The following is a 72,089-nucleotide window of genomic DNA, read 5'->3' as shown; positions in this document are numbered from 1 at the left end:
GAACTGACGCTACCCCCTCTCCCCCCTGACGGTCGCCTCCAATCACTTGCGCGTACGTCCTGGTTGGTCCTAAGACCATACGTGGCACGTGCGGCGTCGTGACGGGATCGTGAGCGGCGCACCTCTCACGATCACTCCTAGCTACCTCGCTCTTCCCCCCGGTGTAGCCCGAGGAAGTTGAAGGTAGTGGAGAGACAGACCTGACGCTCCCCCCCCCCCCGCTCGCTGGCAGGACCAGCGTACGTGGGGGGCTGCAGCCGATCACCAACCCGCGGTGGGGATCGATCTGCAGGCCTGGCCGTGCCGCTCACCTGTGGCGAGCGGCTCGACTGAGCACGTCGACCCCGGTCCCGTGCGTCATACGAGCTGCTGCTGGTCACCGTATTCGCCCACCCGTCCCTGTGGGAGCGGCGGTCAGGTGACCTGCAGAGCTCGCTTTCTTCCGCCGTGAGACCGGTGAGCGTCCTCGCGGCACGTCAAAACGCTGGTACCAGCCGAGGCTGGTACCGTCGGTCGAGGGGACCTGGGGGACCTCTTCCCAGCCTTAAACCGTGGGCCGGTCAGAGACCGTCACGTCCACCCCGAGTACCGGCTGGTCGCTGCGAGAGCGGCCGCTGGCCTGGCGAGAGTCACCTGAGCGGCTCTCGACAGTCTTCTGCTCCGTGCCTCGGTCATGACGCTGAGCGAACTCAGGCGTCTTAACTTTGGCTGCACGGTCACCGAAGGAGATCGTACACTCGAACTTCTCGCGGACGAGAAACCGAGCCGGTACCTGGCTTAGCAGCAGAGCTGCCAAGACCAGGCGAGGGTGTACCAGCGGTAGCCAGCACACCCTTGGTCCCCGTCTTCTTCTTCTTCTCAGAAGGGGAGACGGGCCCCGTTCCCGAAGGAACAGGAGGACCAGCAGAAGAACCCCCCCGTCACACCGGAATGTGACGAGCCCTTCGAAGTTCCCGAAGGAGTCTTCTTAGGGGGAATAACAAAATCCCGGTTACCAGCTGGTCGCTGCGAGAGCGGCCGCTGGCCTGGCGAGAGTCACCTGAGCGGTTCTCGCCAGCCTCTGCATCCGTGCCGTGGTCTTGGCGCCGAGCGAACTCCTGGCGCCGAAACTTTGGCTGCACGGTCTCCCCGAGAGAGCGTACACTCGGGATCTCCCGCGAACGAGAGACAGAGCCGGAACCTGGCGTAGCGGCATCGCCGCTAGCACCAGGCGAGGAAGTACCAGAGCTAACCGATACTCCTCTGGTCCCCGTCTATCTCTTCCTTACGGAAGGGGAGACGGGCCCCGCTCCCGAAGGAGCAGGAGGACCAGCAGAAGGACCCCCCGTCCCACCGAGTGGGACGGGCCCTTAGAAGTTTCCCGAAGGAGACTTCTTAGGGGGGGGAGGCAGAGGCAGCCTTCTTCTTCTTCGGCTTATGGGCCTTAGAGTCGAAGGGAAGAGGCAGCAACAGACAAGATGACACCTTCTCTTCTTCGTCAGCTCACGCAGGACAGTCGTCAGGTCCTCCTCCGCCGGAGTCGGGCCTATTGCCGAAGCAACACGGCCCGACTGCACCTGTCCGGAAGGACCTGGGACTGGGGAAGACACACCATGGGCAGGACCAGCATGGACAGGCGCAGGAACCAGGAGCGACAGGAACAGCAACCAGCTCAGGAGCGGCAGAACAGCGGTAGCGGTAAACACAGAAGGGACAGCCAAGCCAGTAGCGGGAACCACATCAGCGACAGGTACGGCAGCCCAGCCATCGCCTCGTAGAATCATCGGCAGCCAGCGTGGTACTGGCGGCCGGTCCAGGGCGAGCTGCTGGAACAGCGGAAGTCTGGGGCAGGCAACACGAAGAAAACACAGGCGGCGGCGGCATACCCCTCCTCGTAGCGGCGGCGACCGGCCCTAGAAGCGGCAGACGGCGTCACCGACACAGCATGGGGAGTGTAGACCAGCGGGGGGAAGCAGCATAAGCGGCCGTGAAGGTTGTAGTGGAGACCACTCCAAGGTCACCGCCCCAGACCTCGCTAGACTCTGCAGCAGATCGTGGATGCTAGGCACGCCCTGCAGCCGCAGTGGTCCATACCTGTCCAAGGTCGTCTCCCACGGCTGTAGCACCTGCGGTAGCACAGACAGATTAGTAAGAGGGGTTCCCTCACGCACGGGGGGAGACATGCCCCACCCCGAACGGAAGGAAGACCCCAAAACAAAAAATAATACGAGGAAGCTGAGCGGGGGGCGGGGGAGGAAAGAGACGAAGAATCGGATACCAAGGGAGTCGCGGGAGAGCTTTCCGACGACTTCCTGGCAGACCTTCGCTTCCCTACCCCCGCACAGCAGTGAAAAGTATATGAAAATGAAACAGAATACTGCACTTGCGATTCACTTCATAGAACTTAAAGAGGGAAAAATCAATTCCCGGTAAGAGCGGAAACTTGATCCATAATAATATGATGCTATCTAAATATATATGAAAATGAACAATACTGGCACTTGCTATTTTCACTTTCACAGCAATAAATCGTAAGGATTAATTCCCGGTAAGAGCGGAAATTGATCCAAAATTAAATTTGATGCAATTAATAAATGAAAATGAAAGAAAACTGCATTGCGAATCCACTTTCATGCATTCTATCATACAAAATAAGAGGCTCTTGCCGAGCGCAATCAAGCTCTCGGCAACGAACGCACAGGGCAAAAATATAATGAAAAAGAGTACTTACATCTTTCAATTACACACTTTCGCCCAAAATACATGACTCGGCGCGAGTGCGCCCGCCCTCGGCACCGAGAACATAATTCAAGGGTCAATTCATGAAAAGAGCGGAAATCGCCGTCTCTACGGCGATAGCCCTTCCATGTTGATGTCATAATTAAGTAATGAAAATGAAAACAGTGTACTTACAGTTTCATTTTCAAGTCAAACCAACCATTAGTAGAAAACACAATATAAACAAAGCATACGACGATGAAGCGGGCAGAGAGCGATGACGAACACGTCCTTCACACCCTGCGGCCGAAAGCAAAAGTGATTCTTCACCTCTCGGGCGCGCGGGCGCGCGCACGATCGACAAGCAGTTAACTACCGTTCTCCTCCTTGTTCGAAGCTTACGACCGTCCCAGCTGCCGCTAGTTACCTTCCTATTGTTAAAGGACCGAGGGTTTGTATTACGTATCGGAACAACAGTAGTTTCCTTAAAAATGTCGTGGCCAGTGATCGTTTTCTGATTGTTGCGATGAAAGTGTCCCAGCGTCTATGGGTACAAGTGGTGTGCGGATTTATCACAGGAAATGGGAAGTTTGTTGACACAAGCGACTCCGCAAACTTCGAGATGGCGTCAATCTTCTAAGTTATTTAATCGTAAGTAAAAATTTCGAAAGCGTTTTGGTGAAGTTTGCACTGTTTTTAAAGCTTTAAATTTGGCCTTAATTTCTAACTTTAGAGAAAATACTTACTTCGAAAGGAAAGTAGAGGTCTTTAGCTGCGTCTCTCACCAACAACAAGTCGCGACTGATGCCCATCTCCGTGTCAGGAAGCCTTGCAAGTACTTTTTTCGGAGGGTGGCCAGCAGAGACCGTTGGTGTGTTGGGGAAGTCCATGCGGTTGTTACCCTAGGTAGCTCAATAAACTAGGTTAGACTAAGGCTATCCTATCCAGAGACTGGACTGCCATAACATGGCCAGTCTAGCTTAATAGGAGTCATCAATGTGACGTCATCAACATGTCTTTTTCAAACAATAACATGGCTGATGGGCGAAAAGCCATTCCCCCACTCCTACCTTATCAGAAGAATGTTGATCATTTTAGTTAATCTGTGCGTTTTTATTTTAGCAATTGGTTCAGCTGTATGTTGTGTAGGATGCATGAATAGGTGGGGAAAGGGAAGCATAGTATCCTGCTCGATTCCCATGGAGTGACAAGGAAAGAAGAAGAAATAAGTGGGACAGAGCACTTCGTAACCTGGCTCAAAATTACTCAGGAGGTACAAGGTATAGTACCTACTCAGTAAATGAGTAATATTATAACTAGTTCATATGAACCACAACCTAGTCCTTCCATGTCTACTACACTACCAATTTGAAACATCTGCCAACTATTGCTGAGAAGCAATGTTCCAATAATACTTTCGTGCCACTACCAACATGGACAGAGGTTTCCACCAATGTATCTAATTTGTCCTATCTGTCAATTGGAAGTTTATCTTTATGAAATAACATAAACTTATGCAAAATATTAGAGCATAAAAGTATTTATGTATAAAAATATTCAGATTTACATATTTTCTTTGACATCGCTTCGGAAGACTGCTCAAAATGCAGGCGATTTCACTACACAGAAATCTAAAACGTTATTATTCCACAACATTCTTGTATATTTTATTATTTTAACCCATACACCAACAATAAATACATAAAATTATAATCCATGTTTAGATGAAAAATAACGATAGACTTACAGGAGCAACAGTTGGGATTCACAGAAAATGGATCGAGATAAAGTACCAATGGATTTCAGACCTTCCAATATCAAGAGTGCAGTGTCACAGACAGCTTGCCCTCATGTATAAGTTGTTTGAAACTACTGGATTCTAAACTTTTATCAAAAGCAAAATAAATATTTATTTTATTTTATTATTAATTTATTGCCTTGGAATATTTTTTCTCTCATGGTAAGTGACGTTAACAGACTAAAAATCTTAGAACAAAACATAAGCAACTTTGAGAATTTTTTTTTCACATTTTGAGAAATTTAATACAGCACTACACAAGAATACATATACTACACTGTAATAAGCAAAAAAGAAACTTTACCCTGCCATACAGGTCCATGTGTCACAAAACTCTTGATAAACGTTAAATTAGGTGAGAGCGTCATCTGCCATTGTTTGCTTTTGCCCACCAAGAGTACTGCACATGCACCAGATATGCTTTGTTTGTTTACAAACATAATCTCTCCTATTAGTTAACATAATCTCTCTATTAGTTAAATTCTCTAGAGGCATACCAGAGCCCTAACAAAATTTGGTAGCCTAGAAGTATCAATATGGGAATTTCTCCATAAGTACCATAGTTTAGTAGTACCAACCCCATTAGAATGAAGGGTATCATAGCCTAAACAGAGGTGGTAAATATCTTAGTAACCGTAAATTTGTTTAAATATAAATTTAGAAAAAACAGTAAAAAAAAAAATTGTGTTAGGTAGAAAGTTTATCTTTGTTGCAAAAGTATTTATTTGTATAAGAAAAATTTCCTTATAATTACAGGTGGCTATTCTGTTGAGCACCAGTCCCTAGAGTTTTACTGGACAAGATGTGACTCCATGGACAGATTTAGCCACCTTTCAGCTCCATGTATGGTCACACTTTGTTCTCTAAGGGCTTCCCTTTTGAGTGAGATTTCAGGCATATCTAACTCAGGCTCAAGTTCCCGATATTCTGTTGCTAGAACTAGTAATAGGTTACACGAGTCATCGCTCCCTTGCTCATGGTTGTGAACAGGAACATTGCATTTCTGGGTGGGTTCCAACTTACCCGTCAGTTCATAGACAACCTCCTACCTAAAGAATGAGTCTCCTTCATAAAAGGCGCATGGTTTTGATTTCAGTAGGAACAAATAACATTTTGTGCTTTACCGAGGTATTCATTTTATCATGTTTCCACTTTCTCCCTGATGCCATAGGGAAAGTGCTTGGTGATGGCAAGTGAATGAGTATACTCCTCACTCATCCCCCTTAACCACCTGTTAACTACTTTTGTTACCAAGTTTTAAACAGTTGATTACAGCTTGTGTTGATAAATACTCTCTACAAAGGCTCTGGATTTGTATACATAGGAATAATACCAATTACTTGTCACAAATTTATTTTTTTAGAACAATTCATATTTTCCCAAGGTATACAACTAGGAATAATACTGTGCGGATCACATGCTAAAAAAACAAGTGGGAAAACTAACCCCCACATTAAACCTAATCAATCCAGCTGCTAAAACTCACCCCAGTCACACTTTCCTCTTTACACTACAGCATACACGACGGACAATTGATCTATACCTACAAAAAAAAAAAAAAAAAAAAAAACACAAAACATATATACTTACCAACTCCAGATACTCCAGGGCTATGCTGTGCTGTCCGCTGGTCGAGGTCACAGATATACCAACAACAACAACCAAGAACCACAACCCAATAACACAACACCAACACAACCAACCAAGGACTACAACCAGCAACTCAACAACCAAGGAACACACCACAACTCAACAACCAAGGAACACAACCAACCAACAACACAACACAGCAAACAACCAAGGAACACAATCACAACCCAACAACACAACAACCAACCAAGGAACAATCACAACTCAACAACACAGCAATCAACCAGGAACACAACCTCACACACAACAACAAACTCAACACAACAAAGACCACTGCACAAACAACACAAAAAATCACAACAGCACAGGCACAACAACTCTAAGCAACAACAATAGCTTAACAACAACCAAATAACAAACAAAAACACACAACTCAGCTGAACATCAATGCTTTCACTAAAATGCTGCCAACACTACACTACTGTCTCTCACAGCTTCTGACTAAGACTCTCTCAAACACGAACTCTGATCTCCAACAGCACCAGCAGACAACCCAGAAACCCACCAACAGTCAATATTTTTTAACAGTTGTTAACCATCCAACCAACAATTTTTCTCTCTCTCTCTCACACACACACACAGATGTTGTCAAATGGAACTCCATAACTCCTCCATAATACCAATAATACCTTTTTTTATCATAGTCCCTCCTCAACCACCTCAAATTGTTCAAGATGCTGGAGAAAAAGTGTTGGCTTTGACAGAATGAGGATGAGTACTTCACCGCCACCCACCCTTTACTACCAATTAACCCCCTTGTTAACAAGCTTCATTATCTTTTCTATCTCACAGGGAAGAATACGCCTACTACATAAAGGGTTCTGGTTGTATGCCTTGGAAAAATACAAGTTACTTTAAGAATATGGTATATTTAATTGTCTCTATTTTGCAGTAGTGCTTTCTGTAATGTTATCCCTTGATTTGCAGATCTATTATTGAAAAGCAAGGTACTTGGGGGGTTTCTCATACCAGAGTGCCAACAGAATCTCGACCAGGGCATGTGGCTATCATTGCTGGCTTTTATGAAGATCCAAGTGCAATAGCTAGAGGATGGAAGGAAAATCCTGTGGAGTTTTGATTCTATTCTCAATGGAGAAGCCGTCATGCATGGTGCTGGGGAAGTCCTGACATTCTACCAATGTTTGCTGCTGGTAACTATTCTTTTTATTTTGCAGGGGAAGTGTAAGGAATTGTAACTACAATTACTGACTTGTTTCTGTTGTTTTGTTTATTTACAAATACAATTTGACATGCAAGTGATATAATTAACATACAGTAGTAGAGTTTTTGACGTTGACTCTGGAATTCTAGATACTTCACTCCTTTTCAAAAGATATATAATATATTGGTAATCATGCACATGTGTGGTGTGGATCTCAAGGTCTTTGACAACCAGCTGGGTGATACTTTGCAAGTCTACTTCATTAAGTTTTTCAGTTTGAGATTTCCTATATTCCTTTTGTTTTTTGTTATTTTTTTGTGTACTGTTGATTATGCATTGACACAATTGACAGTATCTGTTCTCTTCCTGTATTGGAGGTGAATTAGTATTGTTACTTTTCCTAAATGCTTATTTACCATCTGGCTACTGCTGGTGTGATGTGCTTTGACTGAATTTTAGAAGTAAGCGTCCCCCCTCACCCCCAGCCTTGTAGAAGAAATGCTATTGTCATAGAACTCTGCAGCTGTCTTTAGACACCTCTGACCTTTGATGACTACAATCAGGTGGATAACTTTTTGCTCTACTCTTTCAGTCCTGCACCTTGGGAACAGGGTTTAATGCTTTTATTCTTTTCCTTTACATAGTAGTAACAGGATCATGTTATCATCTTGGTTTTCAGGAATCCAATGATCACATGTTTGATTAGGTATTTGGGTTTGTCAACCCTCCCCTCTCTTATACAGTGTCGTTTTATACATGATAGTATGCAAGACATATCCAACTCCCCCCCCCCCTCGTCTTTCAATGAGATGTCCATAAATATTGCATGCCCCCTAAGTCTTTCCCCCCCCCCCCCCCCCCCCCCCCCCCCCCCCCCCCCCCCCCCCCCCCCCCCCCCCCCCCCCCCCCCAAAGAAGATTTGTCAATAAATATTGAATAGTGTGATAATGATGATGCAATAAGGGATTTTGAGAAAGGAAAAATCTATTTCTGGGCAGTGACCTGTGTCGCCCAGTGAAATGTTCCTATAGCACTCATTTCTAAGGTATAAATATTGCTAAATATACAAGAGAAAAAGCTACATGGATTATACCAGGATAAACCTGGTTCGCTCACCCCTATAAAGGGTCGGTATAATACTGGGGCGAGTGAAACTACTACCAGAGGTCCCCCTGCCATTTAGTCTCTTCCTTTCTACAATTTCCCCCGTTCCAAAGAGGAGCCATACCAAAGCCATCTACCGCCCGCTACTGCTACAACTAGCGCCTTGATCGTCATTCCTGAAAATAGCACCCAAGCTGGGACTATAGGGTGAGGAAACAAAGGGTGGGTTCATTGGGCGACCACAGGTCACTGCCCAGAAATAGATTTTTCCTTTGTCAAAATCCCTTTCTGGGCCTAACCTGTGTCGCTCCGTGAAATAGTAACAGAATAGGTCCCACAAGCTTGGATATAATATCCACAAGGCTACTGGAAGGGAGAATTAAACTCTTTAAGTAATTCTCACCCTATTTTAATCAAGTTTCCTTAAATCTAAAGTAAAGTTTTAACAATATCTTAAGTCTAGGTCCTTACTCTATGAAGTATATACTACAAATACCACAACCAAATTCTGGTAAGGCCAAGGTGATTACTACACCAAGTAATATAAGATATTACTACACCAAGTAATATAAGATATTTTTACATATATGAATAATAGTTAAATATATACAGTACAAGAATGGTTCAATTGTGCAATCCAAGTGAAAAACCGAGGTGAAGGCTAGGGACTATAAGCGAGGCAGGTAGAAAGAAAGTGCTAAAAGAAGACAAGATCTATTACGACAAGGTATTTCAACATGACTAGGCTGTGTCAGGGAAACAATGTTCCCTGCTGCCACTGCTGAATATTTAAGGGCCTCCAAGGATTTAAGGTAGTGGCGTTTAAAATACTTTTGGTGATTTCCATCCCGTATACTTTATAAGATCATCAAAGTTCATGTGGTGTAAGTAATTAATTGAGGTAGGTACTGCTCGGACATCATGTACATGTGGGACTGATTCTGGGTTAGCCTGTTTAATAAAACCATACAGAATTTGTTGTTTAATTGCTTTTAGTGAGATTGTTCCACCATTCTCTTTAATAAGAATAAGGACCTGAAGTTTTATTGGAAGTTCTGTCTAAAAAATGATCTCAATGTTTTTGACTGACCAAAGGGAGGATAGATCCTGTGGAAGTGGGACAATCTTTCCAGGGGGACCACCTACTCTGAGGATCTTCGTTCTTAGCCAAGAATTTCCGATCTGGGAATAATAGAACTTCTCCGGATGGAAGAAAGTCAATATGATTTGGTTCTCTTGAAAGAGCCGACAGTTCTGATATTCTGGCTCCTGAAGCTAGGCTTACTAGGAATAAAGTCTTCCTAAGAAGGGTTGTATAAGGACACGATTCATTGTCAGTGTCTGAAGCTAGTTTAAGTACGTCATTTAGAAACCAGGAGACTGTATGAGGTCTGTCTGCTGGTCTTAATCTAGCACAAGCTCTCGGAATCGACGAAAAAATAACGAATCTGTTAAATTAATGTTAAAACAAACTGGCAATATTTTCCTTAAGGCAGATTTAGTTGTAGTAATAGTACTACCTGCTAGGCCCTTCTCAAACAGGGTCCTAAAGAAAGTAACAGCCAGTTTCATACATTCAACTTCCCTGTCAGATATATACTTAGCTATAGACTCCGTCGTCCCGACAGAAATTCAAATTTCGCGGCACACACTACAGGTAGGTCAGGTGATCCCGCCGCCTGCCGCTGGGTGGCAGGAATAGGAACTATTACCGTTTTAAGCCAGATTTTTCTCTGTCGCGTACTAGTAACATCGTTGCTAGTTCCTCCTGACTTGAATTTCGAATTTCATTACGCCGTTGATCTTTTGGACTGCTATTTGGTGACGTATTGGATCTTTGGTTTGGCATACGCTATTGTGGACTGTTTTTTGGATTTGGCTTTGGAATTTCTCATAATGTCTGACGTGTCGATTTCGTTCGAGTGTGTGTGAATGAGAATTGTTTTTGTGAGACTGCCGAAAGCTTCGGTGGATCCTCACACCACTTGTAAAATTGTAGAGGGAATGTATGCTCTCAATTGAATACATGTGATGAGTGCAAGAATTTGAATGAGGAGGAATGGAAGTTGCTTAATTCCTACCTAAGAAAGTTGGAGAGAGATAGGGCTAGAAAAGCCTCTTCCAAGAGTGTAAGTAGGTCGGTCTCTAACGAGCCAGTTAGCGGACTATTGCCTATTGATAACCCTATTGTTTCCTCCCATACAGCTTTACCTTCCCCATTATCGGACTCGGCAAGCTCAATATCTGAAATTGCGAGTCTGAAAGCTTCACCTAAACATATGGAACAAAATTAAACGAACTGGAAGGTAAGTGCAGTGGAAAGTGTCCAGTGAAGTGGAGGGTGCGTCTGATCGGCTCTGTCTCGCTCCCAGGCCTAGACCTCTTTCAAGCTCCCAAGACCAGTGGAGAAGAAATGTCGAAAGCCGCAGGGAGGTTTCAGAGAATCCCCACCGGTCAGGCGTCCCTCGGCAGATCCTGTAGTTACGTCCCGGGCTGCCAAGGATAGTCGTTGGAAAGACGTCCTGAACAGTGTTTTTCTTCGTCTGATTCCTCATCTAAAAAGGATGGAGTTCAGATAGATTGTCGAGACCTTCGAAGAGAACTTGGAAGTCTCCTTCATTCGACTCAAGCCCTGGAAGAATTTCCGGAAGAATATCCTCCGGAAAAGATGAAGAAGAATGTATATTCAGAGCTTCTTCTCCTGCATCGGAGGTTGGAAGAGAGACGACTAGCTACGAAGATGTTAGAGGAATAGCAGAAACAGATATCTTCCCTAGTAGGAGTTCTTAAATCTGATCAGCCTAGAAGGAAGGATAGATTTCTCCCTATCAAAAGATCCCGTCCTTTAGAACTATCTGAGAGCTCGGACGAGGCGCCTGCCAGAAGCCTGGCGCCAGCCAGATGTCAGGCTACTGTCCAAGCGCAAAACGCCGTCAAGGCGACAAGATGTATAGGGAACTTCCTACTAGAAAGAAAGCACATGAGATGTCCGTATCGAGGAGTAAATTGGAACTCCCCGAAATCGGACGAACTCCTGAAAGGAAGCGCAAAGAGCCTGAAGCGCCTGAAGGGAGGCACAAAGTAACTGAAGATCCTGGAACTCTTTTGGCGAGGCGAAAAGAGTCTGGAGCGCCTGAAATGAGGCGTAAAGCTCTTCAAGTAAAAGAAATAAGGCGCAACGCGCCTGAAAAGCCTGAAGTGGCTTAAAAGGAAATATTTAACTCCTGGAGAGCCTAGAGCACCTGATATAAACATAGAGCGCCTGGAGAGCCTAGAACGCCTCAAGGAAAGCAAAGAGCCTAGGGAGCCTGAGGCGCCTGAAAGAAGAAGCAAAGCGCCTAAAGAGCCTGAGCGCCTGAAACGAGGCGCAAAGCGCCTGAAGAGCCTGAAGCGTCCGAATGGTGGCGCAAGGCGCCTGCAAAGCCTGAAGCGGCTGAAACAAGACGTAAAGCATCTAGAGCGCCTGAAAGCAGGCGCAAGGATTGTACAATCCAGAATACAATTTGGATGAGTTATCGGAGTTTGAAGCGGACTGGGAGGCTCCTCTTTGGGATTTTTCTCAAGATCAATTTTCCCCTGACAGGGCCTCTAGGTGTCGCACAGGTGATCGTAGCCCCTGTCGGGAAGGAATTGATCATGAAAAAAGGGAACGACATTTAAGGACTTCTCCTGGTAGGACGAAAGTTGTCGCACAGGCGTCCGTCGTCCTTGTCAGGAGGGCCTAGGGTAAAAGAACACATCAGCCTTCTCCTGGCAGGACTCAAGATGTCGCACAAGCGACCGTAGCCCTTGTCAGGTTGCAGCCGGTGTTGCTGCAAGCCCTGTGCATTCCCGAGAGAGGAGTCCTCCGGTCGCGCACACTTCTCCGAATAAAACTCAACCGGAATTAGAGGATGTTTCGGACTCTGAAGAAAACAGGGGGCAGGTCTTTCTGATTATAAGATACTAGCAGCCCTCTTGTTAAAAGAATTTGGAGAGTCTCTGAGTCCTGCTGCCCCTCCTCCTTCCTCCTCGGTCTTTATTTTCGAGTACGAAGGCTGCGAAGTCTTCCTCTTTCTTGAAGATGCAATAACCGACATTCAATGAAGAGGGCTTTGCAGTCGGTCGGGAATTGGCTTTAAAAACCAAGGAGGAGGCGGGGAAGACTGTGTTTACCTGTCCCCCTTCCAGGCTATCAGGGAAGAGAGGGATTGGTTATAGCACAGGGGAATCTATGGGACTTTCTCTTCCCTCATCTGCTGAAGCGGACTTCTCGACCTTGGTGGATTCGGCAAGGAGACATGCACTCCATCAGCCAAAACAAGCTGGACAATGTCTGAAATGGACCATCTCCTCAAGGGAATATTCCATGTCTTGGAAGTTTTTAACTTCCTTGATTGGTCCCTTGGGGCTTTGGCCAACAAGACTCAAGACCCTCAGTTTTTTGGAACCAGAAGTCTTGCATAGTGTTTTGGCATGCATGGACAAGGCAGTGCAGGACGGATCGGCTGAAGTGGCATCCTTGTTCGGGACAGGAGTATTAAAGAGAGGGCTGTCTTTGGTTCTTTTCTTACCAAAGCAGTCTCTCCAGTACAGAGGGCTTCTCTTTTATACGCCCCTCTGTCTAAACAGCTGTTTCCTTCTCAGTTGGTAAAGGACATTTCCCATACGCTTACTGAGAAGGCCACACAGGATTTGCTGGTACATTCTGCTAAGACGCCTAGGCCAGCTGCTTCTGTCTCGAAGAGGGAGCCAAGACCTGCCCAACAGCCCTTTCGAGGTAGAAGCTTTTAGCCGAGCCCCACCGAAGAGAGAGGAGAGAGAAAAGAGGGAAGATCTTCCATTAGAGTTCCAAAGAAGAACGCAAATGAGATTCCAGTCCTCCAATCACCAGTAGGGGGCCAGACTTCTGGGATTCTCGGAAGCATGGGCTTCATTGAAAGCAGATTCTTGGTCCCTGCAAGTGCTGAGGAAAGGATACCTCATCCCTTTCAAGAACGACCTCCATTGACGACGACTCCGAGGGAGCTGTCAGCGAGATACAAAGACCCTGTAAAGAGAGAGATCCTTCTTGGGCTGGTGCAGCAAATGTTGGAGAAGGAGGCCATCGAGGTAGTACAGGATCCGCACTCCCGAGGTTTTTACAATCGCCTATTTTTGGTGCCGAAAGCCTCGGGGGGTGGAGGCCTGTCCTGGACGTGAGTGCATTGAATCGCTTCGTGGAGAAGACAAAGTTCTCCATGGAGACATCCAACTCGTTCTCTCTGCTCTCCGTCCAGGAGATTGGATGGTCTCCCTCGACCTGCAAGATGCATACTTTCACGTCCCCCTGCATCATTCGTCGAAGAAATATCTTCGATTCATGGTGCAGGGAAGGATTTATCAGTTCAGGGCTTTGTGTTTCGGCCTCTCGACGGCTCCTCAGGTGTTTACAGCGTTGATGAGAAACGTAGCAAGATGGCTACATCTGAAGGGGGTGAGGATATCTCTTTACCTAGACGATTGGCTTTATAAGAGCGCAGACAAGACAAAAGTGCTTGGAGGACTTGGAGATAGCTCTTCAATTGACCAGAATCTCTCAGATTGCTCGTAAACCTCGAGAAGTCTCACCCAATCCCCAGTCAGACTATCGTCTATCTGGGGATTCGATGGATTCTCGGGGTTTTCGAGCGTATCCATCCCAAGAAAGAATCTCGAAAGGGTTGGAGAAAATCTCGGTCTTCCTAGAGAAAGAACGAAGCTCAGCGAGGGAATGGCTCAGTCTTCTGGGCACGCTTTCCTCGCTGGAGCAGTTCATCTCTCTAGGGAGACTGAATCTGAGCTCTTGCAGTTCCATCTCAGAAGGAGTTGGTAACAGAAGAAAAGGAGATCTTTTGGATGCCTTTCCTATAGGAGAGAGTATCAAAAACCACTTACGATGGTGGTTAGGACCACTGACAAGAAACGAAGGAGTGTCCTTGGCCCTTCAGAACCCTCACCTAGTGTTATTCTCAGACGCTTCGGACACGGGGTGGGGGAGCAAAACACTAGGGTCGAAGGAAGTGTCAAGGCAGTTGGACCAGAAGAACAGAAGGCCTGGCACATAAATGCAAAGGCAACTCTTAGCAGTGCACTTAGCACTGCAGTTTTTCGAGAACGAAGTCAGAGGCGTGGTGGTCCAAGTCAACTCGGACAACACCACGGCTCTGGCTTATATAAGAAAACAAGGGGGGACACACACTTTCTCCCTTTACCAACTAGCAAGGGATCTGTTTGATATGGACAGAAGAAAGAGGGATTCGACTCCTGACGAGGTTCGTTCAAGGAGGGAAGAATATAAGAGCAGACAGATTGAGCAGGAAAAACCAGGTCCTTCCAACAAGAGTGGACCCTTCATTCACAAGTCTGCCAGCAACTATGGTCTCTTTGGGGAAGCCGCAAGTGGACCTGTTTGCAAACATTCCTATCCAGGAGGATGGAGAACTTTTACTCGCTGGGGGACGATCCAGAGCCCTATCCATAGATGCCATGCTCATGGATTGGGAGGGCATAGACTCGTATGTGTTTCCCCATTCAAGATGCTGGGGGAAGTAATGAGAAATTCGTGTCCTCGGAGGGAATGAGGATGACATTGATCGCTCCTTATTGGCCTGCAAGAGAATGGTTCACAGAGGTACAGGAATGGATAGTGGACTTCCCAATCTCTTCCCGAAAGGACAGATCTGCTCAGACAACCCCACTTCGAGAGGTATCACAAAATATCCACGCTCTCGCTCTGACTGCCTTTCGACTATCGAAAGATTGGTCAGAGCGAGAGGCTTTTCTCGCGAAGCGGCAAAGCAATTGCTGGAGCAAGGAGGTCCTCAACCATGCGGATATACCAATCGAAGTGGGAAGTTTTCCGTAGATGGTGTAAGGCGAAGAAGCTGTCATCCTCCGATACCTCTGTGACCGAAATTGCTGATTTTCTTTTGTTTTTACGAGAAGAATCTCATTTGCAGTGTCAACCATTAAAGGTTATAAGAGCATGTTATCAGCTGTGTTCAGGAATAGGGGCCTGAACATAGAGAATAACAAAGATCTGCATGATTTGCTTAGATCATTTGAAACTAAAAAATTAAGAACTTCTCTCGCCCCTAGTTGGAATCTGGATGTGGTTCTCAAATACCTTATGTCGGAGAGATTTGAACCTCCCGATAAAAGCTACTTTCCGGGACTTGACTAGAAAATGCATTTCTTAATAATAGCTCTCGCCACTGCGAAAAGAGTGAGTTGAGCTGCAAGCGCTTGACTCTAAGAGTGGTTTTAAGGAAGGATTCGGCTGTATTGTCCTTTAAAACCTTTATTTCTAGCAAAAAATGAAAACCCCTCGAGACCTTGGCCTAGGACTTTTTGAAGTAAAAGGCCTTTCTCAATTAGTTGGGAATGAAATGGAAAGAACTTTATGTCCTGTGAGAACTTTGAAATTTTACCTGCAGAAGAAGAAGCAGTTGCAGGGTTGCAATCAGAGTTTATGGTGTGCAGTTAAAGACCCTAGAAGAGCTATGTCAAAGAATGCGCCTTAGCATTTTTTGTTAGGAACATCATAACGGAAGCCCACATGAGCTGTGATAGTGAAGCATATAAGACCTTAAGGGTAAAAGCACACGAAGTTACGTGCAGTGTCGCTACATCCATTGTCGTTCAACAAGAACATGTCAATGAAGAACATCTTAGCGGCCACGTATTGGAGATGTAACTCAGTGTTCGCCTCACATTACTTGAAAGATGTGAGGATGACATATGAGAAATGCTTTTCTCTAGACCTTATGTATCAGCGGATACAGTGCTGGGGAAAGGGGAGAGAAGACTGATCTTAATATTAATTTTTTGTCATTTTTTTATATTATATATTGTGATTTTAAAATTATTGGTGTTGAGTTTTAGGTTGTTTGAAAGGTGTTTGGGGATAACGCCTTTCAATCATATTTACTAATCCACGTTAGGATCGGGTGATCGGGATCAGTATTTTACTCCTTTATATGCCAAGAGGCATAGGTATATTGTCATGTAAGTGAATAACGACTCCAGTGACAATTGCCATTAGGTTCTGTTGAGTAAGTGGATAAGACCCCATTGACGTCCTTTTCAAGAGTTCTCAGCCATAGGGCACGACCCTCGCTGAAGCTTTTGAGGCGAAGCAGACTTCTCAGCACAAGCTAAGAAATCTTCCGCCTAAACAGGTTAGGAACTAGGGTATTATTAATTAACTTGTATTACCTACAACATATGTTGTTTACCTATTAGGTCAGTAATTAGCTGTCTTGCCCTCCGCCAAAGTGCCAATCAGCTAAGTATATATCTGACAGGGAAGTTGAATGTATGAAAATGATATTGTTATTGTACATAAAGTTTCATACATACTTACCTGGCAGATATATACGATCGTATGCCCACCCAACCTCCCTCAGGAGAAACCGGAGGTGGAAGAGAAAAATCTGGCTTAAAACGGTAATAGTTCTATTCCTGCCACCCAGCGCAGGCGCGGGATCACCTGACCTACCTTGTAGTGTGTGCCGCGAAATTTGAATTTCTGTCGGGACGACGGAGTCTATAGCTAAGTATATATCTGCCAGGTAAGTATGTATGAAACTTTATTTGTACAATAACAATATCATATTCGTAGTCATTGTCTTTACTTTTGAGTCTTTCAGGAAAGAGGCTAGCTTCTTTACCGCAGAATCGTACTGCCTAAGCGTAGATTCCCGATTGTCTGATTCTAGAAAGGTGTGATAGGATCCATGTTGGGCATCTTTTTGCTCGCAAATTTCATGAAGTCCATAAAGTTAGGGCATTCTGAATCCTTGAGGAAGTGTACACAGTCTTCGTTTGTACTAATTGTGTTAGTCTCGGGTTGGGGGATCCGTTGGGGGACGGAGTCCCAATTCCCCTAGTAACAGGTCCCACTAGTAACGGGTACCAATTGATCTTGGGCCAGTTGGGAGCTACCAGTGCAATCCATCCTTTGAAGGATCTGAGTTTGTCCAGGACTTTCATTAGTAGATTTATTGGAGGAAATAAGTAAATCCTCTGCCAAATGTTCCAATCTATGGACATGGCGTCTGTGGCCTGGGCCATGGGGTCCAGATTGGGAGCACATAGCACTGTAACTTGTGGTGTGATTCGTGGCAAATAAGTCTACTTGGAGACCTGGGCTCTGCTGACTGATCATTTGAATGACATGTCGTCTAAGGACCATTCCGATTCCAGCGAGTTGTCCTTGACAATGCATCTGCTACTACGTTCCCTACTCCTGCCAGGTGAGTTGCTGACAGATGCCAACTGGTTCTTTGCTGCCAACGAAAAGATTGCTATCATGACATGATTTATGTGCTTGATTTGGAACCCCCTCTGTTTATGCAGTGGACTATTACTGCGCTGTCTATACTAACCTGATATGGATCCACCTCGCCGGAGAGAGTTTCCTTATGGTTAGAAATACTGCCATGGCTTCTAAAACATTGATGTGAAGCTGGGCGGAGTGTTAGTGACCAAGAGCCTTGAACCTTTTCGTATTGGGAGTATCCTCCCAACCGCTTAGTGAGGCGTCCATGTGGACCACTAAACTTGGTTGAGGAACTGTAATGGTATTGATTTTGCCAGGTTCCTGACTTCTGTCCATGGACGGAGTCTCTTCCGTAGTATCTGAGGGATGCGGGAAATCTGTCTCGCAATTTCCTGTTCGCTCTGGTCTGCCAACACGGTTTAATATCCTTCACTTTGGCTTTTAATAGAATATCTGTTACTGAGGCGAATTGAGTGAACCTAGATTCTTTCTTGGTTCCTCCGGGACGTTTGTCTGCATTTGAGGAAAGTGGCTCGTAGCCTTTGCTATTTCCCTTCGTTTCTCTGGCGGAATCGAAGTTTGTGTGGATTGAGATCCCATTTGTATTCCAACACTGCAACCGTGGTGCCGGAGTGAGTCGGGATTTCTTGTGGCTTATCTGGAATCCTAGGTATTCCAGAAATCTTACACTTTGTGGTTGCTCTGAGACATTCTTTGTCGTTTGTGGCCCAGATGAGCCAGTCATCTAGGTAGGCTACTAACATTATCCCTTGAGCTCTCAGTTCTTGTTCTACTGTTTCTGCTATCTTTGTAAATATTCTGGGCGCTATGTTGAGCCCGAAAGGCATACTTTGAAGGCATAAGCCTGTTTGCCTAGCCTGAAGCCTAAGAAGGGGCGGAAGTGCCTTGTTACCGGAACATGATAGTAAGCATCTGTAAGATCTATAGAGGTGGTGACGGCCCCACGAGAAGGTAAGTTAAGGTCCGTACCTGCGAAACGGTTAGCATATGGAACTTGTCGCATGAATGTATGAGTTTCAGATGGGACAAGTCTAATATTATTTTTGGCTTGTTTGAGTCTTTCTTTGAACGCTGAACAAGCGTCCTTGAAATTTTAAGTATTTGCTCTTTGTAATTACTTCTTTTGAAGAAGGTCTTGGGTGTACTTTATTAGGTCCGCCGTTGGATGTTGATAAAAACTGGTTGATGGAGGAGGCCCTTTCTTCCAACTCTATCCCAGTCCCTTTGCTACTATGCTGTGCGCCCAAGTGCTGAATTTCCAGCGGTCCTGAATAGGCATAGCCTCCCTCCTACCTGAGGAGTCTCACTGGTTAGGCGAGGGTCGGCTACCCCGGCTTCCTCTGAAGCCTCTCCTCTGTAGGATGCTCGTTCTGCCAGCTCTGCGGAAAGCTCCTCTGGCTCAACTACCTCTTGCGAACCGTATTATATCCATGAAATACCATTGGTTCTCATAGGAGGCATTAAAGGCCGGAAGAGGTAAAAGTGGCCGAGCTTTGGGGGCTGCTGAAGAGGGTTGGCTCTGCAGCAGCACTAACTGTTTGTTGAGGCTGAGCTTTCGAGGTGGAGGGTTGACTCAACTGGCTACTGGAACAGCCTGGACCATTGTCTGAGGTTGGGCAGTCTGGAAGGACTGAACCTCCTCGCTCTCTTCTTGCCCCTGGGCTGTTACTCCAGAGGATTCGAACCTCCTCTTGGGGATCAGACCCCAGTGAACTCGCAAGCTCTGGTTGACTCTTGCTGCTTCACCCAGGACTCCGTTCACTACGGTCTCGGGGAACAGGTTCGCACCCCGATCAAAGCTTTGATGAGCCTATTTGGCTCATGGCAAATGGAAGCATTGGCCAAGACGTGCTTTCTGCAGTTCCTCCTGGCTACTGGGGGGGGGGGGGGGGGGGCGAAGTCATACACATCACACTGTAAAGTGTGAAGTAATGACTTCGTCAGGATCTTGAACAATGGTTCGTCCGTGTAGTGACCATAGTGGCATTGGAATGACGGTAAAAAACCCAAATTTTTTTAGGCGACAATCTGCTTCGTCATAGGGCGACATCTGGGCTTTCATACTCCTCCTTTATCAGTGCCTCTGGAGCCTGGGTAAGCGCTCGCTAAAGAGCGTTGTAGCCAGTCCTTGGCCTCAAACTTGCCTACAGAGCGCGTTGCTGGGGCATCTACCCGCAGCAATCCATTCCTCCCGAACAGCACTGGACGGCAAATCCGTTTCTCTGATCTGAGGCATGGGTTTGTCCTCTACTGCTTCCTGAAGTGTAAGCTCGCCACCTTAGAGGTACACGGAATGGGAGTGTCATCTGGCACCACAAACATCGTGAAGGGACTCTTGTGGTGTGTCAGCTTGGTGTTAGTACACTCCCAATCTGTTAGGGTTCGAACCCAGGCTGATTGAGCTTGGTCTCTGGGGAAGATGACCGTTTCTTTAGGCACCTTGTCTTCTCTGATCAATGCCTCCCTCCGTCAGGCGTGGCATACCTGAAAAGGGAAATTGTAGACCCGCAGTGGGTAGAATTGAAAGTCTTCTGATTGGCCGGGTTCCGCAACCCTCAATCATCAGCATGCCCTCTGAGAAGGGGACATGTACTTCTAACCGCCAAGGGTTATTGTTCTTGAAGGGTGGCAGTTTAGATGCATCCGGTACTGCCAGGGGTTGTTGTGGTTGTCCCTGCATCAAGGTCTCCTGGTTCTTCAGTCTTTCTGCCAAAGACTGAATTGACAGACCTATCGTCTCCAGGCTCGAGACCAGCTGAGCCGAGATCTCTTGGAACTTGGATTGGACCAAGTTCCCCATCTCTTGCATCAGCATCCTGGAAAAAGCTGTTGGGCCAATCCGGGGTCCTGGTATCTGGATTTAGACCCTTTTGCCCTCGACCCTGCGAGGTGTAGCAGCTTTTGCCGCGTCCGTCATCAGTTTGGGGGCTGATGACGAACTAGAACGGCTTTCCCTAAGGGGCTTCGGTTTGAAGGCTTAGGGAGGACTTGGTAATAGACCTATGGGCGTCTATTTTTGGCTTTGACTTTAGGGATTACCGACCCCGACTTGTCCCTAGAATCGTAGGTCTCTCGGTAAACCTTGAAATGAAGAGACGGGCTAAAGGGACAGAACTTTAGCCCATGTACCAACTGCCTCACTTACCACCCTACCTTCATTCGGTTGTCGACTATCATTGGTTCGTGGTCCAGATTGATTGCTGCGACCTCTCCAACAACTTCTTCCCCTAAAACCTTCCAGTCTTCCGCCAGCACTGGCCTGTGTTTCTTCCCGGATCTTGGCGATGATCGGGGGCGCCAAGTCCGCCGCTACAGCTGCCCTTGGGGGTTCTGTAATATATGTTACTTTTAAAATCTATCCTAAGTTAATTGATAACTAACTCAATATGTCTCTGGGAATTTTCCAATTTCTCATTCAATGAACTGGTACCTACCGTCTCGGTAGTGAGGTCCAAAACCAAATTGTAGCAGACTTCGCACCCATCTGGGTGCCAGACCAACAAGTCGTCCACTTGGACTACACAACCTGCATGAGTGCAGCATACCTCATGCCCGCATGGCTGCTGCAGGATTGCAGTCATGCTGTCTCCGACAGCGTACCATCTGTAAGTTAAAAATGATACATGAGTATCATTATATGGACCCGCCGGAGATGTATCCGGCGGGAGCATGCACTAAGTTAAAATTGATACCAGAGTATCGGTATATGTAGACCCGCCAGAGATGACTCCGGCGGAACATGTATTTCTACCATATAGTCGCCGTGATAAATTCTGGCGGCAGTGCATTATATAAGGCATTCATTTTCATCCTCTCCCTCCTCATAGTCTTTTATATAAATTTAGGCTTGGTACCAACAGAACAGGGAAAGGCTAAACCTGGCCTGAATCCGTCGGCACCGAGAGGCTTTCTTAGTAAACTAGGATCGCTTCTCTTAGCTCATGTCCGCCACCACCGGAGTGGGGCACAAGGTACAATGGTAAAACGGGGGAGAAGCTAGGGAAGGGAAACCAAAGTGCTTCGGTCCTAGGATACCCGCCAGGGTAGGAATGCCCAGCGTAGTAAACGAACCGAAAGCATATAACATAACTTAAAACTAAATAAATTACTGCGCCGGAGCACTGTATCAACATTCCTTCCGGGCCCAGTTCCCCTTCAATACTATCTTTCTATCCTCGGGTCCAGCGAAAGGATCGAGACAGGGAAAATAGGTAAAACCTAGGCCTGAATCTGATCAGATGAGGGATCGTACTTGTTGTTATGTGCATAACTGAACGAGCTCTAGCCGGATACCTGGACATGCGGGGTAGAACAATAGATGATGGATAGGGGACTGGGATAGGAAAGGCGAGATGAGGTAGTACGGTGTATACCGTCCTGACGAGCCGGGTGGTCTACCAGGGCTCGCCTGGGTGGGCACCCCCGTACCACTCCCACTACGTAAGGCGAGGAGTACCACTCCTGACTGTACCCCCTACCCTCCCCCTGCAAGAGGGGATGGGGCTCGGATGGCTACCTGAGGTAGCGACTGGCGAGCTGTGTCACCCCACCAAGGTGGGATGGGGGAGAAAGGTCATCTAGAGGGGTGGCTCACTCGCGATCAGTTTGGTCACTACAACCGGCCAGGTGGGACACCTCCCGATAAGTCATGGATCCAACCGATCACAGGGACAGCCGGCCGATAGGCCGACTGTTCACGGAGTACAATACAACAATACGATATATATGATAATAAACACAATATAATAGTCCTGGCACGAGAGGGGATAGGGAGAATGAGGAGAAGGAGTGGGATAAAGTGCGTATACTGTTCTAATGAGCGGCTAGCCTAACCTTCGCACAATCGGAACGATCTGGTCAGGTCGGCCAGGGAGGCTCTGAGCAGCTAGCCTAACTTTCCAAAAACGTAAATTCATCACGATCTGGACCGGTAGGCCAGGATGGCTCAAGGGACAGAAACGAAGGCCCACAAGGGCCATACACCCCTCCATTAATGAATTTTCGGCCTGGTCGGTGAAGAGGTATCCTCCTCATAGAAGACCAAGGGAAAAGGGAGAGAAAGCTAGGCTCCCCATGCAATGAATCGGAGTGAGTAGAAGCCAATATGGGTAGGATAAAGGAATCCCAGCCTAGCCTACTTCCCAAACCAATGAGGTCTGGGCGGGTAGGCTAGGATAACCCTCACGCCAGGATACATATCATAAAACGTCAGGATATCTACAATAAACTCGTAAATTCTTGAGTAAATGCTAAAATCAATATCAACGCGACTACAATTAGTATGGATGACCAATTGAAGTCGTCATGAATAAAAAGTTCACGGGTAGCGATGCATGTAATGGCTGACTCAGGAGCGGCGCATGCGGGGCTTCCGTCATATAAACAAACGCCTAAAACATACTTATGATTAAAATCGCTACCCTTACAATAACAAATTGATAATTGCAGTACTCACCTTAGATACCGAAGATTCCTGACGCTCAGACATCTTAAATAATCCAAAATAAGGAGACTTCCAAACAACACTTGTGCATGCACTAGTGCTATTAAAAGAAATGATGATTGAGGCGCTAGTTGTAACAGTAGCGGGCGGTAGATGGCTTTGATACGGCTCCTCTTTGGAATGGGGGGAAATTGAGAAAGGAAGAGACTAAATGGCAGGGGACCTCTGGTAGTGGTTTCACTCGCCCCAGTATTATACTGACACCCTTTATAGGGGTGAGCGAACCAGGTTTATCCTGGTATAATCCATGTAGCTTTTTCTCTTGTATATTTAGCAATATATTTATACCTTAGAAATGAGTGCTATAGGAACATTTCACGGAGCAAACACAGATTAGGCCCAGAAATATATATTGAATGGCGTGATGATGATGATGCAACATAAATATGCAGATGCAGTTCTTGCTGTATGGGTAAGACATACACAAACCTGAGACCTACACGTTTTCTTTCCTAACCTCCTAATTCAGTTGTGGGTCAGCTTTCATGTTTGGTATGTTTGGTTACAATTATAATATTATCTTTTGAAAGCTTTTGCCAAGAGTTTGTTAATGTAGTGATGTATCCAAATTTCTTAAAAACTATAGATTTTCCATGAAACATGAAATATTACTCTGTTACTATCCCACTTTCTTTACTTACTTAGTATCTTACGAAGATATATTTTTTTTTTTACTAAACTTGTCTTTTGTAACAGGATCTGAAGTAGGACACATTGAAACATTATGTATGGAGCAGAAGAAGAAGATTTTGCCAGTGGCGATGCTTCACGACTGGATAGATGGGTGTTTGATCATGTAGAAGCATTCTTCAAGGAAGCTGTAAATGATAAGAAGTTATATGACAGGCTTCATGAAGATCGAATTATGTTCTTCCTCCATTTGCTTGGGATTGATACAAATGGCCACGCCCACAAGCCATATTCAGAGTATGCTTTGATATCATAATTGTTGTTGAAATTGGATTAAAGTAATGCAAAAACTGTGCATGATCATTATATATAATTTCCTAATTTTCATTGCTGACTTTTAAAGTGCTTTTTCTTTTCATCTTCCAGAGAATATTTACAAAATATTGAGATTGTTGATAAAGGAGTCAAAAGAGTTGTGAAGATATTTGAGGACTTTTATAAAGATAAGAAAACGGCATATGTATTTACATCAGATCATGGAATGACTGACTGGGGTAAGTACAGTAGTCACAATTATGTTTTGACATTTGAGTATCATAAAACACTAACAAACATATGTTGTATACATTGTTTTACACTTTTAGTCTGATCCATACAGTTCATCAAGGAGACAGCCATCCCAGACCTTCAGTTGACATTTTTAGTAGTACCAATTTTTACATTTGTTTCATACTTACCTGCAGAAATAATATTTGCATGTACCTTTCATGCCCATTAACTGGATGACAAAGCTACCAACATTGAATCGTAAACATTCAATACAAACGTTAAAGTACCGCATATATATGTATACACATATAATGCAATCACATATATATCTTTAAATACATACATATGCAGAATTTACACCCAAAAACAATCGGCAACAAGCTAAATGGTCTCTAATAAATTAGACCACTGTAGCTTGTTACCGGTTGTTTAAAGTCAAAACAACCAGATTCGCCCCTGTCTGTTGGGCGAACGACAGAGCTCTCCCCTCCAACACCAATCCATTCCTGTCTTTGTTGCTGTCCAGTACATACTGACCCCCGACAGCTCTTCATTGTATATTGGATGACAATCTTACTTTTAGGTATTTGTAAATTTGTCTTCATTTTTATGGAAGATTTCCCCAGTCATAGCAATGCAGCTTAATCAGCTTCAATGAACACTAGACGCTGCACTTCTTGCCACAAACGGGTAAGAATTAAACTTTATTTTGACGTTCATACCGTATGTCTAATTGTAGGGGGTATGACAGGTTCAAAGTTACTGCAATCAGTGTAGGGATGGGTCAGGAATATGTGACTTTCATTAAATCATTACCATTAGGAGTAATAGCAAGTGTAGGGCTGCAGAAGTGCAAAGTTACTCTAGGCACTTTGTTTTGCACAAAAGTGTTTTATGTGCAAGAAACTTACAGTGTTACCAGCCTTGCAATGTTACCAGATCAGTGGGAGAATGTATGTAGACGATTCTGTTAGACCTGTCGCACCATCGGAAAATGAGGTAGGCCAAACAATGACGTCAGGTGTATCTTTTAATGGTTTGAGCTCTATCCTTGATAACTATCGAGAATTTGCAGATAGTCAAATCAGTAATTTAGCTGATGTTAGGGATTTCCCTAATCGTGTTTGATCCAGCTCTCCTGGTCCTGTTTTGGGTACGCCTGTGAGCGATCCTGTCGTAAAACAGTCGCCAGTGCATTCATAATTAATTTCATTACCACACCCTTGCCACAGGTAGTGTTAATGTTCTGACTGGAGTGCAAAGATGGACCTGGTTACTAGAGTCTCCCTTTCCCCTGATATTCAGCTTGATGTGGATCTTGAAGGCGATTGAGAAGATCTGTGTAGATTTTTCTTTTCCATTGGGTTAAAGTCAGAGTCTGGCTCATTTGTCACATGCTTGATGGTAGGAGGAATTATCCACCTAGATCAATTGTTTTTCATTCTGACTTTGGGGATAGTTTGATTTCTAGTCGGGGTAATAACCTTATGTTGGGACTATAGTTTTGGGAAGTTAAGAGAGCGAATCACATATATAGGCATTGGTTTTCGCCTAATGTGAAGAATAGGTAGTTTTGCTATTCGTAGCATGCTCTGGCCAGCGCAATGGTGATAACATCTGGTATCGGCAGCAGTTAATTTTTTGCAGGTTATTTACTTGACTTTGGTATCCAAACTGAAAGTCGAATACCTTCAGCTTCATAGTTCGCATTTACAGTGAAATCGCAATAATTTGTTTGGTAGATCTAGCTAATAACTCCAGGTTGGGTATTTCTTTGGAAATTACAGTTTCCTATAATATTTGGGTTGCTTATTATGAATTTACCATTATTTTGGGGGGATTGACTGTAATTAACCCCCAGGGGTATAGTACTAAACACAGCGAAACACATTTGACGCTCCAATCCCAAATGCTGTCGTATTCTCGAAAAGTTCCTTGCAGTTACGTCACTATCTTGTGAGGAGTTATTGCCTAGAATTACCAATCATTTAACTACTCTGCCGAGTGTAGGACGATACGTAAACAATGGTTCATCGAACCGATGTTTAAGTTTGTTTAATGACCTGATATTATTTGATATACCATTTCAGTAGCGATCTCACAATATTTTGAATAGCTCATCTTTACAATGAACAATGTAAAATTTTACTAAGTTTAAAGACTGGTAATGTAATAATGTTAAACATTGCATTAGCTACCTTCCTTGTATGCACTTGCTTAAAGAAGGAATGGCTTGGGTGTTGGAGGGAGCTCCGTTGCTCCCCCCAACAGACGGGGTGAATCTGGTTGTTTTGACTTTAAATAACCGGTAACAGCTACAGTGGTCTATGTAATTTCTTTGAGACCATTTGGCTTGTTGCCTATTGTTTTTGTGGTAAATTGCGCATATAAGGCAGCCCTCGGGTTACGATGGGGGTTCCGTTCTTGAGACGCGTAGTAAGCCGAAAATCGTCGTAAGCTGGAACATCATCAAAAATCCCAAGAAAACCTTACTTTCATACATTCAACTTACCTGTCAGATATACATAGCTATTGACTCCGTCGTCCCCGACAGAAATTCAAATTTCGCGGCACTCGCTACAGGTAGGTCAGGTGATCTACCGCCCTGCTCTGGGTGGCAGGACTAGGAACCATTCCCGTTTTCTAATCAGATTCTCTCTGTCGCCGGTGGTATCAACATTGTTGTTACTACCTCCTGACTGGAATTCTTTTTGCTACGCTTTTTGATCATCTTTCTACTGATTTTTTGTGAGTACTTGGATCGTTGTTTGGCATTCGCTATCGTGGGGGACTGTTTTTTTTGGACTGGCTTTGGATTTCGTGAATAGTCTGACTCTAGTGTTAGTTTCAGAGTGTGTGTGAATGAGGGCTGTAGGTGAGGATTCCGAAAGCTTCGGTAGATCCTCACACTGCATGCAGTAGATGTAGAATGGTTGAGTGTTCGATTGAGAACACGTGTAACGAGTGCGAGAGACTGAGTGCGCAAGAATGGAAGAATCTAACTTCTTACTTGAAGAAGTTAGAGAAAGATAGAGAGAGGAAGGCGGTTTACAAAAGCCGCAGAATGTCTAGATCTCGTGAACTTCTAGCTAGTTCTGTAGCTTCTCTTCTGATAATTCCCATTCTTTTTTTATGTTTCAGCTCGTTCACAAATTGCTAACCCCTCTGATTCTGCTTCGGAAATTGCGGAACTCAGAGCTTCCCTTCAGAAAATGCAGGAAAAATGGCAACATTGGAAGGAGAAGGAAAGTCGAAAGCCTTACGGAGGTTGTGGAGAATCCCCAACGATCAGGCGTCCCCGGCAGAATCTGTTACATCTCAGACCGCCAGGGACCGCTATAGGAAAAGCGTCCTACGAGAGTGCTTTTCGTCTTCTAGTTCGCCTTCTCTGAGAAGAGGATGGAAGGAGTCGAAGCTTTCCCGTCCGCTGAAGAGGAATTGGAAAGAACCTGAACTCAATTCTAGCCCCGAGCTTTCGGTAATAAAGAAAGAACTAGGAAGGAGTTAGATCCTTGGACTGTAAGAGATCCTCGTGCGCCTCTCCAGATCTCTCTCTCCTGATTCGAACGAATCCTCGACCAGGAAAATTTTGCTAAATATGCAGGAGGAATTAGCGTCTTTGGTAGGAGTACTTTCCAAGGAGCCTACTCGTAAGAAGGATGATAGGCTTCCGATTAAAAGATCCAAATACATCTCCTGTCATGGCGCAACGAGCCTTCCAGGGGATTTGTCGCACAGGCAGCCATCTCTGGGGGGAGCGGAGCATTAGACAGGCGAGAAGTGGAAACGGAAGTAACTCCTGCCAAGCGCCTGGCGCCAGCTAGGAGCCAGGCGCCAAGTAGGCGCAAAGAGCCTGAAGTTTCCTGTAGATCGTTCAAGACCTAGAACTACCAACCAAGCGCCGAGATCCAGCTGGAGAAGAGGAAGCTCCTGATAGAGCAAAGCGCCTGCGAAGCGCAACGCACCTGCCAGCGAAATGCGCCTACCATGATCGATACTCCTGCCAAGCTCCAGGAGTGTTCGGAACTAGATGCGCCTTCCAAAGGCCAGGATTATTTGGAACGTGATACGCCTGCCAGGCGCCAGGAGTATTCCGATCTCGATACTTCTCCCAGGGCGCGCCAGGAGTATATGAGCTATACTCCTCCCAGGCAGCTATTACTCCTCCAGGGCGCCAGGAATATTCGGAGCGCGATGCGCCTACCAGACGCCAGGAGTATTCGAAGCGCGTTGCTCCTGCCAGGTGCCAGGAGTATTCCGAACACGATACTCCTCCCGGCCGCCAGGAGTATTCTGAGCGAGATACTCCTGCTAAGTGCCAGGCGCATTCTCTACATGAAGGGCCTGACAACCGCCAGGAGTCCTCCAGGCGTCAAACTAAAATTAGCCATGACTCTCCTAAAGATAGGCGTAGAGAGAGAGTAACTCTTACTCCCTCTCCTATTAGAAGTGCTTCTTCTTCTTCAGGAAGAGATCAAGAGAGGAGACAGACAAAAGAAGGGAGCCTTCTCCTTCCGAGCCTATTAACTTAGAAGACGTCTCGGAGGATGAGATTTACTAACAAAGAGGGACTTTCAAATTATAAAGTTCTTTCTTCTCTCCTTTTAGAAGAGTATGGAGATTCGTTGGCTCCAGCTGCTCCTCTTCTCCATGCTCTCTCTTTTCAAGCACGAAAGCTCACAAGTCTTCTTCTTTCTTGAAAATGAAGCCTGCCATATCCATGAAGAGGGCCCTACAATCTCTTGACTCCTGGATCAAGACAAAAAAGGAGTTAGGAAGGACAGTCTTTTGTATGCCTCCTGCTAAACTAACGGGTAGAAGAGGCATATGGTATGAAACGGGGGAGAATATGGGATTGTCTCTGCCCGTCTCAGCTGAGTCTGACTTCTCGAGTCTCGTAGACTCCTCGAGGAGACACGCCTTAAATTCGGCCAGAGAGCAACATGGGGTCTTTCCGGAGATGGACCATCTCCTCAAGGGACTTTTCCACACTTTAGAAGTATTAACTTCCTGGATTGGTCCCTTGGGGTTCTGGCTAAGAAGTCCCAGGAAAAGGAACAACTAAACCCTGAAGCCTTACATAGTATCCTCACATATTGATAAGGCTGTTCAAGATGGATCGGCGGAAGTCTGCTCCCTCTTTGGTGCGGGAATACTAAAGAAGAGGGCGGTTCACAGTGCTTTTCTAACTAAGGCCGTCTCTCCTTCGCAGAGGTCAGCTTTGTTGTTTGCGCCTCTTTCAGAACATTTATTCCCTTCTCAGTTGGTGAGAGACATTGCTCATTCACTAACTGAGAAGGCCACTCAAGATCTTCTTAGACAGTCTTCAAGGAAGAATATACCTGGCCAGTGAGGAAAAGAAAGGGGCTCGTCCAGCTCAGCAGCAGCAGCCCTTTCGAGGAGGCCCTCAGGCTAGATCTATCGCCAGAAGGAAGACAACGGAGAGAAGGGGAAGATCTTCCTTCCGTCCCTTTAAGAAGGGAAAATGAGAAAAACTATCCTCCAGACACCTGTAGGAGCCAGGTTACAGTTCTTTGCGGGAGCCTGGGAAGACATAGGATCCGATCCTTGGTCGATGTCGATCATCAAGAAGGGTTATTATATCCCATTCAGGACAGGCCCCCCTTGACAACATCACGAGGGAACTGTCCGCCAGATACAGGGACCCTGTTCTTCGTCAAATGGTGGAGCAGATGTGGGACAAAAGAGCAATAGAACTGATACTGGATCACAGCTCCCCGGGGTTTTACAATCGCTTGTTTCTGTAGCGAAAGCTTCGGGGGATGGAGACCAGTACTGGATGTAAGTGTGCTGAACAAATTCGTAGAACAACAGAAGTTCAGCATGGAAACGTCTGCTTTAGTCCTTGCAGCACTCCGTCAAGGAGATTGGATGGCGTCCCTAGACCTTCAAGACGCATATTTCCACATCCCGATTCACCATTTGTCGAGGAAGTACCTTCGTTTCATGTTCGAGGGAAGGATCTATCAGTTCAGGGCCCTGTGTTTCGGCCTATCCACGGCTCCCCAAGTCTTTACAGACTTGATGAAAAATGTGTCAAGACACCTACATATGAAATAAGGTATAAACGTCTCCCTATACCTGGACAACTGGCTCATCAGGGCCAGGTCTCAAAGCAGTGTTTGGAGGATCTGTCAACAACTTTGGAATTGACGAAAGCATTAGGATTGATCGTAAACCTCGAGAAATCTCAGATGGTCCCCCCAGCCAGAACGTAGTCTATCTGGGGATTCAGATGGATTCCGGGGTTTTCGAGTATTTCCTTCTCAAGAGAGAATAAGGAAAGGTTGTACCACAGTATCGAGCTTTCTTAGAGAAAGAGCGCACTTCAGCGAGGGAATGGTTGGAGCCTTCCCGTCTGTCCCTATGGGCGGGGAGAAAACCACCTTTCCTCGCCTCGAACAGTTCTTTCCTCTAGGAAGACTACATCTCCGTCCGCTTCAGCCTTCTTCCTGAGAAGGAGTTGGAGTTGGAAGGCAGGACAACTCTCGAACACTTTTCCAATCTCAGCGAAAATAAAAGACCAATTAAGGTGGTGGTTGACCCCCTTAGAAGAGAACAAAGGAGTATCCCTGGAAGTACGGAACCCAAACCTGACATTGTTCTCAGACAGGTTGGGGTGCGACCTTAGGATCCAAAGAAGTGTCAGGCACCTGGTCGGAAGAATAGGTGTCATGGCACATAAATTGCAAGGAGCTGTAGCAATTCACCTTGCGCTAAAGAGCTTCGAGCACATAGTCAGAGACAAAGTGGTACAGATAAACTCCGACAATACTACCGCTCTGGCTTATGTAAAAAACAAGGAGGAACTCACTCTCGCCCTATACGAACTAGCAAGAGATCTGCTGATTTGGGCGAATCAAAGGAATGTAGTTCTCCTAACAAGATTTGCCCAAGGGGAGAGGAACGTGAGAGAGGACAGACTCAGCAGGAGGTTCCAGGTCCTTCCTACAGAATGGACCCTCCACTCAGAAGTCTGTCAGAGCGTTTGGTATCTTTGGGGGAAGCCTCAAATAGATCTGTTCGCCACGTTCCTCTCCAAAAGGATAGACACATTTTGCGCCCTAGTAGAAGATCCAGGGCTTATGCAATAGACGCCTTTCTCCTGGACCTGGTCAGCTAGATGTACGCTTTTCCCAGCCCCCATTCAAGATAACTGGGGAAGTAGTCAGAAATTCGTTTCGTGGCCTCGAAGGGAACCAGAATGACTCTGATAGCCCCATATTGGCCATCCCAAATTTGGTTCACAGAGGTAATGGAGTGGACAGTGGACTTCCCCAGATCTCTTCCAAACAGGATAGATCTGCTCAAACAACCCCACTTCGAGAGGTACCATCAAAATCTCACCCGCTCTTGCTTCTGACTTGCCTTTCGACTATCGAAAGACTTGTCAGAGCGAGAGGGTTTTCTCGCAAGGCGGCAAGCGCAATTGCCAGAGCCCGCAGATCATCTACTAGGCGAGTGTACCAATCGAAGTGGGAAAGTTTTCAGCAAACTGGTGCAGGTCGAAGAAGCTGTCCTCTTCCAATACCTCTGTGACTGAAATTGCGGATTTCCTTCTTTTCTTGAGGGAAAAGTCGATCTCTCTGTACTGACTATTAAGGTACAGGAGTATGCTTTCAGCAGTCTTCAGAAACAGGGGATTAGATTTGACAAATGATAAAGATTTGCACGATCTCATTCGTTCCTTTGAAACATCAAAGTCAGTAGAACCTAGGGTTCCAAGCTGGAACTTGGATGTGGTCCTGAAATTTCTGTCCTCCGAGAAGTTCGAACCACCACATACGGCTTCATTTCGGGATATCACTAGAAAGTGTTTATTTCTGCTGTCTCTCGCTACGGCAAAAAGAGTCAGCGAGTTGCACGCCCTTGAGTCACGAGTTGGCTTCAAAGGAGACTGCGATTTGTTCATTCCAGACTCTCTTTCTTGCCAAAAATGAGACCCTTCGAATCCCTGGCCCAGGAGCTTCGAGGTAAAAGGACTTACTAGTCTGGTTAGGCAGGAGAGACAGAAAGACTCCCTTTGCCCAGTTAGAGCCACTTGAAATTCTATCTGGACAGAAAGAAAGCAGTTTGGGGGGTTCGCAACACGGTCTATTGGTGCTCAGTAAAGGACCCCAAGAGACCAATGTCTAAAAATGCCTTGGCCTCTTTGTTAGAAGTGTCATTACCGAGGCTCATAAGAACTGCCCAGATGACTCTTTTAATCTATTAAGAGTGAGAGCTCATGAAGTAAGGGCAATCGCGATGTCTGTTGCGTTCCAAAGAAATATGTCACTTAAAAATATTTTGGATGCAACTTATTGGAGATGCAACTCAGTGTTTGCATCTCATTACTTAAAGGATGTGCGAGTTATGTATGAGAAATGTTATTCTCTAGGTCCGTTTGTGTCAGCACAGACGGTTCTGGGTAATGGAGCGAGCACTGATCCTTAAATGTGTACGTAACCCTCTTGTCAGATGTGTTCTTGGATTTCCTGTGCATGGAAGTGTTAGATGTCTCACAGGCGGCCTTCACTTCTCTTCACTAAGAGATCGAGTGGCAACTGACTTTTAGAGGGTAAAAAAATTTTTTTTTGTACCCTCTTAGCAAACAACCAAAAAAAGTTTTTGGTTGTTTGCTAAGAGTTCGGGGATGACTCTTGGCAATCTTAGAACTAACATGGGTGTTAGGATCGGGTGATCGGGATCGGTTGTGTGCTCCTTAAAGAAGGCGTGTTGTCATATAAGCGGATTAGCACCCATTGACAAATGCCAGTTAGGCTCTGCCGAGTAAGCGGATGAAACCCCTCGACAGACACAAGAACTCTTGGCCACAGATCACTATCTCGCTAAGGCTCTTGAGGTTAAGCAAGACTCTGGGCAGTAGCCACGAAGTCTTCCACCTAATAACGGTAGGAACCAAGGTCTATAATACCTACAACATATGTTGTTTTACCTGTCTAGTCAGTAGTTAGCTGTCTCTTGCCCTCCACCAAAGGGTGTCAATCAGCTATGTATATATCTGACAGGTAAGTTGAATGTATGAAAATGATATTGTTATGATACAATAAAGTTTCATACATACTTACCGGCAGATATATACGATTGAAGACCCACCCAGCCTCCCCGCAGGGGACAGGTGGAAGAGAGAATCTGATTAGAAAACGGGAATGGTTCCTAGTCCTGCACCACCAGAGCAGGGCGGTAAGATCACCTGACCTACCTGTAGCGAGTGCCGCGAAAATTTGAATTTCTGTCGGGGACGACGGAGTCGATAGCTATGTATATATCTGCCAGGTAAGTATGTATGAAACTTTATTGTATCATAACAATATCATTTTTAATGCTTTGGGTTCATTAAAACTATGTAAACTGCATTCTTATTGCATTTATCATAAAAAGCCTTCAAATATTGATTATTTTTCATTTTTGGAGTAAAATTTCTTCTGCCAGATCAGCGTTGTAGCACGGTAACCCTGGAACAGTGCCGTAAACCTGGAAATAATTTCTGATAAAGATAATTGAAAAGTGTCATAACCTCGGAATGTTGTAAGCCGAACCCGTCGTAAGCCGGGACTGCCTTATATGTAAAGGCAGTCCCCCAGCTTATGACGGGTTCGGCTTACGATGTTCCAAGGTTACGTTTTCAATTAGTATATTCAACAGAATTATTTCCAGGTTTATGCTGCTTGCGGCGCCGATCTGACAGAAGAAATATGACTCCAAAAAGCAAAATAATCAATATTTGAGGCTTTTTTCGATGGAAAATACAATAAAACAATGCAGTTTACATAAATACACTCAAAGCATTAAAAGTAAGGTTTTCTTGGGATTTTTTTATGATTTTCTGGCTTACGACGATTTTCGGCTTATGACGAGTCTCAAGAATGGAACGCTCGTTGTAAGCCGGGGACTGCCTGTATTTAAGAATATGTAACTGACTTATTTTGTAAAATAGGAATTAGTGGTTGATCTTCTATTTGACTATATTTTAGTATTTAATTTCACAAAATGCAATTTCCCACTTGCTATTTCGTGATGACGTGCCGTTTTTTGGTTTTTATATAATTTTAGATACTCTGTAACATTACAGAACTTTTTGTTCATCTTTTGATAGGGTCTCATGGTGCAGCGATCCAAGTGAGACTGAGACACCAATTGTTGCCTGGGGTGCAGGAGTTGCTCATCCTAAGGATCCTTCTGAATTTAAGGAAAAAAATGATGTATGATTCACGTGTCGAGAAGTGGGGTTTGACACATGTCAGAAGACATGATTTACACCAAGCTGATCTGGCTCCTCTCATGTCATCCATCTTAGGTATTCCTATACCTGTCAATAACATGGTATGCCAATAATATAAATTCTAGTCATTTGCTACTTTTTGTTTAGTTAAAAGTGGTAATTAAAAATGTTCTACTTTTTGAATATTAGTTATATTGCTGATTTTAATAACTTATCCAGGTCTTTATGGAAGGTTTCCTATATTTAATAGAGCATCTGATCATTTTGATATTAAAAAGTTAGGTGTAGAATTTTTATGAATTTTGACTCATCGCATCTGTTTTAATAGTTATCTCTTAAAAATAAATCTTGCTTTGTGAATGAAGGTTGAAAATATTTTTTCTTATTTTGATATAGAATTCATCCACTGTTTCCTTTAGGACACCTTACATGTAGCTAAGGTCTCATATAGTTCTAGTTAGAAATAAGATGTAATCACCTTCATTTTCTGGCTCAGCTCGTGTCGGCCTATGAAAGTATCCAATTAATTATTATTCTTTCTAGGTAAAATTAGCCTAAAATTTACCAGAGAAAAACAAATTAAGAAATGTCAGTAAAACTGACTCGCTCACTCTTAAAAAGAAGTGTCGGTATGATATAGGGGTGGGGCGAGTGTGGAACACTGCCACGAGATAAACAACCAATTAGAACTTCCTTATCAGAATCCCCCCAAGAGAGAGCCGATACCAACGGGCGATGCAGCCTCTACTACTACTACTAGAGGACGCCACGGACAGCAGCGCCCCTAGCGGTCATCCTTAATTTTTAGCGCTAGCAACAAGTCGCCATTTTCTTGTGCTCGTGCTTTATTGGATTTTATCCGTACTATTTACGATGGAACGCTCTGCAATTGCCACGGCTAAGTTAAGTAACTCATAAGTAATATTTACCACAGTTTTATCTTCCGGGTACCAGTATTTTCCTCTTAATAGGTCATATACGGTTTCCCCGGTTGTCTCGTGGCGGCCATGCCGCCTCGTAAGAATTCCCGGTCCTCCATACTGGGGACTTCTTATACTTATGGGCTTACTTTATCACGTTCATTGTTTACATCGAGTTTTAGCTAGTTCAGCCCTCCTACCATTCTCTTAGCTTGGTAATTAGGGCTATTATTATTTTTCTGGCCCAGCATCCCGGCTCTTGCTCTACATCGGCTATCGCTGGCTCCGAGTAGGCTTCTGTTTCTTGGAACAGTCTGCCTCCTCCTGGGCTTCTTTCTCTTTTCTTTTCACTAAAGTGTCTCTTCCACCTTTCGATGTATATATTTTTTTTTATTTAGGGTGTTAGGCTAGCCTAGGTGCTTGTTCCGTGTATTGGTACAGCTTGGTTCACGTGGCCCTATCACGGTTGTGTTGCTCGCGGCCTAGGCCACTTGCGGCTCACGTGTTCCATAGCACCTTACCCTTCCTTCCCCTTCCCTCCCTTTCTGATATAGGGAGGAGCTGGGGGAACCCTTGGTTGTTACGACAACCTCTATCGCCTTCTCTCATCCTTTCGGAGGTGTCTAGGGGTTCCTCCCAGCGAGGGGTATAGGGCGACCACTATGAGGTACCGGGTCTCCATGCGGGTAGTTGGTGAGGCGGGGAGGAGTAGGCCATCCTCCCTCCTTTCTCGCTCCCGCCGTGTTTCGCCGAGACCTTCTCCCCCCCTCCCAGCTGCTCAGTCACTCCCTTACGATACGAAAGGAGCTTCCGTCGCAGCCGGGGCACCTTTGGTTTTAAGTTACTGGCTCCGCTAGCGGATGGGGTGGGTACTACGAGTGGTCGGTTGCTTGCCTACTATATCCTTATATCTCTCCCCCGCTACCGGAAGGGAGCTTACCCCTTACCTACGCACTCTTCTAGTAGACGGGCGGAGAGAGGTTGTTTTTTATTGTTATTTTAAGGATATACCCTAATTATACATTATTTTACAATGAATTGTGTGTTTATTTTTTTATCAACCATCCCCGCCATTTTCCGTCGTGGTTTCCATTACCACCCTCCTATTGGTTGCTTTTTGTGCTTCCGCCATCAGCGGAGCCATAGCTAGATACCAACCTAGTTACCACACGTATTTTGGCGGGGCTCTGGTTTGATCTAACTTTATCGCTCCGGCACCAGCGGAGCATATGTTGCTGTAAGTGTTTACATTGGTACTCATGGTACTTTTTCACTTACAGGCTACCAACTGCCAGGTCCCAGCGTGTAACGCGACGCTGTTCGACCCCTGTGGACACGATGAATGCAGGTCTCACGCCCCCTGTGCCACGTCGTTCAACGAGACGATCGTCTGGCACCCTGAAGCCTGCGCCATCTGCTACGACCCTGGTCGGTCAGCTGGGAGATGGGGTAAGCAATTATAGGCTTACTTATTATTTTACTAACAACCTTCTAGTCGTAAGTTTGTTAACCCCGTTCCACAATTGGCAGCTAATCTCACCTTTCTTTCAGGCTAGCGGTGTGAGGGAAGTCGCCCTCGCCACCCTGAAAGCGTGGGTGGGGCGGCTTCGGAAGAACGCCGCCAAGGGCCAGCCCTACATTTTAGACAGGAAGCTGGCCGTCCAGATCTTCCCCGCGGGCAAGTCAACGGGCTACGTTGACCCCTTGTCCGCTGCCCCGCTGATAGCCTCCATCCAGCAAGACCTCCAGCAGTCATTTGGAGTCGTAGCCTCCCAGGAGTCGGTCCCGGACGTCGCTGCCCTGGACCTTAACCTTGAGCCGATGGCGGTAGGTGGGGAGGATTTTGTTGGTTGAGGTAGGTACGTCGGGCGCCCAAGGTCTTTCCTTGGGCGCTCCTGGATCTTCTGTGTCCCCTCTTCTTCCGCTTCATTCCAAGGCTTTGCGGGATCTGAGATCCCTATTCGCTCTCCCGCTCTCTCTGTACCTCCTAAGGAGAAGGGAAAGAGAGAACCGAAGACGCTAGCTAAGTCGACTTCTAGGAAGTCGTCTTCGTCTTCTTCGGCTAGGAAGTCGTCGACTTCCTATGCCGATGCGGTGAAGGCAAAGCCGAGCTCTTCTCAATCAAAGAGCTCCAGAAGCAAGGCTTCGAAGGAGAAGGCTCGCGCTCCCGCCGAGTCACTGCCTTCTCCCGCCTCCACTGCTTCCACTCCGGCTATGCCGGTAGGGGTAGCAAGCACCAGCACCTTTGATCCCTCTACTTTCTCAGCAGGGGTGATGGAACAGGTGGGCGTGCTAGTAGGCTCACAGATCTCCGCACTGGGAACGCGGTTCGAGCAGATGTTTGCGCAACTATCAAACAGTCTGTCTCAATCTGGACAATCTATTCAGGATCTCTCTAACAGAATGAGAGAAAATGAGGACCGAGTAGCTGGGCTAGCTCAGGTTCCTCCCCCAGTCTCCCCAGCATCTAGCACGGGGATTCTTCAACTCCCGTCATATGACTCCTTGCCAGCTTTCTCTATGGAGAACCCATGGAGAGTAGCTGCCTACGCTCCATTCAAGGACGGAATGATCTCTATCTCGGAGTGTGGAACTCGAAGGATTGAGGACTTCGAGTTCTACCCTCCGGGTCTGACGCAGCCTTTCATCGGGTATGCTAGGCTGACGCCAACGGCTCTGACGAGAGAAGACAAAATCTCTAAGGAGTCAGTCCTTTATAGTAGAGATCACGCCCAGCGGGAATGGGTTCACTGCCTTGAGGACTGGGAGTGTACTAACACCAAACTCCAGGCCTACAAGAGCCCCTTCACTATTTTCGCGACGGAAGAGGAGGTTTCTCTTCCGTTCGCCACGAAATTAGTGGAGAAGTCCCTTCAGGCAGTCCTCAAGGATGAGCCCATTCCACAGTTGAGGGAGGCGGAGTCTACTTCTCCGCTCTTCCCGGCCTTCGGAGAATTGTGGGAAAACTTGCCAGCCACGTTCACGCTGGGTAAACTCAAACCGGACTGCGCTATGGACCAGTTCGGTGAGAAATTACCTAGGCTGCCGGATTCCCTAATCCAGGCAGAGTTCGATGCGCGAACTAGGTTTGGCAGGTCCCTCAATTCCCTCATCATCACAGAAATGGCTGCTCTTTCTTACGCTACGGAACCGCTGTTCAAGATTCTGGCGAAATCTCAGTTTCAGACGGTTCTAACGGACGCTTTCGACTTCTTCCAGGCTAGGAGGAACTGCCGGAAGCATGTCTTGCAAGAGTGCACTATCAGGCATGAGCCTAATAGACTCTTGGCTGCTAGCGATGTGGGAGCGGATCTCTTCCCAGAGTCGCGGTGAAACGAGGTACACCACGAAGCTGCTAGACTCAACCAGAGCCTTAGAGCTAGGTGGGGTATTTCCTCAAAGAGGAAACAGGAATCCGTTCCCACTGCTGGCAAGAAACCAAAGAAGGCTGGTAAGAGGTTCCAGCCATATAAAAAACTCCAACAACAGCAGCAATTTGTGCAGGCAGTCCCAGTTACCCAACAGGGACAACCTTCCACCTCTAAGCAGAACCAACCACCTATCCTCCTGGTGCCCCAGCAATCTCAACCCTCCACTTCCTACGCTATCTCGCCAGCCTTCAACCCTGCATATGAGGCTCAAGGCTACTCTCAACCGAGAGGTAGAGCGAGAGGTTACTTTCGTCAGCGTGGCGCAGGAAGGGGTACGAGGAGTAGACAGTTCAGAGGAGGGCGTGGTGGCCAACCCGCCCATCAGCAATGAGGGCTCCCCAGGTAGGAGGGAGCTGTTTCCTCTTCCGCCACAGGTGGGGGTTCAGCAATTGGGCACAGAGCATAGTGTCCAAAGGATTAGGCTGGAGTTGGATCAAAGATCCTCCTCCAATCAAATCATTTCATCAGATACCGTCAAAGGAATTGATAGATTACGCGGAAGAACTCCTTCAGAAAGGAGCTATTGCGAGAGTCCAAACATCTAAAATTTCAAGGTCGCTTATTCAGCGTGCCAAAGAAAAGGCTCAACAAAAAGAAGGGTAATCTTAGACTTGTCAAAGCTAAACTCTTTCATTCGCTGCGACAAGTTCAAGATGCTTACCCTCTCGCAAGTAAGGACCTTACTTCCGCGTGGAGCCGGTCACATGCTCCATCGATCTTCAGACGCATACTATCATATCCCTATAGCCAGACACTTCCGCCCATTCCTAGGATTCAGGCTAGGAAATCAAACATTCTCATTCAAAGTGATGCCCTTCGGTCTGAATGTAGCCCCCAGGGTATTCACAAAGATAGCAGAAGGGTGGTTGTACAACAATGAGAGCTCAGGGAATCATGGTAGCGGCATACCTCGACGATTGGTTGATCTGGGCACCACAGTCGAGGAATGTCTCATAGCTACCAAAAAGGTAGTTCACTTTTCTGGAACTCTGGGGTTCCAGATAAACAAAACGAAATCCAGACTTACTCCGGAATCTCGTTTTCAGTGGCTATGGAATCCAATGGGATCTGTCTTCCCACAATCTATCAATTCCAGTGGTCAAACGGAAGGAAATAGCAAAATCTGTCAGACAATTTCTCAAATGCAAACAAACGTCAAGAAGAAACCAGGAGAGAATCCTAGGGTCTCTTCAGTTTGCTTCGGTAACAGATATCCTTCTGAAAGCAAGGCTGAAAGATATAAATCGAATTTGGCGGTCAAGAGCAAACTCCAAATATCGAGACAAGTTGTCAGTAATTCCACAGATCCTCCGCAACAACTACGGCCTTGGTCAAAAGTAAAGAACTTAGCCAAGAAAGTACCCCTTCAATATCCCCTCCCAGTGTTAACCATTCACACGGATGCGTCCCCTGTCCGTGGGTGGGGGGGATACTCTCAGTTCAAACAGGTTCAGGGACTTGGTCAGTTCAATTTCGCCAGCTCCACATAAACGTGTTGGAAGCAATGGCAGTTTTTCTTACTCTGAAGAGACTACTTCCCCCGAAGAAGTCTCATCTAAGGCTAGTTTTGGACAGTGCAGTGGTAGTTCATTGCATCAACAGAGGAGGGTCCAAATCCAAGCATGTGAAACCATGTCATGATAGCCATCTTTGCATTAGCAAACAAACACAAATGGCATCTGTCTGCCACTCACCTGGCAGGAGTAAGAAATGTGATAGCAGACTGACGCCCTGTCCCGGTCAGTTCCTCTGGAATCAGAGTGGTCTCTGGACGTCGGGTCATTCCAGTGGGTAAGCCGGAGAGTCCCAGGTCTCCAAGTGGATCTCTTCGCCTCACAAGCGAACCACAAGCTCCCTTGCTATGTGGCTCCCAACCTGGACCCTCTGGCTTATGCCACGGACGCCCTGTCGTTGGATTGGAATCAGTGGAGGAGAATAAGTTTCTGTTTTTTCCTCCAGTGAATCTTCTCTTGAAAGTCCTAGACAAACTAAGGTCTTTCAGAGGGATGGTAGCTCTGATTGCACCGGACTGGCCCAAGAGCAACTGGTATCCTCTTCTTTTGGAATTGGGTCTCCGACCTCAACGGATCCCCAATCCAAACTGTCACAATCAGTACAAATGAGGACTGTGTTCGCTTCCTCAGGAACTCTCCGAGACCCTAACTTTATGGACTTCATGAAAGTTTGCGGCTAATAAAGATGCTGACATTGATCCACAGAATATTCTTTCCTAGAATCAGATAAGAGAGAGTCAACCATTAGACAATATAACTCAGCTGTTAAAAAGTTAGCATCTTTCTTGAGAGAATCGAACACTACAACCATGACAGTTAATTTGGCTATATCCTTTTTCAGATCCTTGTTTGAAAAAGGTTTAGCAGCTAGCACGATTACCACTCATAAATCGGCTTTGAAGAAAATCTTTCAAGTAGGTTTTCAGATAGATTTGACTGAATCTTATTTCACATCTATCCCTAAAGCCTGTGCTAGACTTAGACCTTCTCAGAGGCCTACTACTGTTTCATGGTTCTTAAATGATGTCCTCAAACTAGCTTCAGATACTGACAACTCATCTTGTACATTCATAATGCTCCTGAGGAAGACATTATTTCTACTAAGCCTAGCCTCAGGAGCTAGAATTTCAGAACTGTCGGCTCTATCCAGGGATGCGGGTCATGTGGAATTCCTCCCATCAGGAGAAGTTCTACTTGCTCCGGATCGTAGCTTTTTAGCCAAAAATGAAGATCCTCTTGCAAGGTGGGCCCTTGGAAGGTTATCCCACTTCCACAGGATCCTTCTCTCTGCCCAGTATCAACTCTTAGAGCCTTTCTATCTCGTACTTCTTCTAGATCCTCAGGTGCTCTCTTCATAGAGAAAAAGGTGGTACTTTATCAGTTAAAGGCATTAGACAGCAAATCCTTTACTTCATTAAACAAGCCAACCCTGAGTCATTCCCAAAAAGCTCATGATATCAGGGAATAGCCACCTCAATTAAATTATTTCCAACATATGAGCTTTGAGATCTTAGAAAGTATACTGGATGGAAATCCCCGACAGTCTTTAAACGGCATTATTTAAAGAGTCCTTGGAATCTTTTTTTAAAGTTTTTCAGCAGTAGCAGCGGGAAACATCGTTTCCCCTTTCCCTGATACTGTGTAGTAGTTGTAGTATAGATCCAGGTCTCCTTTCTACCTACATCAGCCAACATGCCTCACCCTATCGTCAGGCTACTCAACATCATAGCCTTAGCCGTTGTATCTATAGTGGATTGTCCCTTATTTTTTTGCTAGGGACATCCACACTTGTACTGATAATGTACTTCAGTGTACCTACCCTTATTTTTATGCTAGGGTAGGACACAATATGTTTTGTATATTATTCTCTATTTATATTTATGATAAACTTCAGTCACAATGTGTTTGTATATTTTTTTTTTTTTTTTTTTTTTGGAATATTTATGTTGATGATGATTCAGTGTACCTACCCTTATTTTTATGCTAGGGTAGGACACATGAGTTTGTATATTTTGACAATTTTGTTAAGTAAATCCCCTTTTTCCTTATTTTACATGCACTCTGTAATTTACTGTAATTACCATTTAAGTACTTAAGTTTTACTAACATTCTATTATTTTTGTTTAATATAAGTTTTAGTTTAAGTGCTTAATTTGTATGCTGTAATTGATTTACTTATATTATATCCATCATTTTAAACTGTTTTTCATTGTTCCCTTTTTTCCCATCTGTCTGTTTCTCTGGTACTCTTTCATAGGCCGACACGAGCTGAGCCCAGAAAAGGGATTTTGACGAAGGAAAAATCTATTTCTGGGTGATTGGCTCGTGTCGCCCTATGAACCCCCCTTTTTATGGTTTGTTTTCCCCCCCTTGCAGGACAAGATGTATTTAACTGTTTTAATTAGGATGACCGCTAGGGGCGCTGCTGTCCGTGGCGTCCTCTAGTAGTAGTAGTAGAGGCTGCATCGCCCGTTGGTATCGGCTCTCTCTTGGGGGGATTCTGATAAGGAAGTCTAATTGGTGTTTATCTCGTGGCAGTGTTCCACACTCGCCCCTATACATCCATACCGACACTTCTTTTTAAGAGTGAGCGAGTCAGTTTTACTGACATTTTCTTAATTTTTTGTTTTTCTCTGGTAATTTTAGGCTATTTTACCTAGAAAGAATGATATTAAGGATACTTTCATAGGGCGACACGAGCCATCACCCAGAAATAGATTTTTTCCTTCGTCAAATCCCTTATTTAAACAAAATTTACATTAATGATAGTGTTTATGTTGTTTCTGTCTCTTTAGCTTGACCCTTGGTTTGCCACTATGGGGGGTCTTTTTGTCTCTTAAAAAACAGAAGCTTCCTGTGTCTGGGGTATAAGAAAACACTGGATGTAGGAAACATACAAGTGATGGGGTTGTGATAGAATGAAATAATGGTTTTGCAATTGAGCCTTGGGTGTTAAGTAAATTTTTAAATTTAGAACGCTAACATATTTTTATACAGTTTATAAATGTCTTCAGAACTGTGGAGATGTAATGGCCTGCAAGGAATAAGTTACACATCTGGATTATAGAAGTTTCAAATTCCATGGTTTCTCTGGAAGGCATAGGAAGTTTTTAAGAATTATGCTTACGGAATATTTTAGTCAGGCATAATCTATGCATGTGATCATTGAAGTTATTGACACAACAATGCTAGGAATGGCTATATCGCCTGTAGAATTAGATTTTGGAGGGGGTGGATGAAATGCAACTCTATTTATTAAGTTAATAATAATGATAATTTAACAAGATAACTTGATTAGATGAGAAATATGAATGTAATATATGAACTATCTTTTTTGGATCTCTGTGGATTAAAATCTAAATATGTCAAATTTACATAATCTTTATTACCCTTACTCTTATTAAAATCATCATGAGATATGAGAGTAAAATTATTTTCCAGAATATTTGTGGTATCTATATACTTCATGGTTGGTTTGTATTCCAGGGTATATTGCATATGGAGTATCTTGAATCCTCAGACGCTATACAAGGCTGATGCTTTATTTGCAAATGCCCCGTCAAATGCTTGCGCAGTACCAGCAGAAGAGAGCTCAGAAAGAGCAGGAAATTTTGCCAATGTTTTATTGGCCCTATACCATTCTTTCGCCCGACAAAGAACTGGAGTTGCTAAAGCAGATAAGAAACAACATAAGAAGTTCTAATTTCAAAGAGGCAGTGAGTACTGATTTTTGTATTTTGAGTTTATGGCATGATAAAGTTTACACTAAGACTGTCATGTCTTTCAGTTTACATATAAATAATTTTGTGTTGCTATCATCAGTGTAATTTATTATGTGGTGTGTGTTTATTGTATGTTGTGGGCTTTGGATATAAAGGGATTATGGCAAATTTAGTGTTACATTACTTTTATCAAATGTTAATAAGTAGTAGTTGTCTCTAATGGCTACTTCAATTTGAAAGATCCAGTAACAACGAAAAGACTCATGTATGCCCAGCTTGAGTTCCACTGGACTGGACAAAGAAAGAAGGCTTAACTCTAATTATTCTGCTTCCTGGGGTTACAATTGCTGTTTTTCCCAGTATTGCAGTGTGGGCAACAATTCTTTAACTTTGTTATTTACATATATTTGTGTATTCCTTGCTTCACTCTGTATTGGAACTGGTTTTGATTGCATTTATTTATTATCTATTTGCTTCTCTATTTGCTGTATGCACCACTACCTTGATGATGTGAGCACTTACTTTTATTTCTAATTTTTAAGTGGTCATGCATAATGGGTCTTTTTGCCATATAAGATCCTTCAAAACTGGTGTGACTGGAGCTGTTAATTAATGTTGATTTATGTATTTTGGATTGCCTGCTATTGTTTTTGAGGAATTGATATAGTATAAAAATGTGTTTTTGTTCATGAAACTTACCTGACAGATATATATATAGCTGTATTTTCTGAAGTCCGACAGAATTTCAAAATTCGCGCACGCGGCAGTGGGCGGCCAGGTGGTAGTCCCATTTCCCATTCCCACTCCGTGGGAGGCGGATATCAGGAACTATTCCCATTTTCTATTCATATTTTTTTTCTGTCGCCGGTCGGTAAACAACTGTTTACAGACCTCCGCCTAGGATTTTGAAAAACTTCATTAGCCACTTAAGTATCCTAATTATTCTTTCGATTATTAACTTGGATTTGTGGCTAGGCATACGCTATCGTAAATTTTTTTTTCATTGCATTTGATGTCTAAAGCTAGTTAGCCTAGTTTCAGACTTTGTTGTCTGCACGGTAAGGTGAGGCTACCGGAACTTTCGGTAGACACTCGCTTAGTATATATGACCGTTTACATGTTTTCTTGCATAAGTAAGGTAATTAGTGTAATGTGTGACTGATTACGGAAGAAGGAGGATTCATTTACGCTTTTTAGAGCGTGTTAGAATCAGGAGTTTTCCTCCATAGTAAACAGAAGTTAGAAATAATGAACCTTCTAACCTCCTGTAGATTTTATTTTGCCTAACCCTGTGTATGGCTTACGGGCCTAGAAGAAGTGTCTGCTAGAGGATTACATCAAGTAATCTTAGACTAAAGTGCTCGCTCTCCAATCAGTGTTGTGAAGTGTAGTGCCCCTGTGTTGTGGAGGGGGCGTCAGATCGGCCCCATAATGCCTCTAGGCCTGGACCTCTGTCGGACTCCCATGACTCAGGGAGAGGGCATGTCGAAAGCCGCAAGAGGGTTACGGGGGCTCCCCACCGATCTGGCGTCCCTTCGGCAGAACCTGTTGAGGCGGCTTCCCAGGCTGCTAAAGATCGTGTCACGGGCACGAATCTTGAAAGGGGGGATTGCCTTCTCGTCCCTCCGAGGCGGTCCTCCCCACACAGGGGTTGGAGTTCTCGGAAGGACTCGCGCCCCCTAAAGAGCTTGAGAGAAGAGGACGCTTCACCGCCTCTCTCTCGTCACGAGAGGATGAAAAAAAGTAAAGAGACCACCCATTTTCCCTTTTAGAAGAATGCACTGGCTCTTTTTTCTCCCAAGGGACATTTAAGGAGGCTCATTCATCTTGCCAGAAGAGTGATTTGAGCCTCCTGCGGTGAACGCTCATGTATATATCATTTATACATTATTAAGGAGGCTCATTCATCTTGCCAGAAGATGATTTGAGCCTCCTGCGAGTGAACGCTCATGTATACATCATTTATACATTATTAAAGAGGGCTCATTCATCTTGCCAGAAGAGTGATTTGAGCCTCCTGCGAGTGAACGCTCATGTATATGAACGCTCATGTTTACATCTCTTACATTATTAAGGAGGTTTCATTCATCTTGCCAGAAGAGTGATTTGAGCCTCATGCGAGTGAACGCTCATGAAGTTAGAGCTGTTTCAACCTCGCTAGCATTCCAAAAGAATTTTGGTAATCAAGGACATTTTCGTCTCCTCTCCTCATGGCGCTCCGTATACGTTATGTAACGTTCGCTTTACTTCGAAAAAGCAAGCTGATAAGTTTTGTGACGCCGCAAGCTGCTTTGCACAGTCAAACAACAATTATGTCTCTGGTCGGCATAAGAAGGGCAATTTATGACGTGAGGGAGCGTTTGGAGGTGCTCGACGTCCTATAAGTAGAGACATTCTCCAGGACGCTCGGCAAGCACCTTGCGGAAGACGAAAGCCATACGTCTTCCTTTAGTGTTCACCTCTTCAGGACATCGTGCGGCTCTCCATATAGACTCGCATGAGGACGTCCCTTAATAATATTCAATGTCATACGCAAAACGCGGTTCGTCATAACATTGAGATGTTGGCAAGGTCGCTCGCAGGACGCCCTCTTGGCGGGCCTTGCATGCATCAAGGCGCTCAACGAGTTCCTCTCTGAAACGTCGTTCAAGAAGACTTGGTGTTCTCTGCTCAGACAACGCTCGTAGCTAAGCAGGACGTTTTTTGAGGACGCTTTCCAGGGAGGACGCTAAGCAGGACGTTTTTTTGAGGACGCTTTCCAGGACGCTAAGCAGGACGACTGAGGCGCAGGACGCTCGCAGACGCTTTCCAGCACTTTTCTTTTGAGGACTCTCAGCAGGACGCTTTTGTGGACTTCGCCAGGACGCTTTTCGGTGGAAGCTCGGCAGGACGCTTTGCGAGAGAAAAGACTTTTTGTTGAAGGCGTCTTATTTGCTGTTGAGGACATTTCTTTACAGAAATTTTTTTAAAAAGGATTCGGAGTTATCGGAGAGACATACCCGAATTTTTTCTTCGATCTCTCTTTCCTCTTCATCGATTTCTTTGAGAATCGGGAAGATTATATACTTGGATTCTTGGGTGACTTTCGGTCATGTTAAAGGGTTTTCCCCTATTAGCAAAGTGCTAATAGTTTTGTCAAGTCAGGACGTTTTCCCCATTGTCATTTAAGTGGGGGACCCCTCATAAATGGGGTAGTTCTCATTGACATAGTTTTTAACGTTTTTATCGTTTAAGCGGATAAACTCATTAACAAATTTCATTTCGGAAGAGCTCTCATTTCATTTCAGAGGCTCATCCGGGGTTAGGAGAAAGACTTGTAGACTATCCAGGAAGTCTTGTGTCCAATATCATAAGAAACATTGAACGGTCTTTTTCGATCCTCGGTTCTCTCTTGATGATCTCTATTCGAATATTACTCCCTTTTCTTGGAAAAGAGTCTTGGCAAAGAGTCAAGAGTTCTTTTAAAAGTCTCGTTCATTAGAACGTGGACAGTCGTTTTCCTTTCTTTCTCTCTTCCTCGTCGAGGAAAGATGTAGTAGAGAATTCGATGTTCAAACTTTGCGTCATTTTGCTAACGCATGGGTCAAGTCATATACGCATATCGTATTTACCTCTGCGGATAGAAGCCGAAAGAACTGTTGTTCTAATGTATTTATTTGACACTCCCTTCAACCTTACAAGAGTTTTTCGGAGTAAGAACAACTCTTCAGGTATTGTTACGACAACACCAAACTCAGATTCTGTATTTAGCGAATTCTGTTTCGTTTAAATAGGCTGCTTGAGAGTTTCCTTTGCTCGTATATCATAACCTATTCCTTCGTAAGGGAGTAGCTGGCAACTCAGGCAGATAGTTTTCTGTTCACCATTGAAGCTTTTCTTCGAGGAAGACTTCTCCTTCACTCTTTTTGATAGAGATCGAAGGTGGTCGATCTCCAATCCTTTTTTGTTTTCTTGAAGGAAAGAATTTAGGATGGAGATCGTTGTTCAGAATACTATAAAATATATACGTATATTAACCTCGCGACATGATTCTACTAAACAGTTGAATTGTCCGAGGGGTAGGCGCATATCCTAGTTTATTCTACGGATTGCGACTTAGACGAGAAGTATTCTAATTGAACTGCAACACCAACTCAGCTTCTGTATTTAGCGAATTTTGTTTCGTTTAAATATGCCTGCTTGAGAGTTCCCTTTTGCTCGATAATTTCATACCTATCCCTTCGTAAAAGGAGTAGCTGGCAACTCAGGCACATAGTGCGAGACGATGATCAAGGCTGCTGTTACTGGGAGTGTGATCTACGCAGTACCGGCTAGCTCGGTGTCATGCGTGGTTGGTTACGTCTCTCTCCCTTGCGGGAATGGCTTAATAAACCGTCTCTCTGCCCTACAATCATGGATTTTAGCCTCGGGTTGAGGAAATTTCTAGTAATCTTGAATGATCATACCTGCCGTTTACTTAGAAAATTTCAACAAGATATCTCTTATACTTGTTAGGTGCGGGTTTACCGCACGGTAACATTCTGTACGAATCTACCGCGGCATAGCACTATCATAATGCTCTCCTGCTTATGCAAAGCGCAGCCTTATTTTAGGGAAGGAAGCAGGCTGACTGAGGGAATGGATGAGTTTGCTGGGGACCATTTCCTCGCTGGAGAAGCTTGTTTTCCCTGAATAAACAGCAATTCAGACCTCTACAAATTTTCCTCACGAAGAAATTGGAATAACATCAAGATCTTGTAATTCTAATTTTCTCTTCAACGGCTTGAGGATCACCTCAGGTGATAGCGAGAGGGTGCCAGACATCCGAACAGAGAACAGATGTTCTGGCACATTGTCTGAAAGAATTGGAAGCCAAATTGGTCGGCTCTCCAGTTCCTCGAAGGGTGAGGTTGGATCGAGTGGCCCAAATCATCTCGGATAATTTCTCAGCTCTCTCATAGCTCGAGAAGAGAGAATTGGTTATGGGCTTGGGCACGGAACGTAACGATCCTCAAGAGGTTCGTTAAACTAGTGCACGTCCGTGGGGTCTCTCGATCGAAGGCAACAACTACTGACGTCTGAGTAATCCTCACTTAGAAGTATGTCGAAAGTGAGGAGAGACTGAGGGCGTCCTTTCGTTAAGTTTTTCGTAATATTGAAGACGAAGGAGCTTCCTCATAAGTTGTTCCCTTATTCATGATCCTAGAGGATTAGCTTTAGTCGCCACATGTTGGCCTCTAAGAGGTTGGATTCACAGAGGTCAGGTAATTCAGAGAATTGTCCAAAGACCCTTCCGAGAGAATCGGTGTAATCTAACATCGTCACTTAGTGAAGTATCTAATATCTCTCCTCTGAGTCTGAAGGCGTTCAGACTATCGAGAAGCGATAAGATCTTCAAGATTATTAGCAGTCTCTTGGCCAAGACAAAGCAGTGCTGCCTATTTTCAGTTTTCAATCGAGGGGGCCGTTTCTGGAGATAGTGAAGGGAAATGACTGTTCCTCCACCTCGACCTCTGTGAATTCGTTATGGTTCTATCTTTCCGTATGAAGTATGAGATAAGATAGAAGTCCTAAACTATTGTAGAATATGCAAATATGTTGTTGACGGCCTCTAGGCTCAGAGATCCGGTTCTGTCAAACAACAAAGCTTCACGATCTTGAGGTCTGGGTGGAGATCTTGAAATTCTCTGGATCAAAGGTTCCGGCATGGAACTTAGACGTAGTCTGAGTTTCTGATGCAAAAGCATTTCGAACCTTCCTTTCTACCTTCTGCGAACTTAATACACGTGACCAGAAAGGCTAATATTCTAACCGCTCCTAGCACGGCAAGGAGGGTTAGTGAGGTAGTTTTAGCCATCATCAGAGGTTTGGCTTTAAAGGACATAATGCGGTCTGTCCTCTAAGCCTTCCGTTCTTGATAAGAACGAAAACCTGTCTAACCCTTGACCCGAAGGCTTGGAGACCAAGGGTATGGCACAAATTATTGGGCAAGGGCATTAGAGAGTCCTGTGCCCTGTAGGGTCTCTCAAGTTTTATCTTGATAAAACTATAGAAAGTCAAGGTCAACGGACAATCTGCGGTGTTCCGTAAAAAGACCAAACTGGTTCATGTCCAAGAACACCCTGGCATTATAGCCAAGGAGTTCTTTTAAGAGGTCTCATTCATTATGTTTGCATAAAGATTTGAGATTTTTTCTTAATATCAATGCTCAAGAGGTGAGGGCGCGGCCTCGGAAGCATTTCAACAGAGCATGACACTCAGTAACATCCTGAGTGTCACGCTTTAGCGAAGCAACTCTGGGTTCGCTTCACACTCCCGACAATCTGCGGTGTTCCGTAAAAAGACCAGACTGGTTCATGTCCAAGAACACCCTGGCATTATAGCCCAAGGAGTTCTTTTAAGAGGTCTCATTATTATGTTGCTAAAGATTTGAGATTTTTTTCTTAATATGAATGCTCAAGAGGTGAGGGCGCGGCCTCGGAAGCATTTCAACAGAGCATGACATCAGTAACATCCTGAGTGCCACGCTTTAGCGAAGCAACGTCTGTGGTTTCGCGTTCACCTACTGGCCCATATTAAGAACTTCCCGACGGGATGTGTGAAGACGACATTTCAGATCCGTAAGTCGCTAGGTACCATTACATATCCGTAGATATATTATTGGGTGCAGGAAGCAACACGAATCCTATCCTATAGAAAAGGGATAGGTGTGTTTGCTTTTAACTTTGAAGGGTTGGTCGCTTGAGGCGCGCCTTCCTTTCTTTAGCCTAGAAGTTATGGAACTAACTTTGATAGGTTAGGTCAGGTGGTGGTTTTAGCTTCGGTGCCCTCAGAAGTATGGTCATATGGTCTAGTCACATTGTGGTCACGCCCCCACCCGTTGACAGATCATCTAGAGCGCACCAGCATTACAGGTCTCTACCTCGCTGGCAACTCTAGTAACGCAGAAGCAGACTTTGGTGACAGTAATCACGAAGTCGGCTATGCTAACAGGTCAGGAACCAAGATGTATATCATCCTACTTAATTAGTTTCCCTAAAATCCTATTCTGTCTCTTCCCACCATCCGAAGGTTGGATTCAGCTATATATATAACTGTCAGGTAAGTTTCATGAACAAAATGTTATTGTTATATACAATTAAGTTTGTTCATACTTACCTGGCAGATATATATAATTAAAGTGCCCACCCACCTCCCCTCAGGAGACAGTGGCACTGATAAAATATGAATAGAAAATGGGAATAGTTCCTGATATCCGCCTCCCAGCGGCGGGAATGGGTACTACCACCTGGCCGCCCACTGCGTGTGCCGCGAATTTTGAAATTCTGTCGGACTTCAGAAAATACAGCTATATATATATCTGCCAGGTAAGTATGAACAAACTTAATTGTATTATAACAATAACATTTTTTTTTTATATTGCTATTTCTTTACAGAATAATGGAAGGTGCCATTACAATACTTAAGGGTGTCCATGTTTTATTTTCAGAATGATGAGAGTTTGCATTTAATATCCATGACCCAGCAAGGAATGGACTACTATCAGAACTATGATCGTTTTGCTTTGTCAATTCACATTGCCTTAGGATTTTTAGGATGGATTTTTTTAATGATATGTCATCTTTTAAGGGTAGATAGTGCTGTAGATAAAGTTGCATATCATTGCATTACATTTTACAGCTTATTCAGTTAAAAAATTTCATGCTGTTTGACTTGACCTTATTGAAACTTTATCTAATACGTACCTTGCTCAAATCTGTTTATTATCGTCTACTTTTTAATTTAACACAGCTAGTATGCAAACTGGAATATAGGTGCATGAAAATACTTGTAATAATTCTAAAGGGAATTTCAAATTTGTTGGGAATTTAAAAATTGCACAAAACTTAATTGTTCCGTATACGTAATATAAACCATCGGTCCTTTAACAATAGGAAGTAGCTAGCGGCAGCTGGAACGGTCGTAAGCTTCGAACAAGGGGAGAACGGTAGTTAACTGCGGCGCGCGACTGGGAGGTAAACAAATCACTTTTGCTTTCGGCCGCGGGTGTGAAGGACGTGTTCGTCATCGCTCTCTGCCCGCTTCATCGTCGTATGCTTTGTTTATATTGTGTTTTTCTACTAATGGTTTGTTTTGACTTGAAAATGAAACTGTAAGTACACTGTTTTCATTTTCAGTTACTTAATTATGAACCAACATGGAGCTATCGCCGTAGATGCGGCGATTTCCTCTCTTTTCATGAATTGAACCCTTGAATTATGTCTCGGTGCCGAGGGCGGGCGCGCTCGCGCCGAGTCATGTATTTTGGGCGAAAGTGTGTAATTGAAAAATGTAAGTACTTTTTTCATTATATTTTTGCCCTGTGCGTTCGTTACCGAGAGCGTGATTGCGCTCGGCACGAGCCTTTTATTTTGTATGATAAAATGCAATGAAAGTGGATTCGCAATACAGTATTCTTTTCATTTTCATTTATTTATTTGCATAATTTAATTTGGATCAATTTTCGCTCTTACCCGGGAAATGATCCTTACGATTATTTTCTGTGAAAAGTGAAATCGCAAGTGCAGTATTCTGTTTCATTTTCATATATATATTTTTATGATAGCATCATATTATTTGGATCAAGTTTCCGTTCTTACCCGGGAATTGATCTTTTCCCCTTTAAGTTCTATGAAGTGAATCGCAAGGGCAGTATTCTGTTTCATTTTCATATTACTTTTCACTGCAGTGCGGGGTAGGGAAGCGAAGGTCTGCCAGGAAGTCGTCGGAAAGCTCTCCCGCGACTCCCTTGGTATCCGATTCTTCGTCTTCCTTCCTGGCCCCCGCTCAGCTTCTTCGTTGTATTTTGTATTTGGGGTCTTCCTTGCGTTCGGGGTGGGGCATGTCCTCCCCCCGTGCGTTAGGGAACCCCTCTTACTAATCTATCTATGCTACTGCAGGTGCTACATCCATGGGAGACAACCTTGGACAGGTATGGACCACCGCGGAGGCAGGGCGTGCCTAGCATCCACGGGGCTGCTGCAGCGTCTAGCGAGGTCTGGGGCGGTCTCCACTACTACCACGGCCGCTTATGCTGCTCCCCCCCCTCCTGGTCTACACTCCCCATGCTGTGTCGGTGATGCCGTCTGCCGCTACTAGGCCGCCCCGCCGTACCGAGGGGGGGTTGGCCGCCGCCGCCTGTTTTTTTCTTCGTGTTGCCTGCCCCAGACTTCCTGCTGTTCCAGCAGCTCGCCACTGGACCGGCCGCCAGTACCCAGGTTCCGCTGGCTGCCGATGATTCTACGAGGGCGATCGCTGGGCTGCCGTACCTGCCGCTGATGTGATTCCCGCTGTTGCTTGGCTGTCCCTTCTGGGTTCTACCGCTGCCGCTGTTCCTGCCGCTCCTGAGCTGGTTGCTGTTCCTGTCGCTCCTGGTTCCTGTGCCTGTCCATGCTGGTCCTGCCCATGGTGTGTCTTCCCCAGTCCCAGGTCCTTCCGGGACAGGTGCAGTCGGGCCGTGTTGCTTCGGCAATAGCCCCGGCTCCGGCCCTGGATGGAGGACCTGCGACTGTCCTGCGTGAGTTGAAGAGGAAGCTGTCATCTTCGTCTTCATCGTCTGCTGCTGCCTCTTCCCCTTCGACTTCTAAGGCCCATAAGCCGAAGAAGAAGAAGGCTGCCTTCCCCCCTAAGAAGTCTCCTTCAGGAACTTCTAAGGGCCCGTCCCACCGGGGTGGGACGGGGGGTCCTTCTGCTGGTCCTCCTGCTCCTCGGGAGCGGGGCCCGTCTCCCCTTCGTAAGGAAGAGATAGACGGGGACCAGAGGAGTATCGGTTAGCTCTGGTACTTCCTCGCCTGGTGCTAGCGGCGATGCCGCTACGCCAGGTTCCGGCTCGGTCTCTCGTTCGCGAGAGATCCCGAGTGTACGTTCTCCCTCGGGAGACCGTGCAGCCAAGTTTCGGCGCCAGAGTTCGCTCGGCGCCAAGACGCGGCACGGAGCAGGAAGGCTGGTGAGAGCCGCTCAGGTGACTCTCGCCAGGCCAGCGGCGCTCTTGCAAGCGAACCAGCTGGTACCCGGGTTTTCCCCCCTAAGAAGGCTCCTTCGGGACCTTCTAAGGGCCCGTCTCGCTCCGGCGATTCGGGGAGCTCTTCTGCTGGTCCTCCTGCTCCCTCGGAACAGGGCCCGTCTCTTCTTCTACCAAGGAGAAGAAGACGGGGACCAGAGGAGTACCAGCTTCGGCTGGCACTTCCTCGCCTGGTTCTAGCGGTTCTGCCGCTCAACCAGGATCCGCCTCGGCTTCTCGTTAGCGAGAAGTACCGAGTGGACGGTCTCCGCGGGTTAGAGGACCGTCCAGCCAAAGTCTTGACACCCGAGCTCGCTCGCCGTCAAGACCGAAGCGCGGAGCAGAAGACTGGCGAGAGTCATGCAGACAACCCTCGCCAGGCCAGTGGACGCTCTTGCAGCGACCAGCTGGCTGCTCGGGTTGACGTGACGGTCGCTGACCAGCCACGGGTTGAGGCGAGGAAGGGGTTCCCCGCGGCCGTCGGTACCAGCCACGGCTGGTACCAGCGGCTCGACGCGCCGAGAGGACGCTCGCCGGTCTCACCGCGACAGCGAGCCTAGCAGGTCACCTGACGCCGCTCCCATCGGGACCGGGCGGAGACGGTAACCAGCAACAGCTCGCCTGACGCTAGAGATCAGCGTCGACGTTCTCAGCCGAGCCTCTCGCCCCAGGCGAGCGGCAAGGCTAGGCCTCTGCTCGATCGCCACCGTGGCGGGCGTTGGACGATCAGCAGCAAGCCCCCCCAAGCACTCTGGTCCTGCCAGCGAGCTAGGGAGGAGCGTCAGGTCTGCCTCTACTGTACCTTCAACCTCCTCGGGCTACACCGGGAGGAGCGAGGTACCTATGAGTGATCGCGAGAGGTGCGCCGCTCGCGATCCCGCTATGACGCCGTATGGACCAGGCACGGTTTTAGGACCGACCAGGACATACGCGCAAGTAGCTGGAGGCGACCGTCAGGGTCTGCCGCTGTTCCTCCATTCTGAAGGAGGAGTATCTCGGGATCTGTTCTTGTTACTCCCGAGATACAGAGGAATTTGCAGAAGTCATTAAGCTGATTTGTCAGCATAATGACCTTGCGGAAGGATTGCCGCTCTCCCACCAGCAGAGCCCACGTCTCTGCTCGAGTCGTTTTGGGCCCGAGAGGAAACCCAAACCGACGGTGGGTCTGCCGCGATCATAGCTTGCCGATTCTGTCTCGAACCAGAGTCTCTCGTCTCTGGACAAGAAGGCTCTCTCAGTTCTGGCCGGTCGATCAAGCTACTTCCACCTCCTCTACTGCGACAGCGGCGTTTCTACGTGTCTTCGGACACCGTATTTAAATACTCCCTTCGGTCCTCCTGAGAGGTTTCGACCTCGACGAGGACTGGAATGAGTCGGAGGACGGTATCGGCTCTCTTCTGTCAGGTGTCGATCAGCCCCACCCAGACGACGTTGACAGTGGCGGCAGACCCTTACCTACAGTGAGATTCGTAACCCTCCGCGGGAAAACGTTTTCTCCTGACGATACGTTTTCCCAGACTCTGAGAGGCCATCGCCGCAAGGCGATGGCCTGCTCCTACTCTTCTCCAACTGCTAGTTCCACTGGGAAGGCGAGCGAGTATCCAATTCCTCCCCCATTCCCTCTCTCCTTACGGCTACGAGGGAAAGGGGAGGGATCCTACAGAGATTTCTCTGTAGGATCCCACGGTTCGGGACTGCGTTACCGGGGGGACCTTCGGGTCCTACCTGACGTAAGCCCCGGTCGTTGAGGAGGGATCCTGCCCCATTCTCGATTTCTACGGGAATCGAGAGGACCACCAGCCGATATCGTTTGACGAATTCGGTGGGGGTTTCGCAGACTGCTTAGAATTCTACGGAATTTCTAGCGCATTCAGAGTGTTCGAGTTTTTTACGATCTCCAACACTTAGGCGAGACCACGGTCCAAAGTGAGCGAGACGAGAATCCCGATATGTTACACGATAATCGGGAACCTCGCCTATGCTCGAATTCCTGGAATTTCTACCATTGGGAAGAAGACTGCTGCTGAAAGAAACTATCTCACGTAGGCGACCAACCTGGAATAGAGAAGATCGGACGGGAATATCCAGTTTGGCTTGAACTATCGTCTTAGTATTCTGTTCACCATTGAAGCTTTCTTCCAGGAAGACTTCTCCTTCACTCTCTTTGATAGAGATCGAAGGTGGTCGATCTCCAATCCTTATTTTGTTTTCTTGAAGGAAAGAATTTAGGATAGAGATCGTTGTTCAGAATCCTACAAATATACTACGTATATTAACCTCGCGACATGATTCTACTAAGCAGTTGAATTGTCCGAGGGGTAGGCGCATATCCTAGTTAATCGACGGATTGCGACTTAGAAGAGAAGTATTCTAATTGAACTGCAACTCGGGGTTGCCTGCAACCTCCCAGGAGTTTTCAGTTTCAATTTTATATACCTTATGGTTTTGGTCACGACAACACCATTTCAACTTTTATATTTACCGAAATTCGTTTCGCCTAAATATAATTGCTCGAGCATATCTTTTATGCTCGGTATAGTTTCTAGCCGAACGCATTCCTTCGTGGAATAATGGATTACCTGGCAACTCAGGATGACGAGTCAGCGAGAGCTCAGGCTCAACTACTGCGTATTGAACTGCCTGATAGCAGCTCAGTATCAGCTGGGCCTCCGAGATGCACGGTCAGTTATGTCTCTCTCTGCCCTGCTTTTGATTGACTACCGAACCGTATCTCTGCCCAACAATCATGGACTTAGGTCTCTGATAAACATTCTCGCAATAATGAAGGACCATCTACTGCTGTGACGCTAGATTCCTCGCCTTCGACATTGCGAGAATTTTCAACAGAGATATCTCTTGGACTCTTTCATCTTTCTGTTTACCGCACGGTAACAGAAGTCTGTACAAGTCTCCCGCTGCATCGCACTGCGATAATGCGAATGATTTTGCAGACATCTGAGTTTGTCTTCAAAATATCTCGTATTCGTAGGTGTACAATTGTTCATTGTTCAACCCGAATTACAAGAGTGTCAGAAAGACATCGCCTACTCTCCGACCTGACAGCTCTACTTCCAAATGTTCAGCCCATGAGAAGCAGTTCTTCAGGCGGCTTTCCCCTGTGTTTTCATTACTGAAGAACGCCCCGCTTTCATTGCAACTACGACTTCTCACCGGACAGCAATGAAATAGCGGTTAGCGTTTTCAGTCATTTGTAAGCACAGGTTATGAATCTTGAGAATCCTTCTCTCGATTTCGTCTGTGAAGACGTAGGTTGCATTCAATATCTACCTTCGTCTTCAACGGTACATAGTGTTGTTTCTCCTTAGCTGAGATTCAACAACCATGAGATGTTTTGCCTTCAGGGACCTCGTCTCTAGAAGGCAATTGACTTTCGCCATGGAGTGTCGGTGTCCTATCCACTACCGAGAACTTCGCTGCATGGGGATAGGAGGATGCGAGAGACTTCGTGGCAAACGGACAGACCAGTATGGGTACTGGACATCACCGAAGTAGCGAAAGAGGGATAGGTCAATATCGACTTATTTTCCTTCTTTTGTTTCCTCTGAGAGAACTGCATGACTTTCTCCTGCGAAGTCAAGCATCCAGGGGATGGGGATCCGTGACGCTCGATTTCGTACCGAACTTCGTAGCGAAGACTCAGAACCCTTCGGTCCCTGACGATTGGTTCGAGTCGTTCACAATCCCCTCCCTAATGGACTTCACCGCCTTCGATGCGAAGGAGATGCTGCCTTGTCCGCAAGAACTTATCTCCGTGGCGCAGGTACTGAAGGCAGGGGTCTGGTCCAACCAGACCACATGCCCTTCCTTCTACCTTTGGTTATTGCCCACAGGTCCTTGGATCTTTTTTCCTTGGGACCCGTGGGGGTGGGCTGCTCAAACGACGTTGTGTAGCGAAACCAGACCCTCGCAGGCTGAACAGCATCGAGTCCTGATGTGACCGTAAGAGTGGATGAGTGAATGAGAGTGTGACTGGCTCCTCTTCCCATCTTTTTCTTCCCCCTCTACCTGTGGTTAGAGGGACACGGTCGTCACCCTGCTGGATAAGGACAAGATGCAGGTGAGCTACTCAACAGAGCCCCATCCTATCCCTTTCATAGGGATAGGAGCGTATATCCACCACTTCCTCCAACAAGGGGGAGGAAGTGGATGCCAGCTTGAGACAACCCATACTTTATGTTGCCTCTTGCAAACAGGAACAAGTTCTTGCTTGCTGGTACGAAGAGATACGCTTGCCTCTCTCTTAGTACTCGGCCCAGAGGTCTGACCATTGATCCTGCGGTGCACACCCCGATCAATCGGACAGAGGCTTGGATCCCTCCCTCGCTCTTACGACCAGGGAGGCATTCCAGGGATGGACGAACACCAGTCTGTTCATCAAAGACTCAGATTCCTCCCACCTCAAGAAGTGAGTCTTTTTTTCCTTTGGGGGTTGTTAAAGGACCGATGGTTTGTATTACGTATCGGAAACAAATGGACAATTTGTCGAAAATTGCATTTTTTCCTAACTATACAAACCTGAGGTCCTTTACATAGTCCTCCTCATGCCACCCCTCACTCTGCGTATTTTGCATGGCCAAAAGCACAAGTGATTTTGTTTACCTCCCAGTCGCACGGCGCGCGACTGTCGGACAAGCAGTTAATTACCGTTCTCCCCTTGTTCGAAGCTTACGACCGTTCCAGCTGCCGCTAGCTACTTCCTATTGTTAAAGGACCTCAGGTTTGTATAGTTAGGAAAAATGCAATTTTCGACAAATTGTCATTTACTACTGCACCGAGTATTACATGTAATCAGCTTAATGAAGTGAAGTTTTTGAATTTTTACGTTTTACTGTGTAGTATCCTGATGCTGCTTGAGGCTTCCTCAAGTGACCTGGCCGGGGTGTTCACAAACAGTAATGTTTTTTTGGCATTTCTCTTGTGGATATTGTTTAGTTGCATGTATCATCTGTAGTTTATCAATTAAAATGCTTCCATAGAAGCAGTTCATTGACAAGGGAGTCCCCAAGGCCTATGAAATTATATAAAGTGCCATCTCTCAAGAGGAAAGCAAAATCTAGCATTTTATTAGCTTTGGCTTAATCTCTTTCCCTTGTGACTAATTAGGTTTCTTTTTCAGCCAGGAAAATACTTGTTCATTACCATAAAAATCTCCCTATTGATTTTTTATTTTCTTGATTTATTCAAATTGTTTGTCCTCCTGTCCCATTAGCAAATGTTTAATGTGCATTTTGTACGTAGATGGGAAAGTGTCTTGTGCATATACTTATAAGAAGGAGCTTCATTTGTTAAATATGCATAAAGTAGGCTGAATAGATTCTTACATCTTTTTCTGTCTCATTACCCTCCACAATTAAGATGAGTGATAAAAACTATTAGTACTGATTATTATAAGGGCCAAATGAGTTCAGATGAAACTTCATCAGGTTTCTGACAGGAAAGCTCTAGATATATCAATGAAGTTTCAAGACAAAAAGAAGTTCTTCTATTGCCTACCATTCACAGTGCAAAATGAATGGAAGCTGACAGATGCAGAAATATCATAAAGGAAACCAAAGCTGTTATAAACTAAAAAAGCAGAATGTTTTTTCATGAATAACAAATACTGTAAATCTGTAGTGTTAATCATAAAATAATGCTACAGCTTCATAATGTTGCATTACTATAAAGAGTCTTACAATTTTGCAGTTGATTCAGGGATGTAAAATATGGTAATTTTTCGAAGTTTAACTATGGACATCCAGAGTTTGTACTGATACATTAATGAAAAAAAACTATGCAGTGCATAGTACTATCCTCTATAGGACATCTAAAAGAGCTGCTTACATTTTTTATTAGATTTGTAAAGAAAATCTGCAAGCAGATGTTGGTTCTTCAGATGTAGATTGATCCTTCTGACGTGTCAGAGGGTGCCTCATGAAGACTATAAAAGAAAAACCAAGACCACATTTTTTGTTTTTTGTCATTAATTTGTCTTATTCTCCTCTGTGTTTAATTCTCTTTTTTCAGGGCACTAATATACATAATTTTCAGGAACTTATAAATTTTGCATAAAAGAAAATGTTAGGCTGTCGTATTGTTTCTTCAATGATGACTGTATCAGTACTGTAGTTAACATTTTTGTAATAATTTGTTCCTTACTTGAAAACAATATAACAATTGTATTTACAAAAAATTTTGTATTGAAATAAGTACAGTATTATGTAATTAGTCTAGACATTATTAGTAATGCTTAACTAGCGTATGTAGTAGGATAGTATGGATAAGTTATATACTAGTACATATGTTGTGCATTAATATGAATATTTGTTAAAATTCTAGGATCATAGTGCTGTATTAAGAATGGCTGGTGGTACTATTGAGGGCCGAAGAGTGTCTAGATCATCTGTGTTGCTTGCCCTCATTCTGTTAGTTTGGGGCATAACAAACATCACCAAATTGCTAGGTAATATTGATTTCTTAATTTTCTATAGTTAGTGGATTGAATTATTGTTTGTGGATTAATTTATTTTATATTATTCTGATAACTCGGGGACCCTTGGGTATCAGATTGCCCATTCTGATTAATCGTCCTTATTATTTGCAACTTTGAGTTTTCTTTAAGGCATTCCCCGGTTATTGGTGATATGGTTTTATGGCGTTTGTTTAGTGCTGAAAATTGCCAAAAATCAGTGATTTCCAGTTATTGTAGCTTATAGTAGAGTATTGGTGCTGATACATACCTAAAAGAGGAGCCATTAACCAGTTATTAGCACCAAAATCTGGTATCAGCGCCGATTTTTTGGTTATTAGCAAATTTTGCTTATCGTTAAGCCGTCGGAATGGAACCTCCTCTGGTAACCAGGGACTGGCTGTATAACAATGTTACTAATATTATGATGTACTTGGCATGAGCTTACAAATGTTATATTGTGGCATGAATGCAAAGTGAGCTTGAAATCTTGTGAAAAAACTGTTATATGTGTAGGTGTGGAATCAGTATTGATTTTACCTCTTTCTGTGTTACTGGTCAGCACCTGTTATGTATTGTAGAGCATTTGATTTTTTGTTAGACATTTTTGTTAGAGAAATTGTGAGGCAAAATGTACTATTAGTTTGCAGGCTAAAATTCATACAGCTAAGATATATACAGTACGTATCTGGATCTAAGCTACCTTTATATTCACCTTCAGAAGTAGGGAATATAACTTTTGGTGTCATCAGAGTTATAATATGGATCTGTATGGTACAGATGTGAAATTAATGTTGCTGTTCCATCGTCTTAAAATCAGTACATATTGAAAATTATGTGCAATTCTTTTTCATTGCAGCTCATCAGCATCCTTGGCAGCACTACTTATACTTCCTGACTCCAGTTGGATTATGGAGCTTGGTGCATCAAAGTTGTGCCTCACTTCGTGTTACTTGGTTGCTAATATCTTCCTTTAATATGGTTTGGGAAATTGCCATACGAATGATATCAATTTTCCTAGGAATTGAAATACTGGTTAGTGATCTATATCTATCTTGTGTTGCATGTTGTGGAAGGCTGTTATAGCAATAACTGTTATCACAAGAAACTGTAATATACTTTAGATAAATGTTACAAAGTTTCCAAAAAAATTCTAGAAGTTGCTTACACAGTTATTTGTTGTATTTAAACTATCTGTAGATGTAAATTATTACACTTACAGATTATTATGAGCTAATGTAAACATAATACATAGTGAGTAATTGCATTTCATAGTCAGTCACCCCTGAAAGTTAACCTAAGTCTTTCAACTATTATGTTTCATATAGTAAGATAGAACTCAATTCCTTTAAACTTGACCATATGTTATAAAGATTCAAAGGAAATATGGCACAAGAAAGTTTCGGAGATATTAGGTGGAAATTTATTTTAATGGGCTAGGACTGAATAATTGCATATCATAAAACAATGAGGATTAATTTGCCTATTTCTGATGCAATACAGGTTACGCTTGGTCCATGAACATACTGTAATTTGCAGTTGATTCAGTCATTTAGAGCCCTCATTTACAGTCCGATTTTCTCCAGCCACACCTTCATTTGTCATGGAGAAAGAAAATGCCAAGTTAAAACCAGTTGTCTACCTTTTAACTCATTGTTTTGTGTGTGTTTTTTCAACACAGCCTTGAGAAGCTCTCCCCAGCTTGTGCTGTGGCATTTGAATTTTTTTTTATTAGTAACAGTAATTTCAATTGTTCAAATGCGAAACAAACCTTTGGTTTTAAGATTAGGATATATCTAGCACCAGTTGGAAAACTGGTGAAATTAATTTTTACAATTTGTGTACGTTTTGTAATTTTTCTCAGCATCAGCATGTAATTTAATTTTTGTGCAGATGTAATTTGTGAATAAATATTTAACTGTGCACAAGTGGTTTATTTATTTTGACAGTGGAGTGAACCAATGGAATTATCTTTCCCTTGCAGGTGATGGCATTTTTCATTCGGCCCTATGCTCTCTCTGGGACTTATTTGTATTGGGCTGTGGCCAGTTGATTAGTATTCAATGCAGGGCACAGTAGAGAAGTCAATGCGTCTTGTATGGATTGGCGCTTGCATTCTTTTGGCTTCCTTCATTATATGCCTGTAGTAGGCAAAGAGCCTTATTACCCAATGGTGTAAGTACATTTTTTTGTTATAAATCTGATTTCAGGTGTTAATTATGGAAAGGGCTCTTGGTTAGGAATTGCTTCTGTTATCTTGTTTAAACCCTGAAAAGATATTGTGATTTCATTCAACCATGAACAAAATTCTGTCATATAGGTAGTAAAAAAAAAAAAGGAAAGGAAACTTTTCTACACTTTTTGACAGATTTGCTTATCTAGTTTGTAGTCTTAAGACAGAATAAATAAGGAAGAGAGACAGTCATAAGGGACAGTAAATAAGGAAGAGACACATGGAATTTAGATTAGAGAGGAGGCTGCAATGAAAACCTTTCACCATTATGAACAAAAAAATTTCATAGCATCTTCAAGAAAAGAATGCTATTTTAAGCAACACTGAATGTGATATTCAGTGACATGATGGCGTTCTTGGTTAAGATTTGGCCTTAAACATTGATACTTATGCAGTGTTATCAGCCATTGATTGTGATTTGTGATTCTTAAATTCCATAAGTAAGGGCCTCTATTTTCATAGGAGTGTCCTTCTAGCTGCACTCATTAGTTCATCTGCAACTGCATCAGCTCGCTAAATTAGTGAATGAGGATTGTAGTAAGATTCTCAGTTTAGATGCTAGGTATTCACCTGAGAGCATGACAGTTTTTTTATGAACACGAATTCAGTTAGAGTTGTAACGTAAATAAGAATAGTGTTTTGAAACTGAAAATCTTCACAAAAACTGAGCAGTCTACACCCAAAAGGTCCCTTCTCCCCAAAACTTACAGTTCAATTCTATAAAGATTGATGATGGAATAAGGCTTTCTTTAGTGTAAAATCTTTGAGATATATTGTTAAGCTTTACAAGGACTGTTGTCATCATTGTTAGAGGTAATGAGTTAAATCAGAATTTTTACATGACAAATTGTTTATATAAGATTCCTGCTTAATCTTGATTTATTAGGTACTAATCCTGGTTTGTTGCAGTCAGCAAATCAGAATGGTCAAGTAGTCATAAAGCTTAAGGATTATAAGTACGTATTTTCAAAAATACTACGTCAAGATTGACACATAAGAAAGGGGTCTTATGTTATCCTCATTCCTCAAGAAAAGGGGTCTTATGTTATCCTCATTCCTGCCTTTAACAAAATCTAACCCTGAAAATGTACGCACACTACCATATAATCCTTCTTACAAATGAATAGGAAGAAGCAAACAAAGAAACCTAAAACAATAATGTCTTTGTTGTAGGTAATACATTAATAGGTTCATATTTATAGATCATAGTTATTGAAAACTGTGTATTTTTTATTTTTTTCAGGGAGTTTGCTGGTCTGATGGCATGGTTTTCACTTGGAGGTATTGGCATTTATTGGTAAGTTTTTAATCTTAATTATAAAACATTGTGGTGCTATATAATTTTTTAATTCGCAAATTACAAATACATATTGAAATTGAAAACATATGACTTTGAAGCTATTGTGAATATTTACAGACTGGGCTTAGGCCTTTTCTAATCTGTATTACAATGTTTTTTTGTTTTGGGCACCGTAAAGTGTTGACATGGGCCAATCAAAAATAAGCGCAGGATAAAGAAAAAGAGGTAGCCAGAATGTTATTGCAAGCTTATACACAGTTGCCTTGTATTGATATTCAAGAGATCATGCTGCATTCTTTGTGCACTCATATTGACAAGTTGACAGCACATTTTTATTAATAAATTAGTTTTAAGAACGGACTATTTTGGGCAGCATTATATTGCGTATGGCCAGGAGGACATACCACCCCAGTGGATATGGCATAGAATTTATACTTTGCTTTTATTCACTTTCATTGCACCTCTGGTTTTGTTTTTGGGACGAGTTTGAACCTTCGACAGCAAATCCATGAAAATGCATGGTGGTGATGCTTTATGCTTTGGTGATTATGATGCAATTAACATTGTAGTTAATGAAGTAAACCAATCATCATTTTATTGGTGCATGTTAAACATTTACACATTTTTATTTTATATGGTTTTATAGCAATTATTTTATGAATGAAATCATGAGCTCCAGATTTATAGTAATATACTGTCTTGAACCTTTTATTTTTACACTTAGTAATGCACTTTGCCTTTTTTCAATTGTCATTTTTTCTAAGGTGCATTTTAGCCTATGTATATTTTCTTGCATTGTTTGTGCTCCCATGTTAAGGTTATGCCTGAATATATAACAATGTATACAGTATATAGAAATGAAACAATGTGTGAATGCATGACTTTTATGAAATTGGGTGGGGATACAACCATCAAATAGGGGCTCAGAGACCAAACTTCATCTATTAACAGGATGTATGAAAACTTATCTCCAAAGTAAAGTAGCATGTAACATATTTCCTAATAGGTTTCAGTTGTGAATTTTGCTTATGACACCATCTTCCTATTACAGTATATCTTAAGCAGTAATTTATAATGTTAAACTAAACAGCTAGTCTTATTTAGGCACGCTTGAACTCCGCATCTTGTAGAGTTAGGTATTTCCTCTCCATATATGTACTTAAAATGTTTCTTGCCAATAAGCAAAAATGGGAGACAACTAAAAGATTGTTATCATGGTTAGATGTCTATCAACCTAATGATAAAGTTTTATTTCCAAAATCCAGAGTTGGAAAGGTCCGTTACTAAAGTTACTCTCAATTTTTCACTTAATTATTAGGAGAAGGCTTAAATTTTGTAAGTAAGAAAGGGAAACAGAAAAATTTGGAGCTATGGTCTCAAATCTTAGGACTCCATTTATTGTAATTGTATGTGATGTAGTTTGTAAAGAGTAACCAGAACGTGTGATAAAGACTAACATGTTCCAAGACATTTAATTCAAATCAGTTGCAGTCATTTTACTTTTTAGCTATTCTCAGTTAAATGGGATAACATGTTAATCACTGTAACTTAAACTTTTTATCTGTTTCCCAAGAAAAATGAACTTAACAGTTATAACCTCTAACTTCAAATGTTGTTATATATTTTTCATCCAAAACAGGTTAGGTCAGTGTGATCATATAACAAACAAACCTTGTATTATACTTAAGGGATTTTGACGAAGGAAAAATCTATTTCTGGGTGATTGGCTCGTGTCGGCCTGTGAAATATCCTTAAGTTCATTATTTCTAGGTAAATCACCTAATATTACCAGAGAAAAAAAAATAAAATCAAGAAAAATGTCAGTCAAACTGACTCGCTCACTCTATAAAAGAAGTGTCGGTATGGAAACAGGGGCGAGTGAGACCACTACCATGAGCCATTTACCATTTAGACCTTCCATCACAGAATCCCCCCACCTGAGAGAGCTGATACCAAAGGATGATGCGTCCGCTATACTACTACTACTGACGCCAAGCGGAGAGCAGCGCCTTAGTGACCATCCTTTACAAAATGATCATCTTGTCCTGCAGGGTGGGCAAAGAAAAAAACAGGGGGGGGGGTTTGGGTTTACAGGGCGACATGAGCCAATCACCCTAGAAAATAGATTTTTCCTTCGTCAAAATCCCTTTTCTGGGCTCAGCTCGTGTCGGCCTGTGAAATAGTACCAGAGAAACAGACAAGATGGTAATGAAGGGTCAAAATGAAACAAAAACTGTAAAAAGATCAGTATATAATATAAGTGAATCAAAGAACCAATTACCACTATATTAACATAAGGTTACTTAAAAATTAGCTTAAATTAAGTAATGGTAAGTACAGAATAGTATAATGGTAACCAAACAATACATATAAATTTTGTACATGAACTTCCCTGACAGATATATACTTAGCTATAGTCTCCGACGTTCCCGACAGAATTTCAAATCTCGCGGCACACGCGACAGGTAGGTCAGGTGGTCTACCTTACCCGCCGCTGGGTGGCGGATGTACGAACCACTCCCGTAAGCTTGTCAGATTTTTCTCTGTCGCGGGAACGATAACAACTGTTGTCGGTCCCTCTCGATAGTTTTTCGATTCTCGCTTGCCTGGAGTTAATTTGGACTTTTTTTGGTGACGTATTCTCTTTGTTTGGCTTGGCATACGTGATTGTGGACCGGTTTGATTTTGAGTTTGATTTTCTTTAACGATGTCTGATCTAGATTCGGTAGTTAAAACTTCGGTTTTGTTTAGGGTTTGTGTGAATGAAGGATGTAAGGTGAGGTTGCCGAAAGCTTCGGTAGACCCCCACACGGTTTGCATGAAAATGCAGGGGGAATGAATGTTCTTTTGCTAACCCTTGTAGTGAATGTAAGGATTGAATGAAGAAGAATATAAGGCTCTCTTCTTATGTTAGGAAGTTGGAACGTGATAGAGTGCGTAAGGCTTCCTCTAGAAGTTCTAGTAGATCTAGAATGAGTGAGTTGGATGTGGATCCTAATACTAACGTAGAATTAGAACCTTCTTCCCAAGTTGCAGCCCCTGCTCCCCGCACCAAACCCCGCGAAGATTCGCCTTCGGAGGCGGCAGCTCTGAGAGCCACGATTCGTTCTATGGATCAGAAGATTCGTCAGTTGGAAGGTAAGGAGAGTGTTAGTGATCAGTGCAGTGTCCCCAGTGTTGTGGAGGGTGCGTCTGACCGGCTCCTTAGTGCCTCTAGGCCTAGACCCTCCTTCCAGACTCCCAGTTCCAGTGGAGTAGGAAAGTCGAAAGCCGCAAGAGGGCTAGGGAGAGAACCCCCACCGGTCAGGCGTCCCCTCGGCAGATCCTGAAGTACGCTCCAGGCTGCCTCGGATCGCTACAAGAAGGAGCTACTACGCCAATGCTTCTCCTCTTCGTCGTCTCCCTCTCGAAGAGAGGTTGGAACTCCCCGGATGCGTCGCGCCCGTTGAAGAGGGCTTGGAAGGCTCCCTGCAGTCCTTTGGCTTCTAGTCCGGAGGTTTTCTCGGAAGAATCGTCGGTGGAGGCGAAGAAACCCAAGAAATCCTGTGATCGTTCTTCTTCTCGCGCTCCGCGCTCGGCGCCTGCTTCGAGGAAGAACAGCAAGATTCGCCTACGAGAGTACTCGCGGGACTTCAAGCTCAGATCACGGCGCTAGCAGACTCTCTAGCAGTTAGATCACGTAGGAAGAAGGACGTTTCTCTTCCGATCAAGAGATCTAGGCGCCGCTCTTCAGAGGGTCGTTCTCCTCGTTTAGGGCGTTCTCCTTCATATGGGGAGGTTTCGTATGAAGGTAGGGGCTCGCTGTGAGCGCCCTCGCTCGCCTGGCTCTCTTTCGACTTCAAGGCGCCAAACATCGTAGGACGCTCTATGGAGAAAGAAGTTTTTTCTCCAGATTGGATTCCCGCTTCCGGTAAGCGCACTGCACCTGCTCATCACGCTATTTCTTCAACTCCCTCGCGTGAGACTTCTCCTCAGCAGCCTCAAGATTCTAGAAGGCGCCCTTATGCAAGTAGGCGTTCTTCGTCCAGATGTCCATCTCTCGAGTGTCGGATTCGTGACTTCTCTCCTGACAGGCATCAAGAGTCTGGTAGGAGTCGGGTGCATGATAGACGGCCTGCTGTTAGCCGCTCCCCGCAAGGTAGGCGCCAAGAGCCTACTGCACATCGATCTCCTAGTAGGCGCTCGTCTCTTTTAAAAAGGCGTCATACTCCTGATTATTCTCCTCGGGGTGGCAGACAACAAGAGTCTTTCAAGCGCCCTTCTCCGTGTAGGCGCTCTCCCGCTTCTAGGCGCACTTCTCCTGACCGTTTGTCTCTTGGTAGACAACAGGATCTCGGAAGCGCCCTTCTCCAAGTAGGCGCTCATTAGCTTTGAAGCGCCCTTCTCTGAATGTTACCCTCTTGTTAGACGTCAAGAGTCTCGCAAGCAGCCTTCTCCTAGTAGGCGCATTTCGCCTTCCAGTCGAACTTCCGTTGATCGTACGCAAACTGGACAGGTATGGAGAGCCGCGCAAGCGCTCTGCTCTCGATAGGCGCTCTTCTCCTGGCAGCCGCTCGCCTCGGGATAGGCGCAAAGAGTATAGTAGGCGCTGCCTCCTCGTAAGCGCCCTGTGGATATTTCCGAGGATTCTCGGAGTAGGAGCCTACCTCTCCTTCGGCGGAGATTCCGTCTACCTCGAAGAGGGAGTCTCATCGTAGACATCCCAGATCTTCTCTTCATTCTCCAGTGGATGTGAACCTTCTAAGAGAGGGCGTCTCCAACCTCTCGCTCAACTCCTACTAGGATCCCTTCGTCACCTATGGATCTTCCGCGCTCGCCTCGACAAGACGTCCTAGAAGGTTCGGATGAGGAACAGAACACTTCTGCTGCTGTGTCTTCTCAAGAAGCTTACAGAGCTACTTTTGCAAGTTTTGGTGATTCCCTTTCTCCTACGGTCCTCCTTCTCCTCACTCACTTTTTTCAACGGCGAAGACAGCGAAGAGTTCTTCTTGTGTGAGGATGAAGCCAACTCTTTCTATGAAGAAGGCACTGAGGAGTTTTGGTTCCTGGATGGCTTCCAAAGAAGAAGCGGGGAAAAAAAACGATGTTCGCTTTTCCTCCTTCGAAAGTTATCAGGACGCGCTGGTTTCTGGTATGAAACAGGAGAGTCCTTAGGATTGGGTCTACCGTCTTGGCTGATTCGGATTTTTCGGCGCTGGTAGATTCGACAAGGAGAACTGCCCTTAACTCTGCTAAGACGACTTGGCAATGAATGAATTGGATCACATGCTCAAAGGCATGTTTAGAGTGCTAGAAGTATTTAACTTCCTTGATTGGTCGTGGGAGTCCTAGCCAAGAAAATTGAAGTGCCAGAGTCAATTTCGCCAGAAGATCTTATGTGTGTGCTTGTATGGACAAGTCGGTAAGAGACGGAGCGAGTGAAATCGCCTCCCTGTATGGGGCAGGGATTGTGAAGAAGAGGTCGGTTCATTGTTCCTTCTTAACGAAGTCTGTCTCCCATGCCCAGAGGTCTTCTTTGCTGTTTGCTCCTCTGTCTGCTCAGTTGTTCCCTAAACATCGAGTGCAGGACATTTCAAGATCACTGTCGGCCAAAGCCACCCAGGACTTTTGGCACAGTCGGCAAGAAAACCTCGCCCTTCCTTCCCTACCAAGGCTAAGAAGGAAAAAGCAAGTGTTCGAGAACCCTTTCGAGGGGCGTCTTCATCAAGAGCCTCTACGTTTTAGAGGTCGTAGCCTTCAAGAAGGGGTAAGACTTTCGCCAAGTCTGTTAAAGCCCCCACAAATAACTTGCAAGTCCTTCAAACAACGGTGGCGCCAGACTCTTAGAGTTTGCAGAAGTCTGGGCCCAAAAAGGGGCGGATCCTTGGACCCTTTCTATTTTGAGGAGAGGTTACCTCATCCCTTTCGTCGAAAGACCTCCCTTGACGACCATCCCAAGGGAACTGACGGCCAGGTACAGAGACCCCATCATGAATCAAGCTCTCCAGCTAGCAGTAGATCAGATGCTGGAGAAGGGGGCTATCGAACTAGTGACAGACCATCATTCATCGGGCTTCTACAACCGCCTTTTCCTAGTTCCGAAGTCCTCAGGGGGATGGAGACCGGTTGGTTGGATGTAAGCGCCCTGAACTTCTTCGTAGTTTTAGAAAAGAAGAATTCACGATGGAAACGCCTTCATCAGTGCTGGCAGCACTTCGTCCAGGGGACTGGAGGGTTTCCTTGGATTTACAGGACGCTTACTTCCACGTACCGATCCATCCTTCCTCGAGGAAAGTTTCTCAGATTCATGATGGGGGGGAAAATTTTTCAGTTTAGGGCTCTGTGTTTCGGCCTCTCGACGGCCCCTCAAGTGTTCACGGGATTTTGAGGAATGTGGCTCAATGGTTTTCATTTGAAAGGGGTGAGGATATCCATGTACCTCGACGATTGGCTAATAAGGGCCAATTCAGAAGATCGTTGTTTGAAGGACTTACAAGTAACTTTAGAATTGACGAAGGCATTTGGGACTTCTCGTCAATTTCAAGAAGTCGTCACTAATTCAACAAAAGCAGGAGGGATGTGTTGTATCTCGGGATACAGATGAACTCTCTGAGTTTTCGGGCTTTTCCCTCGCAGGAAAGGATAGCCCGAGGATTCGAGAGAGTAACAACCTTCTTAGGGAAAGAAGTATGCACAGTGAGGGAGTGGATGAGTCTGCTGGGGACGCTCTCCTCGCTGGAGCAATTCGTTTCCCTAGGAAGGTTGCACCTGAGACCGCTCCAATTCTTTTCTTCATCGGAATTGGAGTCGTCGTTCTCAGGATTTGACGTTCTCCCTGTCGTTATCCCAGGACATCAAGAAACATCTCTTATGGTGGACAGATCCCAACCTCTTTGCGAAGGGGACTGTCTCTTCAATCACAGACCCCCAACCTGTGTTGTTCTCCGACGCGTCGGACACGGGGTGGGGTGCAACTCTGGGAACCAGCGAAGTGTCAGGTACCTGGGTGGGGGACCAGGTAGCCTGGCACATCAACAGAAAGGGAGTTGATGGCTGTGTTGGTTGGTCTGAAGGCTTTCGAGCCCAAAGTCAGAAGATCGGTGGTAGTGCAGGTCAACGCGGACAACACTACAGCTCTGGCATATATCAGGAAACAGGGGGGGACGCATTCCTTCTCCCTGTACGAGACAGCAAGAGACCTTCTTCTGTGGGCAGAAGAAAGAGGAATCAAGCTTCTCACCAGGTTCGTGCAGGGAGAAAGGAATGTAAGAGCAGATCTCCTCAGCAGGAAAAGATCAGGTCCTTCCCACAGAGTGGACCCTTTCATCTGGATGTATGCCAGAGCCTGTGGAAGTTATGGGGCAGGCCACACATAGACCTCTTTGCCACGTCAAAGAACAAGAGGCTGGATCCTTACTGCTCTCCCGATATCGGATCCAGAGGCATTAGCAATAGATGCTCTTCTTCTAGACCTGGAACGACTCGACGTCTACGCGTTTCCCCCCTTCAAGATCCTGGGGCTAACCATCAAGAAGTTCGTTAGAGTCCGATTCAACGAGAATGACCTTAATCGCTCCCTTTTGGCCGGCCCCAAGAATGGTTCACAGAGGTACTGGAATGGTTGGTGGACCTTCCAAGATCGCTCCCGCTAAGGAGCGATCTACTCAGACAACCCCACTTCGACAGGTACCACAAAAATCTCCTCGCTCTCAGTCTGACTGGTTTCAGGGACTGTCAAAGTTTGGTCAGAGCGAAAGGCTTTTCATCAACGGCTGCTAAAGCAATCGCAAGAGCGAGGAGACCTTCCACCTTGCGTGTATACCAGTCAAAGTGGGATGTCTTCAGACGTTGGTGCAAGAG

At 44.9% G+C, this 72,089-nt stretch overlaps 1 pseudogene; it reads left to right on the top strand.

Annotated features, from left to right (window-relative positions):
• The first annotated feature begins 32,665 nt into the window (after positions 1-32,665).
• On the top strand, positions 32,666-64,251 carry LOC135203967 (GPI ethanolamine phosphate transferase 1-like; annotated as a pseudogene).
• Positions 64,252-72,089: the final 7,838 nt, after the last annotated feature.

This window comes from Macrobrachium nipponense, chromosome 44 (genome assembly GCF_015104395.2).
Source record: "Macrobrachium nipponense isolate FS-2020 chromosome 44, ASM1510439v2, whole genome shotgun sequence".
Classification (NCBI taxonomy): domain Eukaryota; kingdom Metazoa; phylum Arthropoda; class Malacostraca; order Decapoda; family Palaemonidae; genus Macrobrachium; species Macrobrachium nipponense.
Note: the sequence above shows the minus strand (reverse complement) of the source record. Positions and strands in the feature narration are given on the sequence as shown.